At 42.5% G+C, this 70,979-nt stretch overlaps 4 protein-coding genes across 12 annotated transcripts; 3 read left to right on the top strand and 1 right to left on the bottom strand.

Moving 5' to 3' along the window:
* Positions 1 to 19,337: 19,337 nt before the first annotated feature.
* cebpb (CCAAT enhancer binding protein beta) lies at positions 19,338 to 21,007 on the bottom strand. The gene has a single exon (XM_088608470.1). It carries the CDS (start codon positions 20,776 to 20,778, stop codon positions 19,882 to 19,884), a length of 897 nt encoding a protein of 298 aa, XP_088464596.1. The 5' UTR covers positions 20,779 to 21,007; the 3' UTR covers positions 19,338 to 19,881.
* Positions 21,008 to 24,265: 3,258 nt separating this feature from the next.
* Positions 24,266 to 37,601, top strand: peds1b (plasmanylethanolamine desaturase 1b). Its single transcript, XM_088608469.1, has 6 exons — positions 24,266 to 24,444; positions 27,053 to 27,172; positions 28,285 to 28,376; positions 29,253 to 29,397; positions 31,147 to 31,359; positions 31,972 to 37,601. The coding sequence occupies exons 1-6, from the start codon at positions 24,303 to 24,305 to the stop codon at positions 32,091 to 32,093; spliced, it is 834 nt and encodes a 277-aa protein (XP_088464595.1). The 5' UTR covers positions 24,266 to 24,302; the 3' UTR covers positions 32,094 to 37,601.
* A 2,096-nt stretch (positions 37,602 to 39,697) lies between these two features.
* Positions 39,698 to 45,907, top strand: ube2v1 (ubiquitin-conjugating enzyme E2 variant 1). Its single transcript, XM_088607574.1, has 4 exons — positions 39,698 to 39,854; positions 42,280 to 42,428; positions 43,452 to 43,577; positions 45,028 to 45,907. Exons 1-4 carry the CDS (start codon positions 39,773 to 39,775, stop codon positions 45,172 to 45,174), a joined length of 504 nt encoding a protein of 167 aa, XP_088463700.1. The 5' UTR covers positions 39,698 to 39,772; the 3' UTR covers positions 45,175 to 45,907.
* Positions 45,908 to 46,052: 145 nt separating this feature from the next.
* Positions 46,053 to 55,574, top strand: slc52a3-1 (solute carrier family 52 member 3-1). Of its 9 annotated transcripts, none has more exons than XM_088607569.1 (7): positions 46,053 to 47,697; positions 49,369 to 49,520; positions 50,125 to 50,187; positions 50,779 to 50,850; positions 52,100 to 53,229; positions 53,852 to 53,975; positions 54,679 to 55,574. In XM_088607569.1, exons 5-7 carry the CDS (start codon positions 52,190 to 52,192, stop codon positions 54,889 to 54,891), a joined length of 1,377 nt encoding a protein of 458 aa, XP_088463695.1. In that variant the 5' UTR covers positions 46,053 to 47,697; positions 49,369 to 49,520; positions 50,125 to 50,187; positions 50,779 to 50,850; positions 52,100 to 52,189; the 3' UTR covers positions 54,892 to 55,574. The 9 variants fall into 9 exon arrangements, with proteins under 9 accessions (XP_088463695.1, XP_088463692.1, XP_088463693.1 ...); XM_088607566.1 differs by having other exon boundaries at positions 50,104 to 50,149; XM_088607567.1 differs by having other exon boundaries at positions 50,104 to 50,187.
* Positions 55,575 to 70,979: the final 15,405 nt, after the last annotated feature.

Below are 70,979 nucleotides of genomic sequence, written 5' to 3'. Positions count from 1 at the left end.
AAAGCGTTCATTCACTTTCTAGTGATGTCCCATTTTCGTTGAATTACATATGGTACACATTTTGTAGATGTATAATAGTTTTAATGAAAAATGGAATGCTGAAACTGAACACTTCTGTGGGTGAAAGACGTTGAATGTCAGCAAAGCAACATTAAGGTTGAAAATATGTTGATAACATAAGTATGCAATATTTGATGCAAGCTTGTATAGCAGCAGTTACAGCTGCAAATCTTTTTTGATAAGACTGTACCAACCTTGCAAGCCTGACTGAAAGACCTTACATCAACAGATGTGTTTATTCTGAAGTCATGTAAAACCCCACAAAGCCATGAGAATTAACTGTAGCCATTCAGCTAATTGATTGGCTAGATTGGTCAAATTAATTAACACTTGTCATGGCAAAGGGGAGGACTGTACAATCCGTATAGGTTTCTTTGTAGTTTTGGCTATTTAACTTCTTACACCTAAAAATGCATTCAGGCCTGTGTTACGGTAACATTTTCACTTTACAAGAACAGGAATAAATCATTTGTATTGCAGCACTTAAAATGTACACTATGTTTTTCCTTCACCACATTGCACATCCGTGTAAATTTACCTGGAGTCCTAGAAAAGAGTATTTTAAGCAAATATGTTTAACATATACGGCATTACTGAACCACAACGCTGGGGCCCAGGGTTCAATTCCTGGAGTGCTGTTGGCTGGAATTTTTATGTTCTCCCCTGGTTTCCCTCCACAGTCCTTTTCCTGGCCCTGACATGCTGTCTGTGTGGAGTCTGTATGTTCCCCCAGGTTTGTGTGGGTTTCCTCCGGGTGCTCTGCTTTCTTCCCACAGGCAAGACATGCCGGAAGGTTAATTGGCTTCTAGGAATATCGTCCCCGTCCCTGGTGTGAGTGTGTGTTGGTGTCTGTCTGCAGTGGACTGGCGTTTCAGTCCAGGGTGTATCCTGCCTGGCTCCCGCTGCTCGCCGGGATCTGCTCTCCCATGACCCCGTATTGGATAAAGCGGTAAGAAAATGGATGGATTGACATTCTGCATGTTTCCTGGGGAAAATGCTGTTCCAGTCTTTTCCCTGCATCTGTCCTCCTTCAGGAAGAAATATAGCTCTCAGCATGGGCAGCTGGAATTCGGAATGCCAGAGGAGAAAATCGGGAAGATTTATTGATTAATGTGTCAGGTAAGAAAAGCATAATGTGATTTCTTTCTCTAGACATAGAGATGCCCTGCTGTGGACACTGCCCCTTCCTCGGGACATCATCTTCAATAACTGCCCTTATGAATTTTTGGCGATAATCTCGGCATTTTTGTACTGGATTTCCTCTGCATTTTCCTTTGCCTTCCTATGATGTCCCCACGTTTAAGTAAGCTTTATTATGAGAGGTAACTTGGAACATGACTAAACTACTTGCTAGATTTGATGAAGTGTTGTATAGCTCTTTTAGCTTGTTGGCTGTCTCGTAAATAGTCCATTTGTGTTAAGCGTATTAAAGCATGAGTAATCCACATGAAACTACAGGAAAGTATAGCAATGGCAATCAAAATGTTGTAGTAGGTCCCAGTAGGAGTGTGAAATTTCCACCCAGCCATACTGTGGTAAATTTAGAAAAAGGTGGTAAGAACTGTAGGTGACCAAGTGACACTATTGTGATGTACAGTGTGCATTAATACTGAAACAGAGGAAGTGAACAAAGGGTAATCAGACTTTTTGACAGCAGTCTTAAGAGGCGCCTTACTTGGTTTCACTATTTCATTCCTACACTGCGTCAGTGGGATGAGCACATCGCAATAAATCATCTGCAGTTGCAGTTCAGTCACTGAGAGGCACCTTGGTGTGAATCCATTCACTGGAGAGCCACTCTAAGGAGGAGGTCGACAATTGAGCCTCATGGGTCTCAGCAGTGTCTTTTAACGACATGGTTCTTCCATTGTTTTATGTCCCCGCCATGTTCCGCGTCCTCCTTAGCGTCTCTCAAGGTTGGGGCGCCCTTGTGCAACAACAGGAAGGCCTGCAGTTTCACAAGACTGGCCCCGTGATAACTGGTGTTGCCGTGACCACAAGACCCTGGACGTCAGTAGGTTTTTGAAGCTCGGGCTGATTTGCAATATAAAAAAAGGGGAAGTGAAATTTCAGGGCGTTTCGAAATTGTGCAGGGCTTGGCGCCAGTCTTTTTTCTCCAGTTACTGGATCTGACCAGAACTCTGTTCCGGGCAGGGATGGGGTGCTAAGCCAGCCCGGACATCCGCGGTAAGGAAGCATGAGGACTGAGACATGCGCTTCCACTGAAAATGGCCATGTTTGAATTTGAGGGCACCTCCAGAGGTGCGTTGAGGAACTCCATCTACCAGTACCAGGGGTCAATATCTTCACCGAATGTTTATATAAGAAGTCTTGAAGAAATCACTGTGGAGCAAAAATACGCATCTGAGGAATGTTTTGGATGTGTTCTTTCCATGGGTTCACTCATTTGTCTAATGCGTTTCTCCCTCATGTTAATCCCATGCCATTGGAGACTTGGAATTCAGTCCTTCTCAGCATGAAGCTGATCTCTTTATTCTGGTCTCCTTTTTTGTATTTCTTTTTAAGTAAAACGGTTTCTTAACTTCTGTTTGCTTGTCTGTTTTGTGTTTTTTTTTGGTGTGTGTGTGTTGTGTTTGTCAGCTCATCGTCTTTTTGTGCCTCTGTGATTCCGTTAGTCAGTGGGAAGTTTCAACACTTTGTTGAGTGTTGCAGAGGAAGGCGGATGTGATGTTAGCAACATACTTGGTGTTTTACTTTTTTTGGGGGGGGGTTTGATGTTGTTGTAAATAGATGATGTGACAAACACTGTAGATCTTAATGTTGTACTACTAGGGCTCCCGAGCAATTCATCTGGTGAAGACAACAGCTCAGGCTGGGTTTTAGGTTGGGGTTGTATAGACTGTTATGTTAGCTGGCATAAGATTCCTTTAGGGTTTCCTCAGCCTGGAACAACATCGACCTCTGTGAGCCCGCAGTGCTGTCAGTGAGAGCTGCATCACACCTCTTTCTGCTGCCTTTGCTGTGCTGATGTTGTAGTTGCCCTGTAGCATGAAAAAAAAACCAATGCACTGAAAAAGCACTGAATCAGAATTGGTAATTACACATTGAGAGCTCATGAAAAAAGGACAATCTCTGGCAGTTTTTAAAATGTTTCGACATGGTGGGATGTCAATTGCCTTCCCAAAAGACAGCGAAGAAAACCAAGCGAATACATAGATTGGCTCAATGTTTTACAAAAGATATTAAGCAAATAAATACTGTACATGATTCTTTGAATATCTCTGTGGTAATACATAAGACAGAAGAGCATATAGATCAGTTCACCTAATACCTGTATGACACATGATTCCCACCAAAATGTACACTTACAGACTCCTCTTTAAGCATGGTGATGCCCAGTCAAAAGCAGAATTTAGGAGGGACTTGAACACCTCATGCTACTTAGCAAATAGCAGGACATGTAATTCTCACCTTTAATGCCATTACGTGTAGGATTGATTGGAGATGAGAAAGTATTCATCTCTATAAATACTACACATTATATGCCATAATAAGCCAAGTTAGAGGTGGCATTGAGAAAAATTCCATGTGAGGGAAAGGAGCTGCAGGATAGGCTCTGTATGTACAGTAATTGATCTGTCCTCTGGGCTGATTAAGAGGCTAATATGAAAAAGAGGAAAATGTTTCAGTTTGTGTTTAGGCTTCAGCTCGGAAGGTTGGGAGAGTGAGAGGTCTCGTTAGTAATGGACTGGGTTGGTTTACATGAAAAAAGTGTGGGGACAATGAGGGGCCTCTTGAGGAAAATACTGCTTAGGTTTTACAAAGTGGTGTCAGAGGCGCAGGAAAGGTGGGCTGCATATTAACTAGGAAGGGGGTTGTTCTTAACTACACAAAAAACTAATGAAGGTTAGCGAGGCAGTGCATGGGTATCCAAAAGGTTGCAGAGGTGAGGGGGAGAAACTACTCCCCTAAAAGTCCCAAAGGAGAAGGAATAACAGTGTCTTACACTGGAAGTTGGTTTGCCAGTCTCAATGGTTTTAGTGTGGTGGCAAGGAACAGGACTGGAGTGAACCTGGGCTGACTGAGGTGTTGGTACTTGGTGGAGTGGGGTATCATCATCCCACAGCTGAGAGAGGAGGGCAGAGAGCAGAGTCCTTATGGTTGGTGGACACTGGCGGACTCGCAGAGAATGTGGCATTAAAGAACTACAACCCAGTTGCTGCTGTGTCAGGGCCATGAGTGCTGGTTGCGGAGAGGCCAAACAGGGTCCGCTGGTGTAGTTAGTGAAGATCTGGTGCTTGATGAAAGGTAGGAGTGAATAGTTGAAGTAGTAAAAGCAAAGATTTGAGACAAAGTGATTTTTGTGAAGATTGCAATTGAGAAACAGTGCATCGAATTCAATACTCTAGCACTTGGGTTTAATGAAGATGGAGAGTAAAGAGTCCGGAGAAGCGCCAGTGACTCAGTAGAACCATGTGAAGAGCTACTGAAAAGGAAGAAGGCTGTGCAGATTTTCCCTAAGAAGGAAACAGAAAGAACAGCTAGGTTCCTAGAGAGGCGCTGAAAGATGAAAGAGTGCCAACCTAGAAAACCAGAACTGCGGTGATGCTCTAGCTGTTGTTACGATAACGTGTGTGCTAGGTGTTGTCTCACCAAGGTAATAGGTATTGAAAACACCCACGCTAAAAATAATTGCCACACTTGCATAGACTGTAAATAAGGCTACGCAAAGACAACAGGAATCTTAAAGTTGAGAATGCTTAACAGAAACCTGATTACAACAGTATTGGAAGATGTTTTCAAGATACCGGATTTGTGTGAATAGGGCCTGATTGGCACTAAGTTGAATTAAGTATAATTTCAGACATCTTAATTCTACTTGCATTATTCCGGAGGACCTGCAGTTATGAGTCTGAGCCCTCAGTATCGCTACCCAAAAAACTACAATTAGGTTACAGACTATTAGAGTAGTATAAAATATATTCTCCCTTTTGACAATTCTGGGTTGCAGAGGAGCCAGAGCCTATCCTGGCAAGCAATGGGGCGTGTGTACCCTACAGGGGACACCAGTCTATTGTGCGGCAGACACAAACAATGATGGGCACGCACACACCTAGGGCCAATTTTCAATTAACCTACCAGTATGTTTTTGAACAAGGGGAGTGCATTCCAAGCTCCACACAGATAGCACTCCAGGAATTGAACTCTGGGCTTCAGAGCTGTGAGACTGCAATGCTTTGCATGGAGTTAAGTGGACAAGAAAGCAGAAGCCACCCCCACCCTTCACCCTGGTACCGCCATGCCACCCACGGAGAATATTTTTCAGGCACAGTCTGTGGCATGTAGCTTTGAGGTATAGAGCCTTGCTCAGTTTGTTTTGATCGCTTAAAACTTTCGACCTGCATTCTTTTTTCATTTACTGATCACCAATTGAAAAACAAATGTTTTAAATAAGCAATAAGCACAAATGAGCAAGAGAACCCTTGGAAAACTGAATTCGATCTTCAGAAAGAATTGCCTTTGTGCTTTAGACTTCAGTCTTGGATCAATATGTACCTCCTGTACTACTATTTATACATTAATGCTACAGACGAGCCAGAGAAGTGTGGAGTGATGTGTGCGGGTTTGCTTGAGATGCCTGGAAACGCAAGAACAAAACCAAGAGTGCGTGACATCATTGCAAGAGTGATCATTTCCATATCTGATTCACATCAGCTCATGGAACCAGAGCTTATCCTGTGGACAAGAGGATATAAACCCACACCCACACCTTTTCCCTTGGTCAGTACACCTTTTTATTACCCCCAGTAATGCTGCTCCCCATTTATACAGCACTGGACTGGAACAATCAGGGGCAAGCAAACATCACCCTAGGGTGCCCCAGCTGTGTCTGCAGCTGACTTGAACGTGCAACCCAGCAGCTAGCAGACCAGAGACTTGCATACTCTGGTAACGTTTCATACAGTGTGAGGTCAGGGGCTCTTCCTCCACGTTTCCTAAAATGATACCAGGAATCAAGAAATTAAACACTACTCCCTCCTCATCCAGCAACCCCCTCACTCCAACCTTTGGGAAATGGAAAAAAAACAGTAAGGGGTACGCCAACCCCAGAAACCAATCAGTGTCAAGACCCCCTGCCCCTGGGCCAATGGAACCCCAGACACCTGTAAGAGGGCAAGATGGAAGACTGCAGGAAGAGCTGGATGAAGATAAAGTATGGTATAAACAAGATTCTTTGCATGAAAGAATCTTGGTTACACTGTATATATTAGGGGCGGAGCAGTGGCTCTGTGGCTAAGGATCTGCCCCTGTGGCTGAAAGGTTGCCAATTCAAATCCCGTGGCTGGCAGAGGAATCGTACTCCGTTGGGCCCCTGAGCAAGGCCCTTAACCCCAGCTGCTCCAGGGGCGCTGTGCAATGTCTGACCCTGCGCTCTGACCCCAAACTTCTCTCCCTATCTGTGTGCATCATTGGGAGCAAGCTGGGGTATATGGAAAAGACAATTCCTAATGCAAGAAATTGTATATGGCTAATAAAGTGAGTATCTTATATATTTTACACAGGCAGAGACAAAGTTATTTACATTTTTCAATTGAAACATCTTTGCTTATTTCCATTTTAAGAAATATTGTTTTTTAAACAATACTTATAAATAATATACTGTATTTTAATTAATGGGCACTAATTTATTTTAGAAAGTGGTAAAAAACCTCTAGGTGAATTAACAGGACTCCTGCTTCTTTGTAGATAACACTATTACTAAGATAACAATTTACATTTACAATTTTACATTTGCTGTTATTCCTTTGGTAGAAGCTTGTATCCAAAGTGACTCTCAATGGGATATGGACAAGATGCAAAGGGAGCAGATTACAGCAGCATAAAACAGTAAAACCACAGAAACAGTAAGTGTGGTGTTAATTAAGTGCTAGGATGTGGCAATAAACATGAAAATAATTCCTTGCATTTGGATTTGTATACTGCTGCTCATCACCGAGAATCCCAAATGCCCCCAGATTACCTTACGCATGGACCAGACCAACTTCTGAGGTTCAGCCCTTACCTGGGTCACGCATGACGCCACTCTGTGCCGGCAACCCCTTACACAACAGACAGTTGGAGAAGTGAGAAGTTACTTCAGCAGTTGAGTTAAGGGGGGAATTTTAGGGAGGCTAGATTGTGCAAGCCCAGAGTGGAATTTAGCCTTATCGCCAGGTTTAACACCCCTACTCTTACAAAGAAGCCATAGGATCTTTAATGACTAAGGAGTCCAGACCTTTGTTTTATCATCTCATCCTTTAGGACAGTGCCTCCTGCTATACAGCATCCCCGTTCACCATAGCAGGGTATTGGTGTGGAAATAGGAAGGAGCATCACCTACTATTCTGCTATACTATAAGTATAGTATAGCAAACAATATTGAAGTAAAGCAATAAATGCAAGGTTTTGATGAATATTTTTGGTCTCTGACTTTATGTGCTTGTTTAGTCTATTAAGAGGTCTTATAAATTCTCTGGTGTGCTAGTAAGTGTTTAAGTTTAATTCCTTCAAAAACTGCTGTATCAGCTCTTGTTTCCACTTGACATTTAATGTTAATTAAAGACTAGAAATAACCTTTCTTCCTGTATGTCAGGGACCACATTGTGGCTTACAGTACCTAAAGACAGGACAAGACAGCTTTCAAATTCATCGAAAGAAGAAGAGATTTTCAGGGAGAAATCACAAAGTCCAAACCCAAGTATTTGGGTATACTGTATAAAAGCTTAGGGTGTGAAAGTGAGCACTTACAGTACAGCCTAATTTCATCAGCGTGCGTTGTGAACAGTGACACTTATCGAGAGAGAGAGCAATAACAAAAAGCGCTTCTATAGGAACAGAACTGTTTTTAGTTACTTGGAAACAATCCTTTACAGACTAGGGATCTCCATGGTGTTTAATTTCTTCCTCTAAATACTAAAAACAATGGTGTAGTTTTTTCCATTTCGGCTGTAGGAAACAAAAATGAAACATGAATAAAAGTGTTCACAAATGCTGCAAAACTGAAATTTAAGAATGACAGAAATTAGTGGTGTAATCAATTTGGATTGTAAAAACTTGGATTGTAGGCCTTTTGTATTGCACCTCAAAGCCCTGTGAAATCTGTGAAAATTGCCTGTAAATTTTCTACTAACCTGTTTTTTACAGTATTACCCTGTTGTTTACCGTGGGCCTCAATATCACTTGGCAGTAATCTGAAGTGCACATTGAGAAAGTGATTCATGTTGCAATTGTAGCTCACACCACATCAGTGAAGGTTTATTGAGTGGAAGCTTTTTTATGTATTTCTACATTCCAATTATTGCAATTATTTGCAGTTTAGTTATCCCGATCACATCCCCGTCCCCAGAATGTAGAATCTGTGCAGTCCAAAACCAGGAGCTTGAGTGTCAGTTTTTAAAAAGAATCTTTTGATTCTGGGAAAACCTGTTTTTATAATTAACAGGTTTTCAGTAGACCTTACATAATTAGAGCAGACACTATAGAAGTTTTGAGTGTGCTTCCACTAAGGTGCTTGTCAGGATAAATTGTATTTGAAGATTAAGCACAAATAGTCTGATTTTGGTGGAGCTGACCTGTATATTTTGCTTTTTTTCATGTTTTTGGTGGTTTTCACTGTCTTACTAAGGATTGAAGGGAAAAGAAAAGAGATGTAAACTGAGAAAAGGCAGAGGAAAGTAAAATGTCTTAGCACTCGTTAGATGGAGCTTGCACTATCTTTTGGGGAAGTGATGGGTCTGTTTACTACTAACGGAGAATAAATAGAGGAAGATTCAATGATAGGGCAAATGTTGCAACTCTGGCCAAAGCCAAACATTGTCGTTCCTGGAAATGTAAGACAGCACTTCTTAATTTGGTTAATTTGTCCCCAGTCTGGTTAAATTCAATTTAGACCATGCTGGATTAAATAGTGGGAATTTTACGAATTAAGCAAACCCTAAAACAGGTGACGGTGCAGTCTGTGTATACTGTATATGTTTGTGTTAGCAGAACATCCTGGCTAGAGCTTGAGGTCAGAAGGGTTAATGTGAAAAGCAACCGTACTGATGCAATGCAGAATTTACTGCCAGGCACAAACTGCAATGACAGTAAAAGTTTACGGAAAAAAGGGGCTGGACCTTTCTTTCCAGAAATCCAGCGGCCTCTAGGCAGTCTGGGAAATCCCCTTTGTATTCCAGCTGTGTGTCACCAGAGGAGGAGCTGGGACAAGGTTGCAAATTCGTCTTGTGCCAAAGCTGGGGTTACCGAGTCAAAAGGCTTTTGATTCATTGGGTGCTGTTTGCTGAGGCCTTGGAGAACACAGACAGAATGCAGTCTTCTGATTCTTTCTGAAAGTGCATCCAGAGGCTTATATCTTTAATAGGGGACCTGTTGTGTTTGGTGTCAGGCAGTCAATGTCTTGCCAGATGCCAAATCAAGTGTGCACAATGCATTCTCGAGGGGCATCTGAAACCAGCACTTATTTTGAAAACCAGGTAATTCACGTGTTTTAAACCAAATGAATGTGAACCAAGGGTCTTAAATCTTTAATTTCGGACCTGTTTTCTGGTGTTTTGGCAGCTATTGAGTCTCCAAATCACAAATTAGGTGTGCACAATGCATGTTCAACAGGCCTCTGAAACAAGCAGATCTTTGTACATTTTTAAGCCATCTGAATGTGAATCCAGAGGTTCAAAGATTATTTTCCCAGTTTGGGTGTTAATTGCATATTTGCTCTGGTTATTTCATTAATTTGAACCAATTTAACACTTTCCCAAGGTCTTTACCACTGCTACAAAGACAGTGATAGACATTTGCTTGGTGGCATTTCCAGAGCTGTGCACTATTGGTAACAATGCAGCCTAGACTCTTGGCTGTGTATGAACTCCAGCTGTGGGGGATATTAGATGCATACACAACTGTGCTGCCAAGAGCACAAAACTGTTATTACATGCTTAAGGATATAGCCATCACACACTGGTATAGAGCACTCCTATGTATGTTAACCCATAGCAACTCTGCCTTTTTTCCAAAGCTAACTTTACCCTTACAGAATTAAGGCATAGCACTGCAGTTAACTAATGTGATGCAGTGATACCTTAATGGAACTACAACTACTTAATTATGCTACAATACAAATGCAATGGTACTGCCTTAACTGCCCTGCATGTAATGTTGTAGGTTTTAAACTAGGCCCAAAAGGCTGCATCTGTACTGCTGTAGTTCTGTATTTCATTTTTGTTGTGCATTTATGTAGATCTGATTTAAAAAGTCACTACCAACATTTATGACCACCTTTCCCTTGTGGAATAAACACTTATATATTTACTCTTTTAAAAAGGCAAAAGCGAACAATAGCTAAATCTTTCAGTCTGGGCTCTGGTCACCTGTAAGTTTGACTTAAAGAAAGAGTTGGGTTTAAAAGAAAAAATGCAGAAGGTGTGTATACAGAAGTTACAGGAAGATGAAAGCGTTAAGCAACAAGAAGCACTTCTAATCTCAGAATGGGAAGCATGCCTGGTAATCATGCCCCCTCTGTTGTGAAATCAGCAATACGGTAGATAACTTCTTGCTATTTAACTTTTTTCAGGTTGATGAGATTTGAAATCCGCTGGATTTCCCGAAAACAAAAAAAGAAATGAAGCAACAGAATGTGCACTTAACAGCCCAATTAAAAAAAAACTCAACTCAGATGAAAAATAACCCACTATCTTTCAGGGTGAATTTGATCCTGGAAAGGGATGGGACAAGGAGTTTCAGTGGTCATTCTTTTTTTTTCTGAAGTCTGACCTTTCATATGATAAGATCTTATTATTAAGATCTCCTATTATCTTATTTCTAAACTACTTCCACCCATCCATTTTCTAAACCACTTCTTCCACTTCAGGGTTGTGAGGGAAACAGAGCCTATTGGGAAACGTAATGGCCACGAGGCAGGGTACACACCAAATGGGACACCAGTCCACCACAGGGCACACACAGACACAAAAACTCATACTCACACACACACCAGGGCCAGTTTTCCCAGAACCCATTGACCTTCCATAAAATATCTTTGGACTGTGGGAGAAAACCCACAGTGGAAACCCACACAAACTCTGAGAGAACTTGCAGACTCCACACAGACAGTACCCCGGGTCTGGGATTGAATCTAGGGCCCCAGCACTGCATTCAGTCCTGGGGCTGAACGCGGTGTCTGTGTGCTGTCCTGACCTTTCGTGTCTGATGCAGTTAAAGATGCTTTTTAATAGAACTGTTACTCACAGGCCAGAACAGTGTGGTTTTAAGACTGTTGGGGGTCAGAAAAAGCTGCATCGCACCTAAAATTGATCAACTTTGAGAGTTGCAGTGTGAGCTTTTGCATGTTCACACACCCCTCCAGGGCTGGTACCAGTGAGCAGACTTGACTAACACTCGAGGGTATATCAACAACAACAACAACAACAACAAACCTTGCAATGAAATACAGCCAGAAACCACATGCTCTTCATAACATGGGTTACTTTTCAGACATCTGTCGCAGGCAGTTTTTAGAATCTCTAATCTTCAAAGGCAATAAAGTGAAAGTGTTCACATTCCCACATTCATTGCATGATCACCCGCAGTTTCAATTCCGCCTGTCTGCGTGCACACATGAAAAGGGGAAAACTCATATTCCGCAACAGTTTGCCTGCATGTGGGGAGACCTGTTGATGCTGAAAGCCGGCACCACAGCCTCTCAACAGTAAATCACTACAGTTTTGAGGAAAGGAAAACTCTTCTGTAAATGATTAGGCAAGTATATCCATTTCGGCACTTCAAAACCCAACTGTGAGAAGGTGTGCAGCTTTTAGCACCACAGAAGTATCTTGTTTCAGCCTACAGCAAGAAAAAAAGCAGCTTCTGTATGTGAAACATATTGCGTCCATTGAAAGAATCCTGTCTGGGTTGGTTATTAGGCTGAAACAGGACCTCTTCGGTGCTGTCTGTGTGGAGTTTGTATGGTCTTCCCCTGTCAGTGTGGATTTCCTCTAGGTGCTCTGGTTTCCTCCCCCAGTCCAAATATATACTGGTGTGTTAATTAGCTTCTAGGAAAATTGACCCTGGTATCCGTGTGTGCATCTGCCCTGTGATGGACTGGCGTCCAGGGTGTACCCAGTCTGGAGCCCATTGCTTTCTGGGATAGACTCTCTTGCAACTTGAAGAAGCAGTTAGTTAGATAATGGATCAATATTATGGTGGTGGTATTAGTGATGCAAAGTGCAGACACATCTCCTATTTCATTCAGAGCTGAATCTTGCTCCAAAACTGAATCCCTGCAGCTGTTTGGAAGACCTCTGAGTGATCCCAGCTGGCACAGTGATGATCCAGAAATGAAGAGGGAAATGGGAGGTGAGGAAAAGAGAAAATGAAAATGTCTCATGTTGTTTGGAAGAAGGGCTCAGATATCATACACTCATCCCCGTGGTGGAGGACGTTTCTGGATTGCTGTAATAAGTGACTCCTAGCTCAGCCACATGCACCATTCTTTCCTCTGTTACTTCATAGCTGTGCATGAGTGCAGGTGGTAGGTCCGGCCCTGTGGTCTCTCTGAACATTATTAGTTTTACATCTTTACCACAAAACAATCTCCAATTAGTTGAAATGCAAGTGAATGCAAATGACTATATATTGCCAAGGTTATATACTGTAGGTCTTAATGCTTTGTATGTATCTGAGTGATCCCTCGTTATACAAGCTTACAGCAGTCCGTTCCTTGATAGCTGCTCGTAAAGTAAAAACGCATACAGTATAATTTTAAGTGGAATTGCCATGATTTCCCATATAATAATCTGGAAAATAGTTTCTAGAACTCAAAAATGTTCCATCAGACCCAAAAACGTCAACTTCAAACGTATTACATCAGGATGAAAACCAAAGTGGTCCTGCTTAATTATTCAAGCACTAGGAGAGTAGGTAGGAAAACAATACCACTTTTGCTCATTTACTGGCTAGTACAGTACTTCCATGATTACAGTCATTAGAAAATAGATAATCATTAGGTGTTAACCCGTACTAAACAGATACAAGCCTTATTATTCTAGAAAACTTCAAATTTAATACAAAAAAGTAAGATAAGATAAAAGAAGAATTTCGGCAATGCTTTACAAGATTCCAGCTTGTAGGAGGGAAAATCTGCTTGTTAAATGGAAAAACAGGCTGTAAATATGACACTTCAAGCATATTATTGCCCTTGTGCATATGACGAACTGAACTCTGATCTCGTATAAAAGACAACTCCTCTAGTGGTGGCTCATATAGTGTGGGATTACTGTATTAGCTCTCCCCTCCCTAAATTCTGGCTGTTTGGAAATTATCAAAGAAATCGCTAAAAAAAACCCTCAAAAATCTGTTTCTCCTCTTCTTGTCCCATCAGACCTGGGATTGGGTTTTTGTGTACATTTGCAATCCAGAATGAAGTCTATTTTAACACACCCGTGAGAATTTAAAATGCATTGTTCTTGTTCTAGTCTTCTTGGCAGTGTGAGACAAGACTGTACATTTCTACTTGTTAAACAAAATGACTAAAGATGTCCACTTTCCACTTAAGGGAGAATTGTTCCCATGTCCCATGCCTTTTAAAGCGTGTCTCTTGCTTCTTTTGTTTTCCGTGTTAATTCTGTCATCTGTCACATTCACTTGCGATCTCAGAAAAACTCCAGGGACGGCACAGCTGTAAAGGCAAGAAATGGATTTGTTCAATTTTGCTTCCATTACTCATCGGGAAGCCACTTCTACCAGCTGAAGGTTGTGACAATCCTACAGCCCATCTTGGAAACTGATGAAAAGGATCAGAAGGTGGGAAGCCAACAGCTGGACACACAAACACACAGGCACAGTTTAGAGACAGTAATTTACCCAGCCAGCATGTTTTTAAAAGGTGTAAATAAACCAGAGCTCCCACTAAAAGCCCATATTAACACAGGGGGAAACATGTGGACTCCACATGACATGTGCCCCCGTTCTGATTCTCCTTTAGGACTTTACTGACAGACTCCAGATGCAGAATTTATGTCAATGGTGAACTATGACCAGAGAAAGATAGAAGAACTGAACCCTGCATGGTCTTTCTGTAACAAAACAGACATGTAAGTTTGTATCCTTAGAACATTGTAACTCTGGTAACCTCTGCAATTTTAGCTGAAACTGTGTTTCTTTTCCCATGGAAATCCACAGGCTCAAACCAGTTCAAGACAAAAGAGAAACATCTCCTTTAGGATCTGAGAGCCATGAGGAAGCAATTGTAACCACCATCCTGCCCATCTCCTCCAGTAGTTTCATTTCTGTGTGTGCTGTTACACTTTCAGTTTTGCACTGCATTCCCTCCAGTTCCTCTCAGCCCAGGTCTGTGGAAAGGCTCTCTTGCAAGATCTCAGTGCCACATGCAGCAAGATTATTTGAAAATCTTTGAGGTCATTTTGAAACACAGAGCATCGGAGTTACCGGCATCATTACGTACAGTTGTGTTTAATCACCAAAGGTTTTGTAGATTTATTGTTGGATACAGACTGACACACCTCTGATTCACTCGAAGTTTAAACTGAAAGCACTCTTTAGAATTGAATATCAATTAGAATTGAACTAAAAGCAGTTTTTATTCGGAAGAAAATGAGGAATAGCACAGAGCACAGAAACCACTTGAAAATCTCATAATCTCTTGGGAATAAGCCAGTGATAAAATAGCCCCCTATCAGAGTATTTTGCTGTATGGATTTAGATTTTTGCTAACATTGATTTTTTTTTGCTGCTTGTTTCTTGCTTTTTAAAACAACTTTTGATAAAAGACGAGTGCCTAGGACTTTACTGACAGACTCCAGACGCAGAATTTATGTCAATGGTGAACTATGACCAGAGAAAGACAGAAGAACTGAACCCTGCACGGCCTGTTTGTTCAGTGTGAGTGAGTGGGTGGGTGGCACCAGAGGGGCAATTTAATAGATTTTATGATGAGAACGCTTTTACAGGTTTAGAAAAAGTGGGATTTTTTTCATTTGACCGTTTGACAAAAAGAAACATCTTGCTGCTGCAGAGATATGTTAAAGATTTCACATTCTAATGTGGCCTTGGGCCACAGGCCGAGGTTAGAGATGAACCAAGTAACATATTGATTGTTTGTGTGGTCAAGATAGAGCAGGTATTTGCAGTTCAGGTGAACGTGACATGAAAACAGGGTAAAGGGCACTCCTATTCCCAACCCCCATGGCTGTACAGACACAACCATACTACCTAGGTGCTACATCTCTGTAACCAGGTTTATGACTGAAAGGTGATTTTGAACACCTTTGGCTTGTTTTCTGTTGAACTCTTCAGTGGCTACAGGAGACTTATTTCACAGGAAAAAAAAGACTTGTGTGTACTCTTATTTTTCATAAAAGACAAATGTAAAAAAGCTGCGTGCAATAATAACCCCAGAAGAATATCAGAACATTACCTTATTAATGGAAAATATTTTCATTACATTAGTGGATGCAGCTCAGTATTGCAAAAGTTAGGAAATAACCCGGATCTAAATGTAGAAACAGTGCCTGTGTGATTCATTTAAAGCAGTACGCTTCTACAATCTTGAAAAAAGAGGCTCTTTGTAGCTTTAAGGCCTACAGGCATTGACTGAATTGGAGCATGAATGGAGAACAGCACATGTGACTTCCCTGTGACTCAGCACAAAACACACTGTGTGAACTCCTCACCCTAACAGGCACTGCAGTGTTTGACAGCACGCCAAGTAATCCACACAGTTTACAAACTCTGTAAGGGCTGTTTTGCTTTATGCCTGTAATACAACTTTGTGTAACAAAACAGACATGTAAGTTTGTATCCTTAGAACATTGTAACTCTGGTAACCTCTGCAATTTTAGCTGAAACTGTGTTTCTTTTCCCATGGAAATCCACAGGCTCAAACCAGTGCAAGACAAAAGAGAAGAATCCAGAGATCTCTGGTGTAATATTAAAAGATTTAAGGGCACATGGAAAATTGGTTGTACTAAATTAATCAGGTGGGTAGCTGCGTCAGCATGCATAGGCTGCAAAGGAACAAGTAATAGGTTTATTCCATGCTGAAAAAAAGAAGAAAGAGAACACAACGTTTTGGCCGTGGAGCCTTCTTCAGGTGTGAGCTAAATTAATTAATCATTTTAAGTCATTTTAAATCTAAATTAATCAGGTCAATATTAATCGGTCTGTCTCTCAGCCATACTTTCATACTACAGAAGCTAAACTGAGAAAAGATTTGGACTAGCAACTTTAAAATCTGTGCAGGTCATTCTCCATTGTGCTGTAATCAACCCAAACAATTTTATGTTAGTCAAATTTCAGTTTTTGGGCAGCATGGTGGAACAGTGGTTTACATTGCTGCCTCACAGCGCTGAGGCCCTGGGCTCAATTCTGAACCTGGTGTGCTGTCTGTGTGGAGTTTGTATGTCCTCCAGGTGCTCCAGTTTCATCCCACAGTCCGAAGACATACAGGTCGTTTCATTGGCTTGTGGGAAAATTGGCCCTGGTGTGAGAATATATCGGTGTCGTCTGCCCTGCAATGTACTGGTGTCCTGTCCAGGGTGTATACTGGAATTTGCTTGTTGCTTGCTGGGATAGGCTCCGGCTCTCCCTCAAACCTGAATTGGATGAGGCAGATAGAAAGTGGATGGATATTTCAGTGTGCATAAGACTGAAGTTAAAACAAAAGGCTTGCTTTGCTAATGGAATCCCATTTCTGATGACCATTACACCCACTCTGATAAATGCATATGGTCACGATGATTTCCAAAACTCATTTGCTCCAATGCAAAAAAGTACATGTTCTGTAAGTATGCAGTTTTAAAGTGTAAGGGCTTTGCAGTAGACATACTAGTACTGACAGTGTAGTACCTCAAGATGAGAAACAAGAACCTCTGGACATTAATGGACATTCATCTGAAGACAGGCTATGCCTTTATTATAGTAGTGTAGTTTTTTTTTCTCCTAAGAGGATGTTTATGGGAGTACATTATATTTGGACTGTGAGAGACAAGTGTTAACACTGAAAGATGTGCATGTGAAAAACATACCAGCTGAACACCTACTGTACCTAGCTAAGAGAAATCCTTAGTTTTTTTAACCCTAACTTTTCTGTCATCATTTCAGTAATAAACCTGCCTTTTGCTGTCCCTCCTCAATGGTTTTTGGAATGAAAACCAAAGTTGACACTGTGGGTAAGTGTGGAGACGCTCAATCCCACACTGCACCTGGCCTCATTGTCGCCAATCAGCAGATAAGATTTTAACAAGTGACTCAGAGTGAGAATCAATGCTGTTTCTCAAAAAAAATGGGTGTATTCCTTGTTTTTTTTTTCCTTGTGACCTCGAATGCGGAGTGCCTTATGATTAAGCAGCCATGTGCTCAGATGCTGGGACAGCTGCATTTCTCTGAACATGCACGCAGGAGGGTTGATTACAAGGGTGTATCACGATGTCTGGCCACTCTGTGAGTGCTGTTGGTCATTTAAGTGAACTTTGGGGCAGTGCGGAGAAAATCAAAAACAAGACAAAAGTGAAAAAAAAACCCTTATCAGCTTTTGTCATCTCCACAGTGTGTTTAAAAATACATGCAACTCGTTTTGACACTTTGCAGTGAGTGTAATCTGTGATGTCCATATACAGTGTATATATAGACCGTTTCCCACATCTTTTTGGAAATGTGTGTGACTGTTTTTATGTGAATAGAGTGGCGCAGTGGAGAAGGAATCAGCCTTCCTGCCTTACAGCACTTGAGGCCCTGGGTTCAATTCCTGGGGTGCTATTGGTGGGGAGTTTGTATGTTCTCCCCATATTCAGGTGGGATTTCATCTGGGTGCTCTGGTTTCTTTCTCCAAAAATAGTCCAAAGACATACTAGTAGCTTCATTGGCTTCTAGAAAAATTGGCCAAAAATCTGTGCCCTGTGATGGACTGGTGTCCTGTTCAGGGTGTACTCTGCCTTGTACCCATCACCTGAGGGACTCCTGCTCCCCATGACCCTGTACTGGATACAGCAGTTAGAAAAATAAATGGCTGTATTTGTGTGAATGTAGTATTAGAACTTATAAACTAAAGGCAATGCATTTCTGTTATATGGGTACATACTCTACTGACAAGTGATTGATAAAATCACTGTTCTTTTTTATGCCTTAATGAAATCAGACCCCTAAATGACAAAATACATTGCCTTCTTTTAAAATGACTGAAACCCCTACTGTTTAATGCCAGGAAAATACCAATTTAAAAAGCACTTTAAAAATGTATCACATCATCTGCAAAATATATGTATGTGAATGCTCAATTAGAAATGTACATTTTCTTTTAAGTATTAGGTGTGTTGGAAAGAACGAGGTGTATATCTGAAGCTGGTCGCACCTGCAAATAACAGCTTGAAATGAAAAAATTCAAAATGTAGCCCACATCAGATATGAGATCAATGGCACAATGATACATGGTGAGAACCCAGCAGAGATTTTTACAGAGCAAGTCTATCTTGAACAGTAGTTGTGCAGATTTGTTCATACATGATTACAGATTTTTGACATGCAGGCTAAAACTTCCTAAATTGACACATCAGATCTTGGAAAAAGGGGCCGGAAGTGTTCAGGTGTTACAGTATTCCTGTGGTGCTCATTTGGGAATGTGCTATAAATTGTGATACTGAATTAGAACTTGTGCATGGGGAAAAAATATTACCACCAACACATGAGTGTCTGAGAATTACAAAAACAGAATGAAACCAAACCATTTCCAAATATTTTATGTAACCTAGGTCACAGTAAAGGTAATTTTCATCTTACCCTATGAAATAAATATAGTCAATTTTCTTACATAACTACATTAAACATTGCTGTATTGTGTATTGCTTTGATACAGTAATGGACATAGGCTCCTTTTGGATCTTGTTGTCCTGCAGCTTTAGACTGTATAAAGATACTGCGAAATTGCAGACGATATCACCACTGTCAAAAATTCCCAGATCACACTATCGTCGCAAATCTTAACGCCTTTACTCAGTTTTCTTGTGCGGAGCTCGATGTAGCTCCTACAATAATCTCTTAACCAGCTCTGGGTTGTATTAAAGGATGAATGCGTTCGGCAGCTCAGTATCTTCAGAGCCACGAGTTACCACAGCTTCACAACACATCAAGTCGACCACTGAAAAGGTGCCTTTTCAGTGAAGGAAAATAGCGGTGAACCCCATTCAGATATCATGTGAATGCACCGGCTTAAAGACCTCTTCTGATCCATTCACGCAACTTGCGCTATAAGCAACAGAGACACGAAAACAAAGTTTGCACCAAAGTAAAAATCTTTTTAATTCAATAAAATAGTATTTATACATTTCATTATAATTTGTATATACCTTTCCATCTTTAACAGATTACTTCATTGCATTGCCAATACTGTTACATCGGATTGCATCATTTGCGCAATCCAACTCCCTTGACAACCGTTGCTAAAAAAAGAGCGTACACTTCGTGTTTTCATCAACATTTCTTAAATAACACAGAAGTATATTAAACGTTAAAACTCGTATAAAAATACAGTAAACAATTTTTGAAAAAAACAAACAGACATGGTATCACAAGTGGTAATTTATCAACAATCAGTCGCATATTCCATGTTCCCAAGCAAACAACACCCACACGCTTTCAGAAATACGGTTCCCTTGTAAATTGGTAAACAATTGGATCCTTTTTTAGGGAAAGAGAAACATCTGAGTTACAAATAATACTTCCCAGAGAAAAAGGGGGGCCAGTATTTTCCAGCTGGCAATATAAAAAGTACCCCCGCAGTTGAAGCGGCGGCCGCGCGTACAGAGTCCTGCAACGGCGCTAGCACTGTCCGGTCGCCGACAACAAGTTCCTCAGGGTGGCCAGCTCCCGGGACAGGTGCTCCACTCGCTTCTGCAAGCGCTCGTTCTCCGCCGCCAGCTCCAGTACTTTGTGCTGGGTCTCCATGTTGCGCTGCTTGGCTTTGTCCCTGCTCTTCCGCACCGCGATGTTGTTCCTCTCCCGCCGCTGCCGGTACTCCTCGCTGTCCTTCTCCAGCCTCTTCTTGCCCTTGCTGCCCGAGGACATCTTCCCGTGGGACGGCGACCCCCCAGCACCTGGCGGGGCGGGGGTGCCGGGCGGGCTGGAGCAGGAGGAGGAGGCAGTGGAGAGGTTCCCGATGCTGCCGCTGGGAGCCGACTGGTACTGTAGATAAGACCTCATCTCGTAACTGGGAGAGCCCCTGTCCATTCTTAAATCTTCCTTTAGCTCCTGCTTGATATAGCCGCCCAGCAGCTGCGGGCTAAACACGGTGTCCACTCGCGTCTCCAGTAACTCGGGGAAGCCCAGCAAGTTTGACGGTCTCGGGCTGTCGCCCTGATTGGCACCACGAGCGCTCAATGACAAGTAGTTTCTGTAGTTCTGCAAGGTGGCGGCACGCTTGTTCTTGCTGTCTTCGGCAAGAAAAGTGGAGAAGATGTCCCCGCCGTGGTGCTGATCCAGGGTTTCGACCGGGATCTGCTGCTGCTGCTGCTGCTGCTGCTGGAAGTGCAAGGCGGGGTCCAGGTAGATGCTGAAGTCGATGGCTTTCTCGTGCTCGGCGATGCCCAGCTCCGTCATCGAACCGCCGATGGACTGCTTGCAGCCTGTGCTGCTGCTGTGGTGGTTGTTGTTGCTGCTGCTGCTGTCAACACCTCGGAACGCAAGGTAATCCCCGTCGTAAAAGCCCGCCACTGCCATCGATCTTAACACCCGCCGGTTTGCGGGACCATCGGGATCAGGGACGGAGCTCCCTGGCGGACTTGCTTTGCTGGCAGAGGGGGAAAAGCGGGCGAGCTGGGGTGCACGGTCTGCCTACAAATGACTAATAACGTCCGAGGCGATTGCTCAATCGGTGTGTCCTGGGAGGCAGTCTTTGGCAGCGCCCACACGCTCGGCTCGGCGTCCAGTTCGACAGCTTGCGCTTGCAACAGCGTATATATAGCGAACCTGGAAAGAGGGCGGCGTCAGACCTCAGGGCAGGGTGGCGGCGTGACGGGCTGTACCGGTTGAACAGCAAATCAGCTCGACGCTGTAGTCCGAGAGCTCGTTTCAAGATCAAACTAGTTTTTTTTTCCCAGTGCTTCTCTGAACTTTTTTGCCCTCGTAATGGACCTGCAAAAGAGCAACGCAGTGCTGTGAAATAAAAAAAAGGCAACCGGCGTTTCTCTTAATGTTGTGTATTTGGAGAAAAAAACATTGACTTGTGAGCTGTACCCTTTTCTGTGCGGAGACTAGGGGGCTTTTAATACACCATGTTGTGACATAAGAAATCGTTGCGTTCAAATGATCAAACAACACTGCGTGTTTTACAGTAATGTCCTCAACCATTGATTATTCTTATTTTATTGCTCATTGACACAAAGATATTGTTGTTTAACGGCGAGCGATAACCATCCTAAGTGCCGAATTTCTCTCATGGATGTCTTTCACTGTTCAATCCTCCCTCCCAAACTACGGTTCCTGCCAAAAAGCGGGGGTCGGTCTTCTGTAGTGTCAAAGTCGGGGGATCCGCCGTCCTGTTGCGCAACACACGCTGGCGAAACATAAAATACTAATAAAAACATAAGTACGCAATTGTAATGGCCAAACGTTCTTGTTGCATTTTTTTTTCTTTCAAAGCTGACAAACCAAAAGCCCAACCACAGCTTGGACATTGCTCCACAGCTCCTAGCTCTAGTTACAAGCACATTACTCGCGTCGATCGCCAATGCCAGGCGACTATGTTAGGGAGTGAAAGGTCGTTCTGTAAACTTGTTTTACAACAACGGGGGAGGCCTTTTGGTGCGCTCAAGGGAAAAAAAGGTATCGTATCTGCATTTTTTTTTACAAAAAGAAACCTTTCAGACATTTAAAAAAAATCAAAATGACTACTGCCACAGTCCGTTTCATGTATTCTATTGACTACTTTTTCCAAACTCAGCTCACCAGTTTCTTATGAAAAAGACTGAATTCTCTTCCTGTGCATGTTTGAGCACCGACAGCGATCACTAAACCAGAATGATTTGTGCGTATTTGAAAAGGATGTGAAACTTGCTTGGCGTGTCATTGAGCCAGGGTGCAAGGGAGTTGCAGCCCTTTGCAACTGCAGAGGACACTCAAGTCAACTCAAGCACAGGGCAGACGCGTAAAGCAAAACTAAAAAAAAAATGAGGACTGGAAAGAAATGTATGATGGCCCGAAGCATTCGAGCGATACGCAGGACGGATAAAAAAGATGATATCGCCCCCTTGTGGCCTGACACGGAATTGTTATAAAAATTAAAAAAACACAAAGATGATGATGACGATGATTATTATATAGCTGTCCCATTGTACATGAGATTCACAAATGGATTCCAAAACAAATATAAATCCACGATTGAAGGAAATCGTTATATTATTATACGTTTCATTAGAATACCTCTTTTATCGTATTTTTCTTTTGCTTTTTTATTCAGTTAGTTCGTTCGGGGACTGGTGGTAATCGTGACTTCAAACTGGTCAGAGTTTGCAGGGAGATGGGATTTACAACACGACTGGATGTGGTGACTTTGGAGTTCAGCTAATGACTTGCTAGCGGTTTGACAGGTTCGAGGTAAAGTGCAGACTGGGAGACTTCTTGAAACCTGAACTAACTTGTCGGCACACCCAACACCGGCGCCTCTTACGTCAGAGGAGCTCGGCGCAGCGCTTAACCTTATCAGCACCTGTATGACCGACCGTACTCGTGTCGAATTCACCTTCATTGCTTAGTGAAATAAGGATCGTACGGTGGTTAGCACTACCGCCTCACAGCGCTGGGGCCTTGGGGTTAAATTCCCGAAGTGTTATCAGCGCGGAGTTTGTATGTGCGCCCCGTGTTTGCGTGAGTCTCTTCCGGATGCTTACTGGACTTACTGGTAGGTTAAGTGGCTTCTGTAAAAATTCGCCCTGGGGTGGGTGTGTGTGTGTTAGTATCTGTCTGCCTTGTGATGGACGGGCATCCCGTCCAGAATGTACCCCGCCTTGCACCTGGTGCTTGCCGGGATAGGCTCCAGCTCACCCGCGACCCAGAATTGGAAGAAACGGTTAGAAAATAAATGGATGGACGGCGAAATAAGAAAATTAATACAAACAGTTCCGATTTGTGACTGTGATTCAAACGGTCCTGTTATTTTTGCTTTTTCCTAGCTAACAAGAGAATTCTTCTGCGCACAGTATTGGCATTGGACTAGCACAGTACCAAAATAATAAAATAATAATTTTAGGTTACTCATTGTTGAGTTTCGTTCACTGACAGATGTTCTCACATTTTTAGGAGCGATGTCTCCTAAACTGTAATAAGTGATTCAAAAAATGAATGGCACACTGCGTTTATTTGGCGATTTTATCCGAAACGGATAACCAGAGGGATTATTAATTTAAAGGTACATGAATGAAAACGCATGTTAAAAATGAAACAGGAAACAGAAACATATGGATTGTCTAAAAAACACGTGGGTCACGACCCTTTCAGTTTCGGGACCACTGTAACACACCACCGAGCAGCCGAGATCGTACTCAAATGAAGATTTGAAACACCTAAGGTATTAATGCCTTTGCTCGTGCAGCTGTGCTTAAAACTGACTTTCAGGTGTTATGCCATCTTGTTAACACCCTTAAACTTAAGGAACGCTTAACGGAAACACGAAGGCAAAATTTAAATGTACTTTCCTTAATGTAACTGGCCGCTGAACCCTAAAAGCAGATGTCATTTAGAAATATTGCGGATAGTTTTTATATGACACTTTGATTATGAACACCAGACTGCAACGAGAACCCGTGGTTGTTTCGTAGTGTGCAAAATGCACTCTGGGCTTCCGTCTGTATGAGCAAAGTAGGATCTGATGTCATGCTGTTATATTTTAATTCGCACCACTTTTTTTTTCCATGCAACTGGAATGTGTCCAATGTCCACAGACGGCCGTACGCAGGCAGCGAGCCAGACACACGCCTCTCCCGGCCAGCCCACCCCCGAAGTGTGTCATGTTCCGTTTCTCTGATTGGCTGGGGTTGGGTGTGGCCAGGAAATACAATCTCTGCTGGGCCATTTCCATTGGTGGACCGAGGGCGCTCCGTCACCCGTCCGGACCTCGACGATTGGTCGAGCGGAATAGGGAGGTGAGAAATGATTGGCTGATGCCAGGGTACGGGGCGTGGCCAGGCCGTGATGCCGGGGCCCCAGTTGGCTCGCTCGCCGGGCGGGGGTTGGATTTGCTGGGGAACATGGCGAGAGCAGGGAGCGGAGACGGGTTACAGAGTAATGGGATCCAAGAAGACCCTGAGCCGCGGGGACCGGGCAGGGGAGAATGTCGGTGGGGCCCGCAGCATGCAGGTGCCCGGGAGCTGGCGGAGTTGTACTCTCCAGGTGAGATACCGGTGACAGCAAGTGGGTTAGCGGGCGTCACACCCACATGAGCAGCCTGCGATTGAATCCTGGTATTCGCATTCACTTATACAAGAATGAATAGCTGCTACCCGACAGGCTCTGTGGAGTAGTATACTCACCCGGAGCTAAGCATGTAAGGAAATGACATATATGTTGTCGATTCTCTGCAGTTGTTTATGTATATCACGGCAGGAAAGTCAGTGAAAATAATGAGGTTTACGGTCCAGGTAATTGTTGAGATACAGTGTTAAATAAGGGAGGGTGTGTCGTAACTATGGGTGGGCAGCCGCGGTTCTGTATATAGTATCCGCACGTGATGCGGTTGTTGTTATGTGAGTGAACAATGGCTTTATGGACGGGGCACAAATTCAGAGCATTGTTATAACAGTGTTAATAATAATAATAACTGCTTACATGTATATAGCGCTTTTCTGGACACTCCACTCAAAGCGCTTTACAGGTAATGGGGATCCCCTCCAACGCCACCAATGTGCAGCATCCACCTGGATGATAGCGTTAGTGCTTTCGATAAGTAGAGTCGTTTAACGATTTTATTTTCCAGTTAGACACTAGGACTGCTGGAAATGAAATGTGAGGTATCATTATTCCAACAACTATTAAAAAATACAGGCTGTTGGATGATCTAAATATTTTCCTTAAGAAGTAACGCCACCAGCCGCCTTTTTAATGTTTAATTATATAGATGTCTATGTAAGTGCAGTCCTTATGGGTCTTATTCATAAGTTACTTGAGGACAGTCAGTCTGAATTGATGGCGATTTGTAATTGAGGGAGCAATAATTTATCCATCCATTTTCTAACTGCTTCATCCGATTCAGGGTCAAAGTGGTGGGGGCTGGGGCCAATCTCAGCAACCATTGTGTGCAAAGCAGGATTCATCCTAGGAGGGGATGCCAGTCCATCACGATGCAGACACAGACACGCACACACCAGGGTCAATTTTCCCAGAAGCCAATTAACCTATCAGAGTGTCTTTGGACTGTGGGAGGAAACTGGAGATAATAGATCCAGAAGCCAATATTTCTGTCCTCATAAGTTTCAGTGAGTCACGTACCAAACACATTGTTTTTATGCTATTGAGGCAGTTTTTAACTGCAAGGTCGAAAATATTTTCTTGCCCTAAAGTCATTTGATATCTAGAGAGAAGTGTCTCCCATGATGCCCTCCTTCTGTCCCAGTGGAGATTCTTGTCACTATGTGAGACTGTGAGCACTGTGTTAACAAGCAAGTTCCTTAGCATTGTCAGATCAGTTCTTATTAACGTGGTTGGCAGAAACCTTTTCCTACTTAGTTACAGTGATATATGAAGTAAACAAATACATTTGATGTTTTTTGTTGACTTTAATAGTAGTGGAAGATGGTAAAAAACTGTGACAGTTTTGTATGCATGTATACAAAAAAATACAATTTTAAAATTATAATGGAAAAAACAAAACTACTGCAGTGTAAAATAATTGCATATTAATACTAGATAATACCACTAAACACTACAATGAATGCAGACTTAATAATACAAATACATTTATTAAGTACTTTTTTAGCTTTTTATTTCCTGGAACAGATAGATCTAACTCTGGGACACTGTAATAAAGGGCCTGTTTTGGTTAAACAACAGATACAAATTATCTGGAAATTCCAGTTTGATAAGTGCTGATGGCAGTCTGGTTAGTTAGTGAGCTCTGTGAGTAAAACATATTGAATATAAAGGGGAAGTCTGGGCTCTAAACTGGTGTAACTAGATCGAAAATGTGATTATCCATGTCTCTGACCTCATTTTACAAAACTTAAAAATATCAAAAACAATGATAGATGCGCTATATAGTCTCCAGTAGCTTGCAGTTTTTCTTTCACATTGTGCTTCACAGGTCAATGGTGTATTTGAACAAAATGGGATTAAATTTACACCACGACTCCTTCTGATGTCACAGCAGGTTCTGCCCCACCTCAGGGCATCGTATTACTAGAGCGAATGGAAAAAAATCAACTCGGAGAATCGGCTATAAGTTCCTGCTGGTACTGTGGAGCCTGAGCGCAGAAGCCAGACTAGAGTGATATGTCTGAGAGCAGACTATAGGGGACGCTTACTTATTATTTCACCACATGTTCTCCTGTGGATGTAACATCCAATGTTTGTGCTTTACTACATAGGACCATAAGAACACCTTGGTGTGTTAAAGGAAACTGTCCTCAGAAACATTTGTACTGGTTGCCGAGGTCCAGTGTAGTAAATGATGGGGGTATGGGATGTTGAAACTGGAGCAGAAGTGAAGTAAGACCACAGTAAATTCACCTCCAGTCCGCATCAAGAATGGCCATTAACAGATGAGAGCTACAAAAGAAAACGAAATAAAGTAGCTTTGAATGGAGATTTAAGAAAAGAAGAATTTCCATTGAATCTTTCTGCTGGTTCCCATCGTTCTGTTGTGTAGAGTACGCCCTGGACACCAGTCTCCCGTGTTTCCGTTTTAACTGTCTGAATGAGGGCTGTTTGGAAACCGGTTTGTGTGTGCAAACTCCCTCCCCTGACAGAAAAAGCTGGTTGACTGCCTCTTCTGCCTCCCTTCCAGGCAAGCGGTGTCAGGAGTGGATCAGCGTCGTCCTCTGCTTCTCTCTCATGGCCTTCAATTTCTGCCACCTCCTTGCCAACTTCCACCTGGGGCACACCTCTCTCATCCTGCTGGGAATAGGTAGGACCAGCATCCGGCGCTGCCGCCGGCTCTCTGCGTGCAGACGCTGGCGGTCTCCGCCGCGGCGTGAGGGAGTGGGGGGTGCCATCGGCGCTCGACGGCCTCGCGGCAGCAGGATCGGGTCCCCCCGGGGGGCGCTCGTCGCGTGCACACAGACAAACGAGAAGCACTGCTCGCCTGCCGGTGCGAATGTGCAGACACTTGAGATGAGCAGGGCGTCGGTACGATTCCCGGCTAACAGGTTTGCCCACCTTCCTCGAAGACAGCTGCATTCACATCTGGTTAAAAGAAGACCACTACACGCCAAAACGCCTTTCTAAGACAAACACAGCGGCGTGACTCGCTTTGCACAACTTCCCAGTTTGACTTTATTTGCGATATTTATAAATGTTGTTTATAGAATTTATTATAGTCACCTCAAGACATAGAGTGACATTTGCGTTCTTATTTTCTAAGTGGGAGATTTTAAGTCCTAGAAAAATTTGGTTCATATAATGTTTTATAGCTCTTTTTAAACAGAGGTCAACAGATTGTAGGCTAATCTAGAAGAATGTTGACCAGACTTTGCTTGTGGTTTACAGTGGCAGACGTTTCCATTAATCTTTTACTTTGAGAGGGCTGAGTACAGTCATTCGTGAAGTGTTGCTTGGAAGTCTGTGCTTGTGTTGTTTGGTTGTTTGCTTTTCCATTAAATTATTATTTTCTTTCTTTTCTCCATTATAGTTCTTCCAATATAGGCCTTTGGAGTGCAGAAATCCGTTTTAAGCAAAAGGTTCACTAAATGCATTATTGAACAAAAGAGTGTATTTATGGATGGAGAATTAAGACTAGGGGATTAAGAGAAATTAAACCTAAGTATGTGACAATATTTATAGACAGCACAGTTGCTGATGAGTTCAGACTCTGGAAATCACAGTTTCTCTGGTTAAAGTGCGTTTTTACCCGGTCTTAGGCAGTTTATCTTGGGAGGGTAACAGCAGTCTGACTTGTTTTGCAGCCGACAAAGGAGAGTATCTGTGGGCTCAGGAAGCTGTGATCCGTGCTGGTCACTCTCATTACTTGTATATGAAGGAGCATCACTTCAACCTGTTGACCTGGTTTGTTTGGTTCAGTTGCAGGAATTCTGACAGCTGACTTTGCCTCTGGTCTGGTGCACTGGGGGGCCGACACCTGGGGGTCTGTGGACTTGCCGATATTTGGAAAGGTGGGGAAGCTTCGACTCTGAAAATGATCCATATGTCTTAAATATGAGACACTGGCTACAATGTCTCCTGCTGTAACTGACTCTGCCCATCTAATATAGAAGTGTTAAGTTTTGTGCTCAGTATGGTCACCGTCGTTCGTACAATGAAGTTCATAGGTGGAGCACAATGTGAATGCTGTGGTCAAATAATTTTCTCCCCCAGCATCAGAAACCTTCAAAACTTGCCTCCTTCGGAGTTGAAATCTGATGGGTGTCCTGGAGGCTTGAAGTTGGATTGTCTATTTTGAAGCTGGCCTGGACCACATCAAATCTGAGCAGCTAAAGCTGACATGATAGGGGGTAGGAAGAACCTATTGAGCAATGTGGTTGTAAACAAAAAAAACATGAAATGTCAGCTGAGCACTTGAAGACCATCTGACTGTGAATCATCTGTGGTAATTCTGGTCTGTATTGTGTTTAGAATCCGTACAAAAGTTGAAAAAACGTTTCTGCAGTAGGTACAGCAGAAAAAGAGATACTTGTATAAAATTATGATCATGGTAAATTCTGTGTAGATTTTTTATATGATGATAGAATTAATCATTGTAATTGCTTCTCTTTTTGTAATACATGAGCTTATGGGGATGGCAGCAGATGCAGGGCTCTCCTGGTTTGTCTAAATACAATGGTAGTTATTGAAAACAATTTGGAAAAATGAAACAGATCAATAATTGAACAGTGCCAGATTCACCTTGAGATATTTGAAAGTAGTGCTTTTTCTGCAATTCCTTTGGTTATAAATAAAAACTTGAACAGTCCGCAAGCCTCCAGCAGTTCCCGAGTCCGACCCCCCACCCTACCCTGACTCCTGACTCTCTCCCGCTGGGATTTCCCCAGGCTTTCATCCGGCCTTTCCGGGAGCACCACATCGACCCCACCGCCATCACACGCCACGACTTCATCGAGACCAACGGTGACAACTGCATGCTGACCCTGGTGCCGCTGGCCAACATGGCCTACAAGTTCGTCACCCTGCCCCCAGGTGAGCGCCCTGTGAGCTCAGAATGGGCAGAGCAGGCGCGTAACGGTGTTCACAAAACAACTGGATGAGATACCAGCTAGTCCTCGACTTACTTTCGTAAGTCCATTTAGAAAACCGCGATCACGTGTATCGCGATACTACACGAACCATACGGATGAGTAAATTTAGATGGTGTGTATCGCGATACTACTCGAACCATACACATGCGTAAAGAATTAACATGGATAAATGCTACATTGTGTAATACAGCTTTGTTATTTTTATTCACTAATTTTTACTCTTTACTCATGGTAAAATAATACAATGTAGATATTATAAAATGAAATATACTAAAAGTAATCAATAATGAAAAATGAATAAAAAGTGCTGCTTTGCACTTACCGTTAATGTAGTCAGCTGAATGCATACTGGGCCTGAACACTCACTGTTTTGCTTGCTAACCACCCAAACAATAACATGTGGCAGCACGGTGTCGCGCAGGCTGATGATGTCATCAATGTTAGACATTACGACCAAAAGCCGGCACACAAAAATAATATACAGTCCTGTACAGTAATACGATTAAGGGAACGGCCGTCGTAAATGCAAGTGGTCGTTAGTCGCATACTTTGTAAGTCGAGGACTACCTCCAATTCCTATAATAATTTGTTACGCTTATATAGCGCTGTTCTGGACACTCGATTCAAAAGTGCTTTACAGGTAATGGGGACCCCCCTCCACCACCACCGATGTGCATCCCCACCTGGATGATGCGACGGCAGCTATAGTGCTCCAGTACTCTCACCACACACCAGCTATCGGTTGGGAGGAGAACATAGTGATGAAGCCAGTTCATAAATAGGGATTATTAGGAGGCCATGATTGGTAAAGGCCAATGGGAAATTTGGCCGGGGTAACACCCCTACTCATTCGGCTCAGCTCTGGCTCAGCTCATTGATCCAAGGATTTCTAAGCCAGCAGCCATATCATCCAGTAACTCACAACTGGCAACCCACTGTGTAGGTGTGAGTCTGGCCAGTACCAGGAGGGGTGACTCCTGGGAAAAACTATGGTTGCTGCTGGAAGAGGTGTTAGTGGGGCCAGCAGGGGGCGCACACCCCGCGGTCTGTTTGGGTCCTAATGCCCCAGTATACTGACGGGGACGTTATACTGTAAAAAGATGCCGTCCTTCGGATGAGAAGTAAAACCGAGTTCCTGACTCTCTGTGGTCATTAAAAATCCCAGGGCGTTTCTCGAAAAGAGTAGGGGTGGCACCCCTGCGTCCTGGCCGAATTTTCCCCTCTGGTCTTGACCGGTTCATTTGTACAAACGTGGCTGAGGTATGCTTTCAGCCCCACTGGAAGCCACGTCTTCACCGATGATATTTGGCCCCTTGGCATCGTGCCTTTAAAACAGTCTTTAGAAACAGACGACCATTACAATGAAACAGATGAGCAAGGCAGCCTGCACGATTTGGTCATTTCAACTAGGCCTTTCAGCTGTCATATTAATGTTTTTTTCCAAATTTCCAACCCGTGCTGCTTCTTACACGGGATATTTAAGTCCATGCTTATTGGGACGTTGTATTAAGGGTCCAGTAATGAAATTGTAACAAAGCAGGACAGAAACTGACTTGTTATCGTGAAAGTCACAACCTAGACATGGAGGGCTGTAGGTCACAGTGGGTCACGTTATGTGAGCTGAAATTCTGGGCTGTATCCATCTTTTTTTTATTTTCCGCGGTCTTCTGTTTATTCCCCATGCCTGCAGCGGAACTGTACCGCAGCTACCCCTGGGACTGCTACGTGTTTGCCCTGGCCATCTTCGTCACCATGACCAACCAGATCCACAAGTGGTCGCACTCGTACTTCGGCCTGCCGCGCTGGGTCACCCTGCTGCAGGACCTGCACGTCATCCTGCCCCGCAAGCACCACCGCATCCACCACGTCTCCCCGCACGAGACCTACTTCTGCATCACCACAGGTCAGCCCCCCCCGGGCGGCGGGAGAGCCCCGAAACGGCAGGGCTCCCCCACCCCTGTGGCGCGATCCGATGCAGGTTTTGTGTTGGAGCTAGACGGGTTCTTGCACCAGTTTTTTTGGGGTGAAGAAGATGTTTGTTTTATTTTAATCCGCCCCGCCCGTTTTAATCAAACTCGAGTGGGACGGTTGGTGCAGTGGTTAGCTTTGCCGCCTCTCAGGACCCTGAGTTCAGCATGCTGGCTGTGCGGAGTTTGCAAGTTCTCTCCACTTTTGTGTGGGTTTCCTCCGGGTACTCTGCTTTCTTTCCACAGTCGAAAGACATGCTGGTAGGTTAACTGGCTTCTGAGAAAATTGGTGCTGGTATGAGGGTGTGTGTGTGTGTCTGTGGCCTGCGATGGACTGGTGTCCGGCCCAGGGTGTACCCTGCCTCTAGCCCGGTGTTTGTCGGGATAGGCTCCGGCTTCGGCTCCTCTGCGGCCCTGTGTGAGATGAAGTGTTGAGAAAATGGATGGATGGACAGATGAAGCAGATGCCCTGAAACAAGTCTCCGAGGTTTCCTGAAAATGTTCTCTTTCTCACCGTGTTCTCCTCTCTGCTCCACGTAATTCCACAGGCTGGCTGAATTATCCCCTGGAGAGGCTGGGATTTTGGCGGGCGCTGGAAGACTTGATCCAGGGGCTGACCGGAGAGAAGCCGCGAGCTGACGACATGAAGTGGGCTCAGAAAACCAAGTAACGCCGCCAGTCGGCACCATCCCTACCTCGCGACCCCCTAACATCTCCCCCCCCCTCCTGGCCATTTTCCCAACCCCCCCCCCCCACCGAGAGGAAGATTCAGCCTAACGCACAGCAGCGGCATTGCGTACGCGCTTTTTTGACAGCACAGATTTTTACTTTCGGCTGATGGAAGAAAAACGAAGAGCCTTCGGCGGCCTCTGTAGGAGCTGTCTTCACGTCTTCACGTGCGGCCCTCCCAACGCCCCTGCCCCTTGGCCAGTGTTCGAAACCCCTCGCCCTCTTCCTCCTGCTCGTCCCACTCCACTGCCCCAGCTGGTGCCAGAACCCAGTGGAGCCTGGGCCTGATGAAGTCTCGCTCACCGAGAGACTCAACTTTTTTTTTTGTGACTTTGAAATGGATCGAATACTTGAAGAACAAAATGGCTTCCTAATTAGTCGCCAAGAAGCACTTCGTTAAGGAGGAGGGAAAAAATGCAAAAGCCATTGGATGGGAAAGAGGCTATATAACTGGTGTTCCCCCCCATTTTTGGCTTCTCACCCTTTGATCTTAAAGTCCTGGGCCAGGACTAACCTCTCTGTCACGTATGCAGTTTTTTTTGTTTCTGAGCAGCCTTATAAATGAAGACATGCAGTCGCCTTTTAACCACAAGAGCCAGCCCAAGGCGCTTTATGATGGTTCTCACCAGACTCGGGATCTTTGCCTTATTTTCCACAGTCTTTGCTCTTACTCTCAGTGCTGGCTCTTGTGCTCAGAGACAGGGTCATTGGAATCAATCCTGCGGGCCTTTTTTTAAAAAAACATATCACTCCAGACTGTCCCAATAATAGAAATGTCTTGGTGGCACCGATGGAGGATCTGTTACATTGCAGTGCTGCTGATTATGTTAGTTACACTTAGCTGTTGGATTACTGTATTTCTGTTAGTTTAGTGAGGTGGGGTGGTATCCCTGTTAAAAAAAAAAAAGAGCTTGAAAAATGACTTTGGTGTTTCTTGTTGATCTTCTTCACAGATTTAAGCGAACCTGTTCTTTAGGCTCGGCGTGACACCTTCAGTTTAATCCCAAAATGGTTTCCCAGGAGCCAGAACAGCAGGGTGAAGCACCAGATGCATCCAATAGTTGTGAACTGATGCTGGTTTGGTTGGATCACTGTTGCTGTCATAGAGGGAGGTGGAGCTGGGTGTCACTCTCTGCAGGTAGACTGCACAGCCTGAAAGCAATGAGAGATCATTACAATAGGTCAAGTAGGTAATACTATAAGTGTGCTACCAGCAAAAATAGAATGTCTCTGTAGGAAATAGTTTGTCTTAAAAAGCAAGAGATCAGCATGACTGCTAGTTTTGCAATTCTGATATTGCATTTTTTCTGGTCATTCAGACTCGAGTCTTTGTTTGCTCAACCTAAATCTGTAAAAACCTATTAACATCATAGAAAAGCAAATTAAATGAGGAAACTAGTGAATATTTCCAAACAGCAGCATGCTATTCCAAAACCTCTTCCTTCTCCATTCCCTGATAGATGGATATTTTCTGTTACAATGAATTGTATGTAATTTTAAGTATTTTATATTTAAAATGAAAAAACAAACTCCCAAGAGAAACGGGGCATTTGATTCCACAGAATTTGCCAACAGAACAAATTAAACTCTTAATATATTTTCTTTTGATTCATTATTTTATGGCCACATACTTATAGGAACTACAGGAACAGCGCAAAAGAAAGAAGTATGCACATAAACACCCAAACGTAATCGGTAAAAGATGCAAACATATTTTGAGGAACCTGATAAAAAAGGCTCTGACCTTGCTTAAAATATTTATCAGATGAGCAGCTTTTATTAATCTTCCTGTTTGTGGACAGAGACGTAGGTTATGCAAGCCCATGTTGTTGAACTTTGCGTTTATGGTAATTTAATGTTCTTTAACAAACTAATTACTTGAAAAAATAGGACACATGCTGTAGGTGTTCCAGGGAGCGCGTGGTATAGCTCAAGAGGAAGTCTGCTTTGAGCTTTTAGCACTGTTTTCGATTATCTAGTTCATCGCTCAGTTAATGTGCCAGTTTGTTTTGGCAACTGTAGTTGCCTTGCATTGTGGAGAATGGCTCTGGATGTGTCATTTTCAAGCTGACAGGGCCAGACAAGGGACATCTTTTTTTTTAACTCCCTTTTCTCCGATATCCAGTCAGTATCTTCAAGCACCACCACAACAATTTTTTTTTTTTGCCAGTGTACCTCTCTAAAACTCAGATTTGGTTTGCTCTTAAAACATGAATTCTTCCTGCTTTGTACTGTATGAGAAGCAAAGGGTTGGTTTGGTTAGCATGTGTTGATGGCAGGTCGGAGGGAAAGCTTTTAGATCTCTGTGGCATTTAGAAACTGGCCAAAATGACATATTCACAACTTCTTATCGCGGTTCTGTAGGAAGAAACTGCAAGGGAAAAAAAGACTCACCTTCTAAATAAATAAATGTGATAAATGTCTCTGGAGATAAAGACCTGTGTATGGAACAATATTTGTAGAGCTAATCTCTCTAATCTCCACTGCTGTTGTGGTTTAGAACTCTTCACTTGTTGATGGCTTTTATGATTTGTTCCCCCATTTACCAGCGGCCCTAAAAATCTTTCAGATTTCCACAGAACAGGTGCCCTCTTGCTACAAGGCTTCTAGAGACCTAATGAGATATAGATATTTAGTTTTTAAGTCAGCAAACTGACTCGGAAATACAAATTGGCAGTCGGTTACATAGAGCATAAAGTTAACTTTTTTTTTCTTGAAATTGTTGTTTTAGCGACTTTGTAGTGCAAAGCAGCTGAGCACTTTGATGCTAGGGCCCTAGTTAAGTGGAAAGGGATTCATGTTTTTTACTTTGTGTGTATATGCAACCAATTTCGGGTCCCAGTCCAGTTTATAAGCACACAAGCTGAGCATGTTTTCCGCATTTTTGATAAAGCACCCCAGAAGAAAAAGCACAAGGTTCCACTTTTCATAACTGTACTGAAATTGGCAATTGCAATGAAGGGACTTACTGTCTTTAACTTGGTAGCCTGTATCCAAGCACTATTAACAAAACTAGAAAGTTAGCATAGGCAACACATATTTGCATTCTTTCTTCTGGTGGGCATATCTAAGAACTGCAAAAATCTAAAATAAAAGTTGCCTTGCAGGGAACCAAAAGTGAAGTTTCATGGGAATCCAAGAAAGGAAATAACACTAAAGTGGAGAATAACAGAGCTGATGGTGATATATCAGATATGCATTAACGTATGTGAAATTAGTTCAATACTTTTTTTTTAATTAGCTCTCTTATTTGGGTTGCACAGCTAGAGAAAAACTTTGCACGGATCATATGTGTGAATGCCTCCTGAAACACAAAATTGAAAGGGTCTTTAGGTTAAAAGTAGATGTTCAATCACATATGGGATATTTAAGTATTTCTATCTTGCAGGAAAAAGAAGATTAATCTGAATGTCAGATAGCAAATGAGAAATGAAAAGGAAAAAAGTGACTGTTGTCAAAACTGCAGACTTTGATCGCTTAGCAGGCTACCCAAAGTGCAAGATAAAGAAATGGTTATCTTCATTTGATATATTTACTTAAAATGCACTTTTAAATCTAGTTGGAGCCAGCTCTCTTCAGAGCTTACAGGTTTGAGCTGGCGTAGTTAATGGAAGTTATAGATACTTCTCACTAAAATAGTATGCTGTGTAAATCCTCAAAATTCTTACAACTCTAACCTGGCTTCTCTGTAGAAACCTTTTTGCTAACAGCTGTGCCGTTTCTAGAACTCACACAAAATAGGCACAGGTTACAAGAAGACGGGTGATACTGTAGAACTAACATTAAAGCATAAAGCAAATGTTATCTTTAAGTTATGCCTGCTGTAACGTACAGTAGTGCTTTCTTTTTCAGAATTCTTTCTCTGAATGAAAAGCACATAATATCTTCTGTTGAAGATGGTTTGGGTGCTTCTCATTGAAATGAAAATGACATTGTCTGGGATTGAGTGTGCCTGGTAGTTGTGTTGGAAACAGTCCCTTGCAATGTGGTTGATTGGCAAGACCACAGTTTTGACAATGTTTAGTATTATATGAGCTAGTTGCATAATGCATGAGAGAGGAACTGGACTGAATGAGGAGTTGATATTTAAGAGCAGTGCTAGTTGCCAATGGATGCCCATAATGTTAAGCAGCTACTGCTAAGATGGTGCAGCTGAGAAATTTGGATTCTCAAAAAATGTTTCATGTTTGGGGGGGAAGTCAAAATATCAAAGCAAAAGATTTAAAATTCAAAAGCGGCGAACATTGCGGTTTAGTTAAAAAGGTAATAGTCTCTCTCCCAGAGCGCCTTGTTTCTGTACATGTGCAGGCCATGAAGAAAAGGGGCAACATCCTTGATTTCTCAGTGGAAATCCGGTAGACTTGTGGCTGTTATTGTGCCTTGATGGGCACAAGCTTGCGGTTTCTTTGGTGTCATCCTGAGCTGTTGGTCATGGCTGAGGATAATGGCTATTATTTTGTATTTGCAAAGACGGCAGTGGTAGGAGATGCAAAATGTGTCCATGGCCAACAACGAAATAGCTGTAGAATGCGTAGGTATTTCAAAGAGTCAAGGACATCATCTGACTCTTTGGTGGTTCTGCAGACTAGTTGTTTGATATCGGAACTTGAAGGGAACCTTTTCACTTTGGGAGCGTATCAGTTGTGTTTTTCATGTGCCTCTAGTACTTTGCCATTCTGCTTACAGGTGGCAAGACCAGGTGTTGAGGTCATGCTGACATTATTGGAAAGTCGGTAAAGAACGTGCCCGAGGTTGATGGGAACAGGAAGAAGCTGTGTCCTCAGGCCAAATCACAGCCTTTCTGTTGGAGATTTCTTTTTCCCCCCATTTGAGTTCTAACCTCGCAGACCTTGACATTTTTCAGCTGATATATCAGACAACCACCCTTTCCTGGAGGCTGTTTCTGCAGACAGTATGATGGACTAATACAGTACTTCGGAATAGGTGGAATAGCTTATTTCCCACTGGCAACTATACCTAGAAAATAACAGTTGAAAAGAACAACATGAACTTGTCTTAGTAATTAAATCATCCAGTCTCATTATTATCCTTTAAAGCCCAAGAGGATGTAGTTTTTCATTTCTTAAAATCTCCTCCTAAGAATAATTTTGGAGTAGGGGACTACATTAGTTATTTGTTAAGATGGTATTTATCATGTATGTATTGCTGTGTTCCGGATGAAGTCATTTGAATTTAGAGCCATTATGAGCCTTTGCAGGAATGACTCCATGTTGCTCATTTAATATAAAGCATTGCCAAGGATCATGGGAAGAATTCTCAATGGTGTGGTTTTATCTGTCTGAAGTAGCTCTGTGGTGGTTAACCTTTGTAAATATCAGAGAACTAATGCCTTAACGCCTCTGTTTTCTTCCCTTGAGGAAAAAATGTGTAATGTTAAAAGTGTACATACTATATTTATAATGGAAAAAAAATAAATAACTGTGTACTACTTGGCTTTGTTTTTTGTTTCTCTCCACTGGAGGATGACCGGTTCAAGGCTTGTTTTCTACAGCTGGAAAGAGGTCTTTATGACCGGTACATTTTTGCACAAAAAGATTTATCCTGCAAAGTGTGTGTGTGTGTGTGTGTGTGTGTGTGTGTGTGTGTGTGTGTGTGTGTGTGTGTGTGTGTGTGTGTGTGAAACACCACCTGCTTGGAATCACTTTTAACAAAACATTTTTATCCGATTAATATTAATTTCTGCTGCACATTCATTAATTATATTTGCACAGCAGCATGCATGACTACTGACATCCTGTATTTGAAATAAAAATATCTGCCAATTTATTATAAAATATATTTATCACGGTATACCTAGCCTAGAATAGAATGGAATTCTAAATTTATTGGAAACCTGGTCATCCTGGCAAGCAGCGGTGAAAATGTTTACTTACGCAGTAAACATGCTGGAGCAGTCGCTGAGACTTGTAAGTGGAAGCTTGTGAATTAAAATCCCAGCTGAGACACTGCTCAGATTGGATTGCTTGGCTATATAAATGGGTGGAGATGTGCATTGATTTAGATAAGTGTCGGTGAAATTAATCGTGATCATGATTTTTAATTGCCACCTGGGACCATTCTATCTGAAGGGCTTTCTCTTGCCTTGTGCCCCTATTTGAATCTTCGATCTAGAGCTAAAACTCTTCTCAGCTAGCAGGGGCAATCAGGCCCGGCCTAACAGTTCTGGAGCCCCTTACTCACAGGAGCGAGGCTGACTGACTTAAAGAGGCCGGGCAAAGTGAAAGGGCATGACAATACCTACTGAAGATTCCCAACCCTCCTTTACACGGAGGAGAGGGACGCACTTCATCCACACTCACGTGGCTGAGCCAAGGCGGCCATTGTGTGCCAGAGAGCCCAGGACACAGCAGATGAGCTGGAGCAGTGAGAAATGAGCAATTCCAGTACAGTAAGGGGGACGATCCGGATGTTACAAACACAAAGTAGAACGTGAGCCAAAATATTAGCGTTAACACCACTACCCTTGACAAAGCTCTTCTATGGATCTTTTCTGACTGAGTCATCAGGACCTTGGCCCAACGCTTCAGTTGAAAGACGGCACCTCCAGCGACGACGGTTTGGGAATACTGGTCCACAGGGAAGTGTGCGATCTGCTTCGTCTTGGAGGCGTCCCATCCCAGACTGGTACAGGCCCCGCCTGGCACAGTTTCGGCGAGCTGACGACACCAGCAAGGTGTTCAGGTGCGTAAAGACGAATTCCTAATGCAAGAAATTGTATAGGGCTAATAAAGCAACATTACATTACATTACATTAGGTAGTCTTGTTCTCAGAAGCGTCACTTCTGTCTGCGTTGGGCAAAAAAAGTTCTAGGCAAGTTCATCAAAAAAGTGGGATGTTTTGCTGGACTGATTTTTTTTTTACCCTGCTTGTTCTGCAGAAGCAGCAGACTTCATCTCTTAAGGGTATTGAATAGTATTTGTGCCCTTTTCACACACGCCATCTGTGAATTTACCTTGGGTTTGCTTATGGCAGTTTACAGCTAACTCATTTTCGGTGTAATGCTTTTTTTTTTAAAAAAACTTATCACGAGCCCTGCAGACACAGCACCCACTATTAAAAAAACGTTATTTGTAACGCTATCTTTTGCTGATAACTTGATGCTCACGATTGTTGTGTTAAAATCGTTTAACTTATTGAGGCTGCCCTTAATGTACTTAATTTTCCAATATCTTTATTTCATATCCATCCATGCATTGTTAGAAAAGCCGCTTAATTTGATAATTTAATAACAGCGTGTTGCATTTATGGATTTTCTTACTTTTTGCAAGCGTGCCATATGCTGTTGCATATCAGACACATGCATTATTTATTTTGTTTCCTGTAAGGGAACTTCCTCTTTTAGTAAAAAGAAGCAGACGCAGCAAAGTAATACACATTAACACGGTACTTGTTTTAGATTTCTGCTTCATTGCGGGTCTCTGGTTTCTAGGCTACACTGATTTAACACATGTCCTCTCGGCGCTTTTAAACGAGAAGCTGAAGTCCAGCAGTTCATCGCCGCGTCTAGAATCCACCTGCTACACGGATAATGCGGCGCTTTGCGGCGGCGTCTTCTGCATTCTGTGCGCGTTCACAGAGCCTTCGCGCGTGCACAAGCGATGAATTTTCCCGGCCACCGGCGCATGGCAGCGTGCGCGTTCCCGACAGGCAACGACAATATGGCGGCGGCCGCCGGATCGGGTAAGTTAGTCTTGCTATCAGATAAATACATTTTGAAACGCGACCTAAGGTGTTCGATCAAAGAGGAAAAGGCGCGTTGAGAATGTCGGGTGCCTTTATCTCCAGTTTGTATGTTAACAATAAAGGTGATACTGGAAAAAACAAACAAACTAATGAGCATATCTCCATCATTTAGCGGAGCCGGCCAGCAATGTGGAAGCAGACTGGCGATCGAGCTTTTTTAATGAAACGCTGTGTCTGCAGTAGCAGCTGAAAACTGCAACATCATTCAACAGATACGTGGGATACGTAAAAAATACTGGAAAATGTAACCTAACAGAAATTTAGTTATCAACCTGTAAGTGCTCCGAGGCGTGTCATTCTCAAACATGGTTTAAAACGAGAGTTACGGAGACCCATAACAGGTTTAGCTGGTTGACACAGCATAAAATGGTAGCTGTCTCTTCGCATTTGGCAAGATAAGTGCCGGATGTTATCTGTGTGTTTAATCAAGTATTTAAAAAACAAAGCAAAGATCAGCTTATTCCAGTTCGCTATGTCGCCGGCAGGGCTAAACCTGTTTCCTGTAAAATACACATATGAATGTATACAACAGCATGAAATGAAGTCCTGTTTTAGGAGAATGTCGTAGAATCGAAATCGACCATTGATGTTCTGCAGGTATAGATGATGCCACCAACTCGTACGGAAAGTGCTGTAGACCTGGCGATTTGAACTATTCATGTGTAAAAAAGCAAAACCACTTAAATCTCATTTACCCTTGTTTGTTTCTCTGCAGCATCTCGATGTTTTCTCAGTGGCATATCCATATTACCCCTTTGTAAATTAGACTTTTTAAATATTTCATCCACACATATATTTTCTGTAAGAATGGAAATATGGCACTTACAGTCTGTCACACTCCTGCTGGGTTTGTCAGTCCACTTGTGCAATGCTGCAGAGTGATGTTTCTTACTGTCAGTAGGATGTTGTGTCAGGCAGCTGTGCTCAGTGTGTTGTGTCAGGCACATTTTCAGTGTGGATGGAAGATTAGAAATAGCAGGTGTAAATCACTTGTCACTTGAATTACCTGATTGTATGTATCCTTAATCGCCTTGGAATTGTACCCCATAACACATCTATCTGGGTTCAAACTCCTTCATCTAATTCAAGGACATGGGGAAGCTGGAGCCTGTCTCGGCAAGCAACCAGGGTGCTTCCTGGACGGGACACCAGTCCATCACAGTGCACACAGACACAGACACAGATACAGACACCACACGCTCACACCAGGACCAGTGTTCCCAGAAGCTTATTAACCTACAGTTTTTCCTACAGTCTTTGGACTGTGGGAGTAAATTGGAGCACCCGTAGCAAACCCAAGCAAACCAAAGGAGAACATACAAACTCCACACAGACAGCACTCAAACTCAAAACAAAAGGACCCTCAACACGAGCCCAGGCTAAGTGCTGAGGGTTGTACAGCTTCATTGAGCAGTGAGTCAGAGCATACAATTTGAGTTTTAGCCGAGGCAAGACCATTTTGGGCAAATCTGAGTTCAGGATCTTCACTCAGTGTTGAGTCTGATAAGATATCGCATTGAGAGTCATGGCTTACTTATGACGACACTAGCTTGTGCTTAAGGCAGTGGTTCCTGACCGCAGTGCTCCCTTGCACAGCGGTGTATCATAGTGAAACATGTCACATCCTTCACTTTCAGCCTCCTACACTACGTACTGCATCATAGGCTTGTACTGGTTGCCTTGCGATATAGTAAACTGAGATTACCTGGGCTCTCTCCAGGCTTTGTTGTGGATGTGCATTTTCTAAAAACCAGGCATACATGGTTACCATCCGTGTGAATTCCTGCAAGTCTTAGAAATCTGGAAAAATCATATGACTAAAATGAAATCTGAAACTTACCTGATATTCTGATTGCTGTTAACCTAACAATTTCCTGTGCAGTTGCTTTTCAAGAATAACCAAGCAAGCACGTGACATGACTTCCTAATCCTACTACCTACTATCCTAATCTCTTTTCCAAAACAAACAAAGTTTTGCATAAATTGTGCTTCTAGGTGTGGTTTGGATACAGCCTAATGTTTGTTAATTGTAGGAGGGGTGAGTCCCGCAAATATATTATTCAAAGGAACACTTTAAGGTTAATTCCATGCTGAAAAGAGAAGATGAGAAACATCTGAAGAAGGCTCCACAGCCGAAATGTTGTGTGTCTTCTCTTTTCAGCATGGAATAAACCTTTACTTGTTCCATTGCAGTCTACGCATGCTGACGCAGCTCCGTACTTGATCTGGATTATTCATACTGGAACACCTCAGACTGGGGGAAAAGGCTGGACACCTCTGGCCTGAGGACTCCTGTGCTGTAGGGCTGGGAGGGTCTGTGCTCTGGTGTGATTCTGCAGCAATGTCTCTTCTCTGTCTACAGGCGTGAAGGTTCCTCGTAACTTCCGGCTGCTGGAGGAGTTGGAGGAAGGGCAGAAGGGCGTGGGGGATGGGACAGTGAGCTGGGGGCTGGAGGACGACGAAGACATGACCCTGACGCGCTGGAGGGGGATGATCATCGGGCCGCCCAGGGTGAGGAGGACTGTAGATCTGCTACAGGCCGCCATGGGCTTTGGAGTGACCACAGGTCACATTCAGCATCCTCTTCTTCCATATATATATCTCATTATCATCCACCCTTTTCAGTTAACTCCTGGGTGAAGGTGTCCGCTCCACAGATCACTCTAGCTCATCGCACTTGTGTCACTCCCACAGACGTCTTCATTTCAGCTTCCTCCTCTCACAAGGACATAGCCTGCGTTCAGGTTTAGGAAGTGTAAAGAGGACAGAGCCACAGGGCGGAGGCGAAGAGAAATGTAGCTCCACCTCCAACTAGCTCCACCTGTGCACAGCCTTTCCTATAAAAGCCATACGGAAGAACAGGGAAGTGTCCAGTTAGACCCTCACGATTTGTTTCCAGAGTGAGTCAGGGTGAGATTTCACACATATCTTAAAGAAAACTAGACTGGGGTAAAAATAGCTGACAGGCTTCGGCAGGGTGTGGGTTTTCCTCAATTACTAATGGGGAAAGCAGGGACCTAGGTGAGCGTTTTTAGGGACCTGCATTACGGTGGAAAGATTAAAGTACATTGGTGTGTTCCAGGAACCATCTAGGCTCCTCGATAGGGAGAGTTTATGTTCAGATTTCTCTTACCACACTACCAGTCAAGGGCAGGATCTGTTACCACATCCTGTGGATCCTTTCTTTTGCGATCCAGTTCAGAATTTCCTCACTAAACAGGATCCCTTCATGTCTGTACAAAGTGGTTCTTACTATTAATTTGGATGCCACTTTATCTGAAGAGGCTTAAAACCCATATTGGAGCACTCATCGACTGGGATTAGCTTTTCCCAATCTTTCGGCCATGAGTCAGGAACCCGAGCTAGTATCATGCCCTGTCGCTTGTCTGTATGACACTCAGACATTGATTTGAAAGTCCCAGATGTTCCCATAACCATCAGGCACCTGAGTTTAGCTGCCTTGAGGAAAGAGAGGGACGTTTGAACCCCCCAAACCTGCGACTTGCACTCACTACGTCTTGCATGTCATTGCAGACAATCTACGAGAACAGGATGTACAGCCTAAAAGTGGAATGTGGGCCCAGATACCCCGAGACACCTCCCTTTGTCAGATTTGTGACCAAGATTAATCTGAACGGTGTGCACAACTCCAGTGGTGTGGTGAGTAACCCCTTGAATGAATAACTAGAAGGTTTCATGATTGTATTTCATCCAAAATGACTTTTGTGAAAGAAGCCTTCATCTCATTTTTTTCAGTTTATTTAAAAAGGAAGATAAAAGGGGGTAGATTGGATTTCTAGATATACATTGTGTGTCTTTATGAAGGTTTAATGACTCGGGGAAATCAGTGTTTCTTGAGGAAGATCAATTTCTCTAGATACAAGTAGGGCTGGGCGATATGGCCAGAAACATTATCACGATAAAAATTTTCATATCAGTCGATACCGATAATTATCCCGGTAAATGTCAAATCATGATTTCTTTCAAGTTTAAAGGCAGATTTTTTCTCCTGAGTGAAATTTGAAGAAACCAGACAGTTAATTGGTAAATTAAACAACTCTTTATTTTAAGAACACAACAAACACTTGCCAAACAGCAGAAACATTAAACAAATCTGTTAGCTGCCCGGTCTGCAACGTGCACCCGCACTCGCGCAGTATTTTGTGTGCATGCGCATATCACGCGCAAAGCATAAACATATATATCGGACATTTATCGAACTTTTGTTAAAATTATATCGAGGAAAATCATATCACGATAATGATCATTATCGAATTATTGCCCAGCTCTAGATACAAGGAAAGAAAAATGATCCATCCTTTGAGTTGCTTTCCCTGCTTTGTGTATTTGCAGGAATACACCTGTATGTATTTTTGCTTTGCAACATGGCCTGTCACCATCCAGAACACTGATAATCACAGTAGACCTGGAGAACAAAGGTTTTCACTAGATCAAGAAACAAAAATTGGAAATGACTCAATTTAATATTTTGCTTCACTTGTTAGCAGCACATTTAGAAAACCAAACCTCAGATGGATTTTTCTAACTGTTTAGCCAAGAGATATTCACAAGCCTCTTGCTTTCAGTGTAATAGGGCTGCTTCTCCTCACCGGACATTTTGTTGCCTCATTCTGAATTGCACTGCGCATATTAGGAAATTGCATTTATTTGGAGATGTAAATTGGTAGTTTTGCACATTACTGTGTACATTTTAGTGTCAGTGTACCACTAAATGTGGTTTGAAATGCACTCATTTTTGTGTGGTTTGAAATGCTGATTCTTCCTAAATCCGAAAGATAAAAATAGCATTGCAGTTCCCCTTTAAATAAACCCTGGCACAATTAAGTCAGATCATTATTTTGTTGGAGTCCACGTGTACAATGAATGTGTTTCAACTGATTGCAAAATAAATGCCCCAGTCTTTGAGAGGTCCCACAGTTTTGTTAGTGCAGTTCTAAGGGGGGTGAGTACTCTTTACACACACTGCATCTGCTAAGCACCAAATGGGTTCGATAGGCAGAACGGCCTGCTCTTGTTCGTGCCTGCTCTTTTTGCCGGCCTGGCCAGAGCGCGTCTCAGGCGTCCTCATGGTGCTCTGCTCATCCCTCAGGTGGACACACGGGCCGTGTCTGCCTTGGCCAAGTGGCAGAACTCCTACAGCATCCGAGTGGTCCTGCAGGAGCTGCGGAGGCTCATGATGTGCAAGGAGAACATGAAGCTGCCCCAGCCGCCCGAGGGCCAGGTCTACAGCAACTGATCGCCGGCTTCCTGGCGTTTCCCGCTCCGCCAGCCCGCTCAACCTCCCCTGCCTCCCTGCTCCCCCCTGGCAACTGGCCGCTATGCCTACCCCTCTCTCTGACTCTGAAGGACACCCCTCTCCTCCCCAGAGCTCTCGCTGGAAAGAGGGACACATGCCTGCCATCAACAATCAGACTCCACAGCACAGCCCCTTCAAATACTGTACATCTTACTAATCTTTTTTTTTTAATTCTATGTTTATTATAATTATTATTTGTTATAAATGCAGGTTGTAAAATAACATAAATCTTGTTACTGTGTGTCATATCGCGTGTCTGCTGTATTTGTCCTCAGAATGCCACAATCTGTTCCTGTCACGCTGGCTTACTGCCAGGGAAGGCAACGGAGGTACAGCTGGGTCAGGTGGGGGTTACGGTATTTTGCGCACCAAGTAATTTGAAAATGCTATTTATATCTCGACTTGGGCCTCGCTTGCAAAGACTTGTAAAGAGAGGAGTCTCTTTCACAGGCTCTTGGATAATTCAACTGAGTCCATAATTCAAGGGAAAGTGACTGCAGTCGTAGAAAAATGTTTTTTTTCTTACTGGTGTATATTTAAACCTCAGAAATTGGATGTCTTTGCCTGCTTAAATTCGAAGAATAAAAACTAAATTCTAAATTGTGCATCCCAACTCCCCCCCCCCCCCCCTTCCCCCAGAACCAGTAAAGTTTTATTCTTTTTTTAATTCTCATTATTGTGTGTCATCTGTACATTGTGAATGAGGGGGTTTTCTGTCATTATTAAGGTGTTTATAAAGCAAGCTGATCTTTATCGTTAATATAGTGGACAGTGGGGCAGGAGAGGCGTGGTGTTCACATAAAACGAGACCGCAGGGAACACACTCCCTTCGATAGTGACAGTTCACACGAGAGCGCTACATCAGCTCGGTGTGACACAGCAGAGGCTAGTGTGAATTTTCCTCTGGGCACAGAAGATGCCAGTGTTGTTCTTGGCCCTGGAATCCTGTGTCACATCGTCCTGTCTGTAAGAGAAACAAATTTCATTGACCTGCAGTGCACAGGTTTCAGTCTAGTTTGAACTTCAAAAAGCAGTTCTGTTGACGTGAGTGCTCTAGGCTGAATTTTAATTCTGGTGAGATGTCTCAGCCTCAGTACTTCCGACTGTGAAAGCATGACTGAAGAGCACCGAGTCCTCTGAATAGTATGGTTGAGTTACAGTTGGGTTGGTATGGAGTGCAAACCTCTTCTCCTTTGCTAAGGCTGGGTTTGCTGCCAAATTACTGTCCCTCACGCAAGAGGGTTTGATTGGACGGCCGTACCTGTAGCTGATCTTGTTCCTTGTTAATGTAAAATGCTAAAGTTACGACACATTGCTCTTGACTGCACAGCCAATATCCAAATATTTTGGCATGGTCTCAACTAGATTAATCCTCTGAGCAGTTCACCTTGAAATGTCTTGGCTATTTTTGTTGGTTTAGGGTAACTTTGGACCCTGGTTGTTACTTCAGAAAATAGTTCTTATGCCTTGCAGCTTGGGTTATGGGGGCCTGCCTAGTAATAATTTCTTGCATTTATTAAGTATTTTTTTTATTTCAGAGTGCTTTTTATAAAGTAGGTGACCCTCTGAGCATGTGAAGTAGCTATTAGGTGACAGATATTTTTGTTTCAGATGAACTGTTGGAAGTACCAGCCGGTTTATCCTGTTTGGAAATTTCTAGGAAAGGTAATATTGTTATATAATATAGTTTGCTGGCTTCCTTTACTGTGAAAGGGTTTTGTGATATCTAGACAACAGACATTTTTTATTGAAGTGGGTAGGATATTGCTATTTAGGGAAATGCAGACAGTTGCAAGAAATGTGTATAGGCCACTGGTGTTCCCCCTTTCCCCCAGATAGTTGCTTTCAAGAGTTTCTGTTGTAAAAATCTGCTTTGCTTGAGATAATGTTCTTCGGTACCTGCATGATGCAGAAGGTCAAGCTCACACAGTTTTCTGTCTCTGCTCCATTTTGTGTTAAATGGTTTTTTGTTTATTCCTTGTGTAGGCTGCTCATTTTAACAAGACAGACATCTTTCTGTTTGTGTCGTGATGAATGGTAGTGACAGTCTCTACGGGGTGACCAGTCCAGCGCTGATCCGAGTTGTCTTTCCTGATTACATTAGCGCAGAGTCCAGAATGTCAGAGATTTTGCTTGTTTCCTGGAAGCAGTTTTCCTGCAGGAATTATTTCCAGAAGAGTTTTAGAATCACAGGATGCAAGACCCTTGAAGGCCAGTTATGTCATGATCACATGATAAACTAATGTAATAACTCTTGACACGGTGATCATTTGTATATGCTCTAGTAGATGCTATTTAATGACAACTGTTGCCCTCTGCTGACTGCCTCTGGCATCGACAAAGGGTCGTTTTGTTGTTAAGATCAGAGTCCCGACCAGCTACGAGACAGTTGGTTTAGGAAGATCTAGGCTCTTGAAGACGCATATATTCTTCACAGCAAGTGACGTTTCTGACCGTATCTGGGTGAGTGAGGAAAAAAAACATCCCCTCTGTTTGCACTGTTTCAAAACAATTTACTGTTTATTTATAGTCTAGTAGGCTTTTGAGTTAGATAAGTTGTTTGACCTCTGAATGGCTGTATTTTTTAGAAAGCTCCTCCTGTGATTTTGGTCAGATTGATTCTAAAGGCTTAAACTGCATTATGGGTCATTTGTTGCAGCTGTGGAATTTCTAGACGTTTTTAACATCTATTCAAACTAATAATAAGAAGCAGTTATTTTCTTAACATGAAACTCTTATAACTAAAGTATAAGCAGCATTTCAGTTCTTTACAAGGGTTTTTAGTAGGTGATTCAATTTGGTAAAAACACTCAGCTTATTTTGGTTTATTACGAAAACCTTTTGGCTGCGAGATCTTCGTTAATTATTTAGTGGCTTGTTTTCTTTCAGTTAAACTTCCTGGTTTTTCTTTTTGGAGAGCAGCACAATAGAGAATGTGGGAGATTGATATATTGATTCCAAATGACTCTAGAATTTGTCAAAACAAGGGTCTCAACCTTGACAGTATGTGCACTTTTCACATTTTCTTGACATATATTTAATGTGAAGAAAATGTGAAAAGTGCTTTCCCCTTCAGTGGAAAGCTGACTTCATGCATAGCTGTAGTGTTTCCTTTCACATGAGAGGAATGAGGTACTGTTAGTCATTGTGTGCACTCTGAAGCCATTGCTCAATGGTTTTGCTTCCTGCTCCGAAAAACAAAATTGCACAGTCAGCCGAGTCCACTCTGAATGTTTTTTGGCTCAGAATTTCCTATCCCTTGGGACACACGGCAGTCCCCAACTGAAAAAGCCATTTTCACTGCATTATGCATTAGTATAGGGACTCTGCAGACACTTGCTAAAACTGTTATGTCTTTTTAGAAAGATGCAGTATTAAACAACTGAAATTGAAAAGCAATGAGGTAAACTAAATTAAATCAGACTCAAGTATTTTGAAAATAGTTTTAGAGTATACTTACAGTATTCATTCTTACCTGTAGTATAGTTAGTGCTTGTAACTCATGTTTGTGCTTTAGGTAATGTCTGCATCTCTCTAGTGATTACTGTAACTTTGCACTACTGTACCTACGCACAACAGCAAACTGTTTCATTGTTGCTGTTGAAACAAGCCCTCATTGTGTTTCTTGAATGCCCTGCATATTGTTCAGTCTCCTTCATCATCTCATCTACCTCTCCTTCCTGACAGCCCTGTAGCTCTCTAATTAAACAGGTGAAAGGTAAATGTGAAAGCCACTAATGAACATACTGTTCTTTTTAGATTCATTTACAGCTCCTCTGTAGGGTTCTTGCTAAATATAAACCCATGCTGAATGTTTCAATGAACAAAGAGATTATTCATAAACGCATCTGACCTGGAAAGAAGCAAGACCTCAAAAACTATGTGTTTGCCAGCAGACGTTTTGTAACTATGCCATCATACCATCACCAAGGGTGCTGGTGAATTCTCAGTGTAACTGAAAGACCGGTGGGCCTCCTTAGACAGATCCAGTCCATGACATTAGTCCTCCTCTACAGCGCTTTAGTCAGGAGGAGAGGGACTCGAAGACCCTCCCCACTTTCTGATGGTACGGCCAATTGGGAAGCTCCTTTGTGGATACTGAAAGATGAACTGGCCTATCACTGTGCTTTACAGTAGCATTGGAGGCAAAGAGGGAGGGGCTGCCCACAAGAAAGCTCTCACAAAGTCAGGGAGTCTCTTGAAGAAATGTAAGCTCTGCAAACGGGGGGGAAAGGAAAACAAAGGTCTACACACTATTCAGCCTGTTCCAGGACCCACAGACATCAGTGAGTATACAGATTTCCCATGTATATAGCGTTTTATGGGCTATCTTTATGAAGACACAATGCAGTGCATTACTTAATATGCATTTTCTACTGTATAATGTCTCTTTTGTGGAGGGCAGAGAAGATTGGCTGATGGTGTTTCTTATGGAGATAACTGAATTCTGTTACTTTACAGCAATAATTAAAAGGGTCCTGTTTTCAGTCCTTATATTCCAGGTATATCTGTGTATTGCACTTTTTGTGTGCTGTTTTTCTTTGTTAATACAACTCAGACAACAGTAAAGAACCAGGTGAAGATACTAAGTCTGTGGGAAGAATCAAACGAGCCCCACCTTAAGCAGTCATGGCTATTAATAACTAGGTCATTTTAATAGCTCCTACTGATAATATAGGAAAGCTTTTTTGTTAGCGTTAGTTTATCTGCTTTGCTACAATCTTTCACTGCAAATAAGAACAAGTGCAAGTTCCTAGCAGAATGAGAAACCGTAGCTTGAAAGATGATTAAAGTGGAATAAAAGTGATTGCTCGTTTGAAGCTTGAAGGTTTTCTTTTGTATTTTGTAAACGATGAGGTCCTGTTACAGGTATTCTACTTTCCCTTTAAGAATTATTCACCCCCTGTGCATCAAGGTGAGCACCTCCTGACAAGTTTTGACGATAATAAACAAGTGAGTTTGAAGTGAATGGTAGGCCTTACTCTGATAAATAGGGGTGAATGCCACTTTTAAACTATTTGAGAGAATGCATTTGAGTGTCACTGAAGTCACAAGACCACCTTTAAGTAACACAAAACTATTCAGGGAATTCCATTATTATATGACTACATAGTACACATTTTAGGTGATCACAACCCTATTTCCACATATTTTGCAGCATGAACATCTTGCAGCATGGTTTGTGGTCAGGACAAGATTTTCACAAGTGCCCTTTGTACTGTCCTGGCCTGTCCAAGTGGTGATCAGAGAGTGTTTGATTTGATCTTGGTTTGAGATGCTGTGATTTGAGCACGCCTCAAGCTGAAGTTCACCTGGATCCCGTTCCAGGTGAACAGGGTGCAAGACAGAACTACCACCTTGACAGGACATCCACTGAAGATATATTGTAACATTATAAAAGTTGTGCACCAAAAAAAGCCATTTATCAATTTAGAATTTTAAGAAAAATATTGCAATGTCAAGGTAGCCATAAATCCTCAGCATTCAGTCACAATGTGTAATATTTAGAGGATGTTTAGGGTTTAATCAAAGTGTTCATTTCAGTTCAAGAGCAACTTTAAAATCCTGTCCTGCCTCAAGTATTCTGATGGAGCCAGGAAGACGCCTTCATTCAAGGTATGCAGCTTCAACAAAACCTCCCCTGGGCGCTGAGTTTGGCAAGATTCTGGAAGGAAAGAGCCAGGAACAAGATGTCAGAGGACCGACAGGAGCTGACTAACTTTTAGAACCTGACTGTGTTGTTCTTTAATGTGCAGGGTTTCAAAAAGCAATCGGTCATGTGAAAACAGGTCAAGAATATCCTTATCTCGCTTAATGAGTTACAAATTATGAACATAAAATGGCCTGGTAGTTATCTTGTACACTCCATTAACTGCCACGCAGATAAGACTTTGTCCAGTTTTGCACAACCATCCTTAGGTCTCATGAAATAATGATGTCAGAGTCAGTGTTACAACACCCTACAAAGTAAGCAAATACAGGTACTGTATACCCAGTAACCTACTTGCTGAGTTCTGAGATTGGAAGAGACTATCCGTTATAAGCTCAGGGAACAGATTTCATTCCACTTGTGGATCGGTTCAAGTCTGTAAATTAGCCTCTGCAGGTACTGGAGAACACCACTACATAGAATTTAGCATTACAAACCAAAGCATGAACTGTGTGCTTGCTTAATGGTGAGTTTTAACCTGAAACAAAAATGTTTTGCTCATGCCTGACTTATTTTCACTTTGCTTTTACCCTTCTGTATGGCCAGCAGCCATATCACCCCGCAACTCACAACTGGCAGCCCACTGAAGCTCAGCAGGTGTGAGCCTGGCCTGTACCTGGATGGGGGGACCTCCTGAGAAAAACTAAAGTTGCTGCTGGAAGAGGTGTTAGTGGGGCCAGTAGCTCACCCTGCAGTCTGTGTGTCCTAATGCCGAAGTATAGTGACGGGGACACTATACTGTAAAAAGGCACTGTCCTTCGGATGCTTCGTAAAACTGAGATGCTGACTCTCTGTGGTCATTAAAAATCTCAGGGTGTTTCTCGAAAAGAGTAGGGGTGTTACCCCGGCGTTCTGGCCAAATGTCCCATTGGCCCTTACCAATCATGGCCTCCTAAAATTCCCATCTGTGAATTGGCTTCTTTATCTGTTCTCCTCCCAACTAATAGCTGGTGTGTAGTGAGCATACTGGTGCACTATGGCTGCTGTCGCATCATACAGGTGGGGCTGCACATTGGTGATGGTGGAGGGGAGTCCCCATTACCTGTAAAGGGCTTTGGGTGGAGTGTCCAGAAAAATGCTATATAAGTGTGAGCAATTATAATTATGTTCACTGCCTATGTATAAAACGATTACTTATAGGATTGACTTTTTCAGGTGGCGAGGTTGAATTGGCAGCAGAGCTAAGACCGCAGAAATGAAAAGCAGCTAGGACTTCCTGGGATCTCCACGTCTTCCTTGTCCTCCATGGCGGTGCTTGTCCACTTGCTAGCCTGTGCCTTCGGGCTAGGGTCCTGGGTGGCCATCAATGGCCTGTGGGTGGAGCTGCCCCTGATCGTGAACGAGCTTCCAGAAGGCTGGTACCTACCGTCCTACCTGACTGTCATCATCCAGTTGGCCAACGTGGGGCCTCTGCTGGTCTCTCTGATTTACAAGTTCTCTCCGGGCCGGCTGAAAGAAATCGCCATCATCTACATCATTGTGTCTGTCGGGACCGTCTCGTGTTTCCTGCTGGCCTTGTTCTGGAAGGAGACCTCAGTGGTCATGGGGAGGCTGCACAGCACCGCCTTCCTCATCATCACCTTCTTCCTGTCCTTGGTGGACTGCACCTCCTCTGTCACCTTCCTGCCTTTCATGATGCAGCTGCCGGCCAAGTACGTGACGACATACTTCATCGGGGAAGGCCTGAGCGGTTTTGTGCCTGGGTTGGTGGCTCTGGGCCAGGGTGTAGGCATAGCCAAGTGTGTTAACGTCACCAAGCAGCAGGACAACATTACCGAGGAAGGCACCTTGGATGTACTTCACACTCTCCATCCTGAGTACTTCCCCCCCAACTTCTCCACAGAAGTGTTCTTCTTCTTCTTGACAGCCATGATGGTGGTCTGCCTGTCTGCTTTTGTCTTCCTCAACAGAGTCCCCAGGACCTTTGAGCTCTCCACCGAGAACTTAGTGACAGATTCTGTAGTAACCATCTCGTCTGGCCTGGACAACAGAGTAATGGAAGCCACCGGAGAAGCAGATCCCAGGCCTGTGAATCTTGGAGACCCAGGCGAAAACAATGAGATCTCGCCTGGGACTAGGACGATAAAAGCAAGCCACTCTGTATATGAGTTTGCATTCATTTACTTCCTTGTCCTCTGGGTGAATGCATTGACCAATGGCCTGTTGCCCTCGGTTCAGACTTACTCCTGCATGCCCTATGGGAACATGGCTTATCACCTGTCTGCAACACTGGGATCTATGGCCAACCCTGTTGCGTGCGTCATTGCTATGTTTCTGCCCCGAAGGTGAGTGATCTAATGTATGTATACCCTCAGTTTTGTGGTGTACCAGCTCTTGGAGAGGTGCAGGAAAACATCTGATGTACAGTAGGCATTTTTGGCTCAGATTTGTTACATAAGATAAATACTTGTTGTAATCCCTTGTGATGTGTTTCCTACCCCAATTTGACAGCCAGCCAAACTCCAAGCATGGAACTTTGGAATTAATAGTAAATTCGCTTTCACTGGCAGTAGATGGTAGCGGATTGATATGCTCACAGCCGACTACTGACAACGTGCTTCAGCAATAACATTTCCTCTTATTTCCGGGGTCAAAGTGTAACGATACCATAGAGTTATGGTTTCGATCTAGGATGAACTACACACAAACGGCCAGCAGGGGAAACAACATTACAGAAACCGAAGGCAGAATACCGATGCTGCACAATTCAACGATTTGACCTTATTTAGAGCACATTTGATATGAAAGATGGGAATTTGAAATACGATAAAACAACATAAAACAGTACTGTGTCTCATCAGTACTGTATACAAGAATCTATTGCTCAGAAAACATGTTCTGTCTGTATACACTGGGAATCTGACTGGCTTCTCTGAGATGTGCCCTGTCTCCTTCTGTGTGTGGCAGGTCTCTGGTGCTCCTGGGGGTCCTCTGTCTAGCTGGGACAGGTTTTGGGGCCTACAACATGGCCATGGCAGCCCTGAGTCCCTGCCCATTGCTGCAGGGCACCACTGTGGGAGTTGCTGTAATTGTAAGCAAACTGTTATGGTATCCTGAATGTTTTTTTTTTACTGCTACACATTTCATGTGGCCTCCGTTATGAAGGAATTAGACTGTGGATCTTTAGAAGGTACTTTCCCCAGGATAGTCACTGGGAACCTCCACGCATGAACACACTCCGACTCCAAGATGTAATTGAGTTCAAAGGGATGGATTTCCTAGTATTATGGAAAGGTTTGATGACAAAAAAAATGTAAACAAAACACAAGAAGACATAGCTTTCTTTTCTGATCTGTAAGCACCTAGCCTACAGGCTGAGACAGCTACACTGTTCTCCACATATTTTCCCAGCATAAAACCCCCACACAATAAATACTGACTACACGGTCCATTCAACAATAGCACTACTATGACCAATAATACGAATATCACCAGGACCACTTACACAGTATCATCAGGCCAAGAGATTATCAGCACTAAGATACTAGACAAAACTAGAGGCTTTGTGCTGCCAAATCCCACAACATGGAGCACTGTCTAAATTCTGCACTGCGTATAAGAAGCCAACAACCTATGTGACCAGGAAATGTGTGTTGCTAACTCCCAATGGACGACCCCACAAATATTGCCAATCAAAGCAATAGGTGAACTCTCCCCTGGAAAATATCACAGAGGAAAGCAAATTGTTGGTGTGCGCTGAAAAATCAAAACGTTTTTGTATCTGTCATTCCTAGATCCTCTCCTGGGTACTCTTCGCTGGGACGTTATCCTATGTCAAAGTGATGGTGGGAGTCATACTACGAGATGAGAGCCACAGCGCCCTCGTGTGGTGTGGAGTAGCAGTACAGACAGGATCGATGGTTGGAGCCCTGGTCATGTTCCCACTAGTTAATGTGTTTTACGTGTTCAAGGCAGGGGACATCTGCAATACAAAGTGTTCTTCTTGACAGCAAAGCATGGATAAAATATTTCCTGAGAAAGAAAACACCCCATATTATTATTCTCTTTATTTTTCTTTTCTAAGCCATAAATGAATTACATGAACGTCAGCATCAAAAGAACTGTTGTACCCATTAGTAGAGAATATTCCATATGCAACAGAGGGTGAAGGTGTGTGTTTTTGTGATGGTACTTTAAAACAAATGAGGCAACACAGTTTAAAAAGAAAAGGGCAACTTTCAGGAGGTAGCGTAGCATAGCGAGTATGTTTCTGGACACGTGACTGTGAGGTTGTGGGTTCAAATCCAAGCTGTTGTACCTTGACTGAGGTACTTCACACAGTTGTGTAAATGAGGATGAGTATTTGCTCTGGTTAGGCTCTGTGAGGAAAAGCTGCCCCAGCCAGAGGAGGTGTTATATGCTCTGTTTGCTTAATGGAAATCAAGATAATCTCTGAGCCCCTGAACTGTTGTTGCTTGAATATAGAAATGACTCACCTTCCACTTCACAGTATGTTTTTTCCCCCCATTGTCTTGTACCTGCATCTGTGTGTGTTGTTTACAGTATGACCCATTTTATTAAAATTAGTGAAGTGTTATGATTAATGGATTATTGTAAAAGTAAATAAGTACGGTCCTTAAGTCAAACTGGCACATAAATATGCTAATTAAAGGGTGAAGCTTTCAGTTCACTATGCCTTTGCCATGTTTTGAAGATGCTTGAAGAAGCCCCGCTAGAATAGTTACAGCCCCAAAACGCATTGAGATAGCTTTTGTCTGTGGTCTAATTAGTCATTTTTACATGCACATATTTTGTGAACAAACCTACCCATTTCTATAAGGAAACAAACAATTTTTGAGATTTGGCATCCACTGGAATTCTGTAGTGATTTTAAAGAACCATCTACCCAATCAGATGTTTTGGTAACACTGTTTATATTTTATCTGTCCCAATGTAATTGTGCTTAAAACATCATGGCAAACTGATGCTAGATTGGCACAGCAATGCTTACAGTAATTTCTCCAGATCCACACTGATGTGGCTGTGTGTGGGGAGTAGGTATATACAGTGCCTTGCGAAAGTATTCGGCCCCCTTGAACTTTTCAACCTTTTGCCACATTTCAGGCTTCAAACATAAAGATATAAATTTTTTATTTTATGTGAAGAATCACCAACAAGTGGGACACAATTGTGAAGTGGAACGAAATCTATTGGATTTTTGAAACTTTAACTAATAAAAAAATGAAAAGTGGGGCGTGCAAAATTATTCGGCCCCTTTACTTTCTGTGCAGCAAACTCACTCCAGAAGTTCAGCGAGGATCTCTGAATGATCCAATGTTGTCCTAAATGACTGATGGTGATAAATAGAATCCACCTGTGTGTAATCAAGTCTCTGTATAAATGCACCTGCTCTGTGATAGTCTCAAGTCTCAATCTATTGGATTTTTGAAACTTTTCTAACTAATAAAAAAATGAAAAGTGGGGCGTGCAAAATTATTCGGCCCCCTTGCGTTAATACTTTGTAGAGCCACCTTTTGCTGCGATTACAGCTGCAAGTCGCTTGGGGTATGTCTCTATCAGTTTTGCACATCGAGAGACTGAAATTCTTGCCCATTCTTCCTTGCAAAACAGCTCGAGCTCAGTGAGGTTGGATGGAGAGCGTTTGTGAACAGCAGTTTTCAGCTCTTTCCACAGATTCTCGATTGGATTCAGGTCTGGACTTTGACTTGGCCATTCAAACACCTGGATACGTTTATTTGTGAACCATTCCTTTGTAGATTTTGCTGTATGTTTGGGATCATTGTCTTGTTGGAAGATAAATCTCTGTCCCAGTTTCAGGTCTTTTGCAGGCTCCAACAGGTTTTCATCCAGAATGGTCCTGTATTTGGCTGCATCCATCTTCCCCTCAATTTTAACCATCTTCCCTGTCCCTGCTGAAGAAAAGCAGGCCCAAACCATGATGCTGCCACCACCATGTTTGACAGTGGGGATGGTGTGTTGAGGGTGATGAGCTGTGTTGCTTTTACGCCAAACATATCGTTTTGCATTGTGGCCAAAAAGTTCGATTTTGGTTTCATCTGACCAGAGCACCTTCTTCCACATGTTTGGGGTGTCTCCCAGGTGGCTTGTGGCAAACTTTAGACGAGACTTTTTATGGATATCTTTGAGAAATGGCTTTCTTCTTGCCACTCTTCCATAAAGGCCAGATTTGTGCAGTGTAAGACTGATTGTTGTCCTATGGACAGACTCTCCCACCTCAGCTGTAGTTCTCTGCAGTTCATCCAGAGTGATCATGGGCCTCTTGGCTGCATCTCTGATCAGTCTTCTCCTTGTCTGAGCTGAAAGTTTAGAGGGACGGCCAGGTCTTGGTAGATTTGCAGTGGTCTGATACTCCTTCCATTTCAAGATGATCGCTTGCACAGTGCTCCTTGGGATGTTTGAAGCTTGGGAAATCTTTTTGTATCCAAATCCGGCTTTAAACTTCTCCACAACAGTATTACGGACCTGCCTGGTGTGTTCCTTGGTCTTCATGATGCTCTCTGCGCTTTCAACAGAACCTTGAGACTATCACAGAGCAGGTGCATTTATACAGAGACTTGATTACACACAGGTGGATTCTATTTATCACCATCAGTCATTTAGGACAACATTGGATCATTCAGAGATCCTCGCTGAACTTCTGGAGTGAGTTTGCTGCACAGAAAGTAAAGGGGCCGAATAATTTTGCACGCCCCACTTTTCATTTTTTTATTAGTTAAAAAAGTTTCAAAAATCCAATAGATTTCGTTCCACTTCACAATTGTGTCCCACTTGTTGGTGATTCTTCACATAAAATAAAAAATGTATATCTTTATGTTTGAAGCCTGAAATGTGGCAAAAGGTTGAAAAGTTCAAGGGGGCCGAATACTTTCGCAAGGCACTGTATCTAAATCACTTTACATAAGGACATCCCAACATTCCTGTGAGTGACTGGACCCTGTTGAAACAGGCAGGGGCATACCAACCTTGCAGACTGATATTTGACATTAGAACCTGGTGAAATGTTGAGGTTAACAACACTGATTAAACATTTAAGAGGTGAAGCAAAAACAGGCATTTGGCAGTTAAGATACACTTTTCACATACTTCAAATTCTCTATCCAAATAATGACCTGAAGTCAGATGACTCGGCTGGTTTTGTAAAAATCCTTATCAGTGCCTTGTGAGGTGGGGTTACACCGAGACGTTTTATTTACAAAATGCTTCACAAAGGGATCAGAATCCACCAAACCTCTTAAAAGCATGCAGTAAATGTAGTATTAACAGCAGGAAGCAACTTGCCAGTTGTGAGAAAACAGCAGTATATGGCTAATTTTTCTACTGTACACTGTCAAGCAATAACAGAAATCAGATCTCACTGAACATGTTTTTGGGAAAAGGAAAGAGCCTGAAGCCACAGACATTCGAGCTTTCCGACACTATCAACTTTCATTTGCAATGGACTAATCCCCAGGTTAGTATATTGCTGAAGATATTTACGCTCTTTGGATGGGTATTCCATTGTGAATGTTTTTTTTTCTGTACACATCCCTGGACTAAAAACCATCGGAGAATCCAGTTTGCCAAGCAGCTCTGCCAAGAGACTTATTCATCTTGATGTGGGTGGACTGTGATGGAAAGCTGAGCTCCAATTATTAGATAAGAGTCCCACAGATGCTGAAATATTTCAGCCTCACTGCCCTGATGTACAAGTAAAGTTGCCTTGAAAATATATTTGCATCACTGTGCTTTGACTTGAAGTGGTTTATGAATTGTGTTTGTGTGTATTAAATATGGATGGTGCAGTGGTTAGCCTTGCTATCTCTCAATCCTGGGGCCCTGGGTTCAATTCTGTACTTAGGGTGCTACCTGCATGGAGTTTGTATGTTCTCCCCATGTTCTTGTTTGTTTCCTCTGGGTGCCCCATTTTCCTCCTGCAGTCCAAAGACATAATAGGTTTTTGGCTTCTGGGAAATCTGGCCCTGGTGTGAGTGTGTGCATTTCTGTATTTGTGTCATGTGATTATGGACTGGTGTCCCTTCCAGGGTGTATCCTGTCTTGCACCCACTGTCTGCCAGGATCTCAGGCTCCTCCATGACCCTGAATTGGAAGAAATGGTTTGAAAATGGATGGAGGGATGAAATATATCAATTAGATTTCTCCAGCAGTGGCTGGGTGGCATGCCTAACTGCTCTGTTCTAAACCCCATCCAGTTGGTGTGAATAGACTCCCTATGGTCTTGTGAGTTTTCTCTAGTGCTCCAGGATCATCCTACTGCACAAAGAAGTGGTAAAGATCAACTGGTGTTTCTACAGATAAACCCCTGTAAGCGTATGGGTGCTCCCTGCGACGGACTGGCGACGGAGCAACCTGCCAGCGTCTCCGCGGTTTTTTGGCTCCGCAACCCTGTTATTGAAACTCAACGCATATTTGAAAATGGAAGGATGGACATTATTTCAACCCGTTCTTGCATTGTAACACTAGAGGGAGCGCTTGTAAAGCTCTTGATGAAAACGAGCGCTTTTTTTTGCGGCAGACAGACGGGCTGATCTCTTTGCTCCGGCTTTTGAGGAGCTCCTGTTAACTTAATTTATTCAATTACTGCACTCATTGGTCTTCATTACCACGGTTTGTAAGTCTTGACATCGAAAGGTTTGCGTTCCCCTTAAAACCTGCCGAGTCTCCTGGAAACCGGAATGATCATCAGGGTACATTATGCAGTTTTCGGGTGTAACATACTGTAGATAACCTTACAGTAGAGTAACGGTGCTTTTCGGAAATTAGGTCATATATGCTTTATTTCACGAATATCGATTATCTGTCTGACAAAGTGAAAGGTATTTTATAAATGCAATTTAGAGAACCTACAGCAGCAGTTCTCAGCCTCGTTCCTGGAGGAACACTGCTGGTTTTAATTACAGAGGACCCTTCAGGGCTAATTGATGACTTCATTGATTTACTTGTTTGTTTAGACCTCTTCTTGGTTCTTCAGCCAGCCCCGAGTGTCAGAAATACCCCCACTTCAAGGATACGTCTTCCACCACCTTATACATACAACTTGACGCAATCTCTCCTCATCCTTCTTAATTTACCGAGGAAAGAGCTCTGGCTGACTAGCTACCGTTTCAGAGTGGTTCCCAGTCCTGGTCCTGGAGACTCTCACACCTGCGGGTCCTCGGTTACGCAATCAAACCCCTCACTGACCTGATAATCAGATTAATGTGAACTGTTCGTTCCCAGCTTTTAAACATCTTGGAGCTTTAACTGTTGTATTTTGTAGGCAAACTAAAATCCAAAACTTGCGACTACAGACAATTCACTTGAATTAAGGCAGTTGTGAAACTCAGAAACGGGTACTGAGTTTATACCAATTATCCTATTTGACCTCTGCAGAGCTAAATGCAAATTTACATGCTGGATAGACTCGAAACACACAACTGAAATCAATTAGTTTTAGATTGAGAACCTGGCTCCCACAAAGACCAGAATAGGGATTGTTCCTCCCGATGCAGGGTGGGCAACCGCTTACAAAGTTAATAGCTATCTGACGTGTAGTTAAAAAAGTCAAAAACGCGAAGAATTACTGTACGTCCTTGTGCTATGGAAGATGTTATCATGTTAAAAATGGGGCTAATTCAGGCACCATGCTATGGGAGGGCAAAATCCTGCGGAACTGTGCTTCATTAACTATTAAGTAAGTGGAATTTGAAGTATCTAAAAGCATCGTTTAACTAATTCCGTTTTTGAAGCTTTCCTTCTCTCCTTAGTCTAGATCTTGTTTTGCGGTGCAATACTGTACCTTCCTATTTTCTCCTCAGTTCTGTGAATAAATATAATTAAATTCCCGAAGTCCAGAACTGAATATTCACTATTCAACTAAGAGCGCAAACTTCCAGACTGTTCTGGAGGTTGACTAACCTGTAACTAGACTCGTCTTCTGAATACAGTTAATACCAGAGGAGAGCAGAAATAAAACTATACCGTGTTTTTTAAAGTGAGAAATCCCACCCCTGTTCTACTTTGACTTTTTCGGGCTACGCAACATAAAGCATTTAGGAAGACCTAAAAAGTTGAATTGGCAACCGGGTTTAACAATTATTCATGACACGGTCGCAATAACTTGCCATATAAGACCTGGAGGTTATTATGATTGAAATTTAAAATGACGTTTTCTTACGAACCGACCGGGTTGAATGCTGCACAAATAACGAGACAGTTCCGAGCACCTCCACAAGGGGGCACCCGTAGCTGTAGAGGCAGACTCAGGCAAATGACTGCTGCCTTTACTGCTGGGTGCGCTCCTGGGAGGCCTGAAGCTGATTTAGAGCAGGTAGCGCACGCGTCCTCGCTTTCTATATATATTCATCCCTGAACAGATTATTAAGGGTTTAGAATCTAACGTCTTAATTTGTAATTTATGTTTAAAATAAGAAGTCGAATCAGTTTACCCGGTGGAGGAAGAGACCCTCGGACACGACGTATAAATTACTTTAAACCCTTCCTCAGACCAAGAGTCATTAGTTTAGACTGCTCATTAAGATTTTAGATCGTTATCCGCAAGTGAAAACAATTTACAAGCCACGACAGACCTTGCTTGCATCGAGACTTCTCCATTATCTGATAGTTCCCTCTTCTACACTGACTGTAGTTATTTGTGGATCGTCACACTGTTGACCACGGAATATCCTCAGCAAACGAATATTCCTGAAGTATAAATCAATGCGCAAGTACGTTGTCTAGTACGTAGTTTATTGCAGAATAGGTCAATTTTAAAGATCCAATTTCTTATGCTACAGCTAGGCTACCAATGGGATTTCGTTATATTTTGTTCGTACTAGTACAGTAGTAAAATGCTATTCATTATTAAAGGTGGAATAAGTAATACATTTCTAAGAGCCTCGATCAGTTGATGATGGTAGCTTTAATCTCAGCAGTAAGCGCGCTAACAGGCAGGTCAGGGTTCGAGACGAAAAATAGCGCTAAACCAAAAGACCCTCTTTATCATCAATTCACCCTATCCAGGGTGCAAAGTGGGTGACGTCGCCGTCTGTGACACATCTGGTACAGATAAGCCCTGTTACAGCCGCATCCTAACATGCCCAACTCTGTCAATGGCTGTGGAATTCAGGGAGCAAGCAGCAAAACGCGTTTCTATTTATTAGACTTCAAAACTTTTAGACGTGTTCACAAACGCACAGAAAACTTGGATATACAGTATCTGCAGTCTCCATTCGTCTTTTGGGACCCAGCAGTTCATTATACAGACTTGTGGCTGAAATTGAATCTGTTTTATCGAGGATAATCGCTTTTTTTCTGTTGCTCCTTTTTCTTATTGTTCTTTGTTTTGTTTATTGTCTATTGATCATATCCGGCTGGGAGTTCAGAGACAAAGGCTACTTCTTAAAATGAACAGTTCCTTTTCTTTTTCCACACGCAACACAGCGAAATCAAAAGTGCTCAAAGTAGATATGAATCCCTAGTCTTACATCTGCCACAGACGTTTTTGTTTTGCAATCGGGGAAAAAAAACCCAAACATTTTTTTGTATTCAACACCAGATATGGAAGAAAAATAGTTTTCCAAAATAAATATACACCTTAAAATATTCAGTTCTTTATCCCCAGCAAAACCATTTCCCATATAACTAGTCTCCATGCTTTAGAAAATAACTGGAAATAGTAGAGTTGAAAACAAAGCATGCTCTTTGAACCAATATCAACAAGTGTGACCTCTATCTTAAATCACCTAAAAAGATGCTCTTTTGCTCATCTCTAAAATCATTCAGACTTGTATGAAACCCACATCTCAGTAAGTGCATTTCAGTAGATCCTCTGACTAAGATTCTTCTTGTTGTTTCAGTGCACAAGAAACAAAATCTAAGTCATTCTTAATGTGTGGTAAAAATAACACCTTCATTAAGAGGGAGTATCTACAGTGTCGGAATATCACATTCTCTGATAATGGTTTTGATTGAATAAAACTAATGGCTGGCTCCTTTGCTCTTAGTCAGTAGTTATTTTTCAGCCAGGAGGCCTGGGGGGTCCTCAGAAATTGTCCAAATGTCCAGCTTATACAAATAAAAGTAAAACTTTTCATCCCCAAATCTGCAGTTAAAAACATCAGTATATGCAAGCAGTGCAGAGTCAAGCTCGTTCATGTCTCAGTGCTAGCTTCCAAGCAGATGACTTGGTTAATATGCATTTCAAGCTTCATTATTTTGTTTTCCAATAATTGATTTGCTTTTCGTTTGAATTCAGGGGACCGTGTTAATCATTATGGACCCAACTGGGGCATTGGAAACTACAGTTCACTAAAACAGAAATTAATGCTGATCGTGATTAAGAGTCAGTGCTTGAAAAGGATCCCTATCAGTGGGTGAAAGCGCTACTCTTTTTTGTTCTCTCTCAGGGCCTCCAGCCTGTTTGCAGTGCACTTGCTGCTTGCTCTGCTGGGGTGCATATGGCTGTAGCTATCACAGTCTGTAGGAAGATGCAGGATTTCCATGGGAAAGAGGCAAGGGGACTCCAGTCGGCAGCTGTTCTTGCTTTCTGGCCTTCTATGAGACCAGGGTGAGGAAGGAGCAAGACAATGAAGTAGCTCTGACCTGGGTTCGAGGGGGGGCGACAGAAATTAATCACGATTAAAGTAGGGGTTTTGTCAGTTGCTGGATACAGCCTGTGGTCATGCGGGAGCCTCCCTACCCCCCCCCCCCCCTCACTGACCCCCCCTTTGCTGTGTTAAAAACGAAATGAAAAAGCGTCAATTAGCCTAACTCTTCCTGTGGGGTCGGAGGTCAACTTGTGAGCTTCCAATCTCAGTGGCATGGCCTGCTGGGAAATGTCAGCTTTCTTATCAGAGCTGTGACATGGCAGACTTTGCAGAACTAAGTAAATCAGAATGGGAGAGAAATCTTAGTAAAACCTACTTTCTTAAACGTTTTCCACATCTTTGCACGTTACCATGTGATTCAAGCATTTTGGACTAGTTTGTGGTGTACCTCGTGGTAAAGAGACGGTCTTTTCATTGGCTGAACAGAACCGCACAGCTTTGTGACATTCTGGCTTTTACAGAATCTGCTTTGTTCTTTTGTTTTCTTTATTAAAAATAAACCAAATAGATTGTAATAATACCATGTATAGATTGAGGATTTAGAGCTGGAAACAGTGTACATACACAACACAGAATATTGCATGGCTTTGTGGGGAAAGGAGTGCATTTCAGGACAGAAGTGGTTTGACTCCTTTGACTTGAAGCATATTTCTAGAAGTATTCAAATGTGAAATATGGCAACTTAATTTTGCAGTCAGGTATTGATTAAAATGTTAACTGAAATGGTCTGTATTGCATTGCATCAGAGGAGATGTTTCATACTGTATCTTCTTTCTTTGAGCATCTTAGCTTGATTTTGACTCCTAATTAAGATGGGAAATTAAGCTCAAAAGATAATGAGGAGACACAGAAACCTGTTTTTCATTAGTCACTCTGAAAAACCAACAACTATCAACATCCTGCAGTCCATCTTTGAGAATATCACAGTTTTTCCAGCTATGTTAATGTGGTTTATTTCATTTTGACGTGGGAGCATTTCACAATCATATTATACAGAACAGAATTCAAGGAAATGTATAATGTTTTGGAATGTAATCCTAACCATTGTAATCAATGATAATGGTATTTGATCTTTGAGTTATGCTTAAAGGTGACATGGTAGCGGGGCAGTTAGTACTGCTCTCTGACTGGGTTCTGGTTTCTGCGTTTGTTTCTGGATCGCTTTTTAATATGCTTTCTGTATGGAACTTACATCTCAGTGTTTGCATGGGGTTTTGCTGTTTTTGTGGTATCCTCACAAAGACATGCTGAGATCTTGAGATGGATTGTTGTCCTGACTAGGGTGTGGTCTGACCTTGCACTCTGTGTTTCTGGGATCGGGTCTGGGTTACTTGGACCCTTAGAGGAAGCAAGTGACTTTGGATAGATGGACTTTGCTTTCAGACCCCAGTTCTGCCCTTTTAAGCTATTTCCTGCATCTACTATTCTCTGTTCTTTTTTGTCAATGGGGTTGAATTCAATTTATCCATTCATACATCTTGAACAAAATACCAGTCCATTGCAGGATGCACATCCATGGTTATAATTTAGACGGATCAAATTAGTCTGGCCAGCATGTGTTTCAGAAGGAGAGGCTAACAAGAACCCAGGAAAACAAAACATGCTGACATGGAGAACATGCAAACTCCACATAGAATGTGCTCTGGCCCAGAACTGAAGACAAGCCCCATGCAACGGTGACAGCGTAGCTCACTGTCTGTATGACATTGCAACCTCGAGCCACCTTTAATTCGAGTTAAATTTCCTCTAAATGAGGAGAGCATATTAATATGCATAGTGCAACTGTCGCCAGAAATTAACAGGAGTGCTGTGCATTCTTGGCATCATACTATTTCTAATGACTCACAGTTACAGCATTCGGAATAAAAAGAATATGGAATTGCACTCGCCGCAAGGTAATTAGCTCATTTCCACTATATCTCTGCATTTGTAGTTGTATTGAAATGCAAAGCACTAGTTGAAAGTGTTTCGCTCTTCCGTGCGTGTCAGATGGCCGGAGCTCTCCCAGCTGGTCGGGAGGGGCCGGTACCACCTGGACACCCCCTGTCGCTCCTGCAGTATCCTGCCACAAGGAGTCTGCTTACAGCGCGGCTGAGCGCCCATCTGCTCGGGGGCTGACACCTTCGCGATATCGTCTCTCCTCTGGCTGCGGCGCCGAGGAGCCAAAATGAACAGTTCGGCCAGCGAGGTTGTCAATTGAAATGAGATTAGATCGCTTTTAACTGCGTTTTCATGAAAGCGAATGAACTCTGGGAACAATCAACACTACTCACCAGCAGCCTGGAAAGGAAAGGAACTTGCAGTCTGACAAACCCGTCTCTGGTTTTTCAAACCCTTATTATTGCTGTTTTTATTATTATGGCTGCGGTCCGATTTCGATTTCCATACGTTGACAATACGATTAAATAAATCGAGCACAAAAGGAATTTTAACAATTGCGTTTGAATGGAAATTTTCATTCCTAAGTACCCCAGAACAATAATAACGAAGTAGCATTACTAACGTATCGCAAAGTTTAAATTGCCTAGACGGATTCCAGAGCGGCAATATATTTTCATAACGAAATGACAGAAATTGTAAACAATGTTCTCAATGAAACCGAAACATCTTTTGACTTAAATTCAACATTTTAGATCTTATATTCTATCATTGTTTGCCTTTTTATTTCTTCCACACTTTGTCTTGGAGTTGTAAAGGAGGTGAACATAAACACCTAAATCTTTTTAATAAGTAGACTGGTCAATCTCAGCATTTCTCATTCTGTATTTACAGTTTATTTTTGTTACTAGCTCCCACCTCTGCTACAGTGCCTTGCGAAAGTATTCGGCCCCCTTGAACTTTTCAACCTTTTGCCACATTTCAGGCTTCAAACATAAAGATATAAATTTTTTATTTTATGTGAAGAATCACCAACAAGTGGGACACAATTGTGAAGTGGAACGAAATCTATTGGATTTTTGAAACTTTTTTAACTAATAAAAAAATGAAAAGTGGAGCGTGCAAAATTATTCGGCCCCTTTACTTTCAGTGCAGCAAACTCACTCCAGAAGTTCAGCGAGGATCTCTGAATGATCCAATGTTGTCCTAAATGACTGATGGTGATAAATAGAATCCACCTGTGTGTAATCAAGTCTCTGTATAAATGCACCTGCTCTGTGATAGTCTCAAGGTTCTGTTGAAAGTGCAGAGAGCATCATGAAGACCAAGGAACACACCAGGCAGGTCTGTAATACTGTTGTGGAGAAGTTTAAAGCCGGATTTGGATACAAAAAAAATTCCCAAGCTTCAAACATCCCAAGGAGCACTGTGCAAGCGATCATCTTGAAATGGAAGGAGTATCAGACCACTGCAAATCTACCAAGACCTGGCCGTCCCTCTAAACTTTCAGCTCAGACAAGGAGAAGACTGATCAGAGATGCAGCAAAGAGGCCCATGATCACTCTGGATGAACTGCAGAGAACTACAGCTGAGGTGGGAGAGTCTGTCCATAGGACAACAATCAGTCTTACACTGCACAAATCTGGCCTTTATGGAAGAGTGGCAAGAAGAAAGCCATTTCTCAAAGATATCCATAAGAAGTCTCGTCTAAAGTTTGCCACAAGCCACCTGGGAGACACCCCAAACATGTGGAAGAAGGTGCTCTGGTCAGATGAAACCAAAATCGAACTTTTTGGCCACAATGCAAAACGATATGTTTGGCGTAAAAGCAACACAGCTCATCACCCTCAACACACCATCCCCACTGTCAAACATGGTGGTGGCAGCATCATGGTTTGGGCCTGCTTTTCTTCAGCAGGGACAGGGAAGATGGTTAAAATTGAGGGGAAGATGGATGCAGCCAAATACAGGACCATTCTGGATGAAAACCTGTTGGAGTCTGCAAAAGACCTGAAACTGGGACGGAGATTTATCTTCCAACAAGACAATGATCCCAAACATACAGCAAAATCTACAAAGGAATGGTTCACAAATAAACGTATCCAGGTGTTTGAATGGCCAAGTCAAAGTCCAGACCTGAATCCAATCGAGAATCTGTGGAAAGAGCTGAAAACTGCTGTTCACAAACGCTCTCCATCCAACCTCACTGAGCTCGAGCTGTTTTGCAAGGAAGAATGGGCAAGAATTTCAGTCTCTCGATGTGCAAAACTGATAGAGACATACCCCAAGCGACTTGCAGCTGTAATCGCAGCAAAAGGTGGCTCTACAAAGTATTAACGCAAGGGGGCCGAATAATTTTGCACGCCCCACTTTTCATTTTTTTATTAGTTAAAAAAGTTTCAAAAATCCAATAGATTTCGTTCCACTTCACAATTGTGTCCCACTTGTTGGTGATTCTTCACATAAAATAAAAAATTTATATCTTTATGTTTGAAGCCTGAAATGTGGCAAAAGGTTGAAAAGTTCAAGGGGGCCGAATACTTTCGCAAGGCACTGTACATTAAGTCATTTGCCACGTTTTCTTTTACCAGTCTTGACTTTTATTTACTGCTTCTACATTTTCTGCTAATCAGCATTTTAATGTCATTTTAAATTTTCCCTGTTTTACTAACTGTACCAGAATCACAATCACTGTTAATTGACAAGATGACTGGTCCTAATACAGAGCCCTGAGGTACTTCACTAATCAGATTTTGAATCTTCACCTGTATCTGTCCTCTCCAATATCCATTACAGCAGCAGTTCTTAATCTGGGTACTTTGCCTTATCCTTGTCTGTGTTTGTGCACACCTTGGGTTTTCTTACTCAAATTCAAGAACTGTGAGTTCTTGGCGAAGTTGCAAGAGTGGTTTAAGTCTTCTCTGTTGTCTTTTGTAAAACATGTTCTGCGCTTGATAAGTGGAGACTTGTTTTTTTCTCTTGATTTTGGTTTACTATGCAGTTCTTATGAGTACTGTGACTGCCCATTAATTTTCAGAAAGGCAGTTTAGTCCTAATACTATTTCATTTACTCTTTCTTTCCACTACAGTTCTTACTTGTTTAATGAACTCCAACATGTTAGTAAAGCTAGACCTGTCTTTTCTAAACTCATGCTGGTTATCCAGGTGATCCTCTGTTTTACCTTTAGCTTTTTCCAGATAAGACAAATAAGAATTTTTGCTTTGAAAATACTTTTAAATTTGTTCAAACTTTGTCGGTGGGAACTGTTAGCAATCCGTGCATTACACTGGGTGTTTTTTCTCTGTCTTGAGTGACTGCTGGAGTGGTCTATGAATAATATCTCATTTCCATAACAATAATTGCTAATATCATCGGGCCCTGGAGATTTAATTATTTCCAATACCTGTAGCATATCTGCTAAGTCTGTGCTAATACTCTTTAATATAGAACTATTTTTTCCTCAACCTGAGGCACGTTTGTTGATTTCTTCTTTGGTAAATGCTCTAATGAAATACTCATTCAGTGCTTGTGCCATTTCCCATTATCTTAAACATTCTCCTTCATTCTTTTCCTGTCATAATACTGAACACCTTATATAATTATTTCTTTGTTTGCAATCCATTATGTCCTTTTTATACTCAATTATTACACCAAGACAGGCCTGGGCTCATGGCATTTTTGTACGTTTTGTGTTTTTTTTTGATGCATTTATATGTGTATTCCAATATTATAAAGTATAAAGCATCCATTCATATCCTAACCACTTCCAGTTCAGGGTTGTGGAGGAGCTGGAGCCTATGCCAGCAAGCAACAGGCACGAGGCAGGATACACCCTGCCAGACCATCACTGGACACACACATCCCAGGGCCAAATTAGGGTTAGAATCCTATTATGTATGTCTTTGGGCTGTGAGAGGAAACCGGAGCACCTGGAGGAAACCTAGGTTATAAAGGGAGAGCATACAAACTCCACACAGATAGCACCCCAAGTCTGGAATTGAACCCAAGACCCCAGTACTGTGAGGCAGCAATACCATGCTGCCCTAAATACAAAACAATTCTTACCTAATTCGTGAATGGATGAGTTATTGAATTGCCGGTTCAAGAGTTTTTGAGGTTTTCCAGGCCTGATGGAAACTTGTGAAGCCTGCTCACAAATCAAGCACCGAAAGCTGATTTTTTTTTAAGGTTTATAAGGTCTGATTGAGACATACACAATCTATCCCGGCGTTGATGTGGCATTTTCTATTGCATTAGAACCTGGCAATATGTGAGGAATTTCCGCTTCACTTGCATTTTTAGTTTTATACTTTTGTAATTTTTTAAAAAATGAATAAAGGGAAAACCTTTGGGCACAGGTTTTCAGTCCTCAAATTAATCAGGATTTGATCAATGCACATAGATTACTACACTGCGTTAAGGTAGCAATAAGTAGGAATCTGTTTTTAAGATAACTGTCCGTTGTGGTAGAAGAGGGCGTTTTTATTGAGCTTGCATATCGGTTGCAATCTCCAGCTGAGCACTGAACTGCTTGCTTTTTCTAAGCCACAAGCTTGTACAAACAGGAAGTTCTCTGACTTTTATGATGTTCCAGAAACCCGTCTTCTTGCTCATCTCAGATGCTGCAGTCTGTTTAGAAAAAGGGTGTATACAGAAAAAGGGTTTGCAAGGAGGGGCTGGTTTCATATGTGCACATGCAAACTTAATAAAATATCTTTTTATGTTCCTGAATACCTGATCTGCCTCTTCTAAATACTCCATTCTCCCCACAGTGTAACTGTGTTTTCCTGACTTCTGTGAAGTTTGAGTTGACTAGATTTGATATTTTTATGTGGCCCTGAAATACCCGTCCATCCATTTTAAAATCTGTTTATCCAGTCCAGTATTGCAGGGAGCTGGAGTTTAACCCAGCTTAAATCTTTGCAGGCCATGCTGTTAAATGTTAAAAATCATGATTCAGTTTTTATTAAAGGTAGTGGCAGCAAGACTGTGTTTAAAATGCATAAGCAGCAAGGTTGTCTTTAAAAGCAGTACTTTATATTGCAACAAAAATGCAATTGTTTCTGTGTTTTGTGCAATACCCGTCTACCTGTTTTAGAAGGTTGGCATTCTGAGATTTAAAAAGAGTACAGAAATAGAGGGAGCAGAATTCTGCTTTCCGGGTTTTCATGCCTTACTAGAGCTGAGAGACTGAATCATACAGCAGGAAAGCTGGTGATAATCCAAACATGTCACTAAGGGCTGTATGCTTTAGTAGAAAATAAATGTGTAAGTTTCTTAAATTCTTATAATTATGACCCCTTCTCTTATATAGCTGGAGTTGTCTCTCTTTCTCCATTTCTGCCAATCTGCTTTTCTCTATTTTGTCTTGCATTCTCTTAATTGGGTTCAAACCTTCAATTGATTCTCATTCAAAGTCTCTTAGTCTGCTGTCTCTCTCATCCACATAAAGCCTTTAATGCTCTTCTGCTTCTCCCTCTGTCCTCCTACTGTCAGCTTACACTCCTGTCTGCTCCTCTGTCCATCCTCTCCGGCTGCGGTTCCTGTGCCTTCTCTTTTGCATACCTTCACCACTCCTCATTCTCAAACT

This window comes from Lepisosteus platostomus, chromosome 15 (genome assembly GCF_059453375.1).
Source record: "Lepisosteus platostomus isolate fLepPlt1 chromosome 15, fLepPlt1.hap1, whole genome shotgun sequence".
NCBI classification, from domain to species: domain Eukaryota; kingdom Metazoa; phylum Chordata; class Actinopteri; order Semionotiformes; family Lepisosteidae; genus Lepisosteus; species Lepisosteus platostomus.
Note: the sequence above shows the minus strand (reverse complement) of the source record. Positions and strands in the feature narration are given on the sequence as shown.

Coding starts and splice junctions, on each gene's coding strand:
- cebpb (XM_088608470.1), bottom strand. CDS start 20,778: ATGGCAGTGGCGGGCTTTTACGACGGGGATTACCTTGCGTTCCGAGGT.
- peds1b (XM_088608469.1), top strand. CDS start 24,303: ATGGCGAGAGCAGGGAGCGGAGACGGGTTACAGAGTAATGGGATCCAA. Junction 24,445..27,052: donor GGCGGAGTTGTACTCTCCAG/GTGAGATACCGG, acceptor CCTCCCTTCCAG/GCAAGCGGTGTCAGGAGTGG. Junction 27,173..28,284: donor TCTCATCCTGCTGGGAATAG/GTAGGACCAGCA, acceptor TGTTTGGTTCAG/TTGCAGGAATTCTGACAGCT.
- ube2v1 (XM_088607574.1), top strand. CDS start 39,773: ATGAATTTTCCCGGCCACCGGCGCATGGCAGCGTGCGCGTTCCCGACA. Junction 42,429..43,451: donor TGATCATCGGGCCGCCCAGG/GTGAGGAGGACT, acceptor ATGTCATTGCAG/ACAATCTACGAGAACAGGAT. Junction 43,578..45,027: donor TGCACAACTCCAGTGGTGTG/GTGAGTAACCCC, acceptor CTCATCCCTCAG/GTGGACACACGGGCCGTGTC.
- slc52a3-1 (XM_088607573.1), top strand. CDS start 52,190: ATGGCGGTGCTTGTCCACTTGCTAGCCTGTGCCTTCGGGCTAGGGTCC. Junction 53,230..53,851: donor GCTATGTTTCTGCCCCGAAG/GTGAGTGATCTA, acceptor TGTGTGTGGCAG/GTCTCTGGTGCTCCTGGGGG. Junction 53,976..54,678: donor CTGTGGGAGTTGCTGTAATT/GTAAGCAAACTG, acceptor TGTCATTCCTAG/ATCCTCTCCTGGGTACTCTT.